Here is a 72,089-nt window from a genome sequence, read left to right as displayed (position 1 = left end):
TACTCGCGAACACTCCGACCCCTCTACTGCAGACGTAAGAATCGATCAGCCCGTGCCCGCCGTAACTCTGGTGGCAAAAAGTGGCGGGTGAAAGCTGTCACAAACTGATCCCAAGTGGCTGGAGGGGCACCCTCTCCTCTAGACAGCTCCCAAGTCTCGTACCAGTGGGTAGCCACATCTCGAAGCCGGTGCGAAGCCAGCTCAACTGACTCGGTCTCTGAAGCCCTGACCAAGTCCAGTGAGCGTCGCATCCCCCGAATGAAGTCGTGGGGGTCCTCGTCGGGCTTAGACCCGAAGAACTCTGGAGGGCCACATAGCAAAAACTCCCGAACTCTCAGGCTGTCCCGCCTGTCATCATCATCGTCGTCCCTCCGCCCGCGCCTGCGAGCCTGTCCTGCTACCAGTGTAGTCAACAGCTGTACAGCCTCCCTCAGGGTCCTATCCTCCGCCCCTGGCTGAGGAGCTGGAGTCTCAGGTGCGGGTACACGGACCTCTGGAGCTGCTGAAGGTCCTGCTCCAGGCTGTACTAGTGGGGGTGTAGCAGACCCCTCAGAATGAGGCACATCCTCAGGCAAATCATAGACACGAGCCCGGGTAGCTCGCTGTGCCTGGCTAGTCTCTCCAATCCTCGCCTTGCCCTTCTGGGCCGCCGTTGCCTTCTTCGGAGGCATCACTGCAAACGCAAAGGCGAGTCAGGTCAAAATCACCCTAATAGCACAGCTCTATCGCACGATCTAAGATTCCAAAGAAAGTGACATCCTAAATGCCCTGTAGCTTCCCGTTTATAGATGTGGTGCACAACACATCGATAAACAAGACTCTACGAGACACGGCCTGTAGACATTCCGAGGACAAACCGCTCTGATACCACTTTTGTCACGACCCAGCCCCGTGGGCCGCGACTGGCACCCTACCTGGGTACCCAGACCAAATCGCATATTCATTTCCGAATCCAAACTTATTTCAGAATTTTCAAGAAGTTATATCAAACAGAATTTATATCGAAAATATATCTTAAGCGGTCATATCAAATCAAACTCAAACAAAGCGGCGGAATAGACATCGCCGGTCAAAATACAAATATATACAAAAGGGCCATTTGGGGCCATCATATCAAACAGACCGCTTTAAGGCCCGAAAGCAAAATCAGACAATAAACACATAGGACCCTCGCCCCACAAAGATGACTACAGGCCTCTACGAATTCAAAACATAACATAAGGCGAGACAGGGCCCCGCCGTACCCAAACTGTCAAATATACAAAGTATATACAAAGCAAAAAGAGTCTGTACCAAAAGTGGACTCCGGATCAAATAGGAGAACTCCGGAATAGCAAGAAGTGAAGCCTACTGCGGAGGATCACCGATATCTGCACCTGCGGGCATAAAACGCAGCCCCCGAAGAAAGGGGGTCAGTACGAAATATGTACTGAGTATGTAAAGCACGGAGTACAGAATTATGGATCAAAACCGAAAGCAAATCAAATGTCAAAGTGGGGTACAAACTGGTATGTCAAAATCTGTATCGGAATCATATACATATATTTTATGCAAATAAAATCATGCAAACGCTTAAGAACGTGGTCGCCACTCCGACGCTGGCACCACACACAGCATAACACCAGAAGGTTTCAAGTCTCCGTACATCCCCGAACATAATCATAATCATCGGTGAGCGTATCGCATCCCGAGCCATATCACAGCATAACTCCAAACGGAACCCGGCCCTATGGCGAAGCCTTGGGAACCGTAACACAGCATACGGCCGAATTATCATAAAACGCACGAATCAAAACCGGCCCGGGAACCGGTGAACGAAGTCATAATAAGGCACGAGCGAAGTCGTGAGCAACCAAATGCAAATCGTATTTCAAAATAGTGTTTCAAAACAAAGTAAACTCATAAATCATATCCTATTACAAAATAGTCGAATACTTAGTCGACATAAGGTTTCATTTTGCAAAACGATTCCAAAATGGTCCCTATAGTTCAAAACCTGGATTAGTGCATAGAATAGTCCAAACATACCCCGTGGAAGGATGTTCCAAAGATCAGAAGTGGTACGTTCAACTCTATTCTCAAAGATGGCCCGAAGGGCAAATCGGGCATTTTGGGGTAGCGGACCCACCTCGAGTCGAAGTGAGGTGGCGAACATATTTTTACGAGCAGTAATATGCCAAGGGTCATACATAATCATTTCTAGGTTACCCGACCACATTTCGATAGGTTTCGGACGAATAATGGCATTCTAGCCAAAAGGGATCTTTTAGGCTTCAATCGAATTGAATGAATAGTAACTTTCCTGTGGATCGGGTTTCGAGGAGCAGAAATGCTCCGGAATGTCTCATATTCAACTAACACACTAAGATATGCCAAATAAAGAATTGGGAAGCTTTACATACCTCTCAGATGTCGTAAGCTCCTCCAAAAGTCCGTCCCGATTCGTCAAAAATCTGCAAATGGTCAAAGTTACCAATTGAGATTCTTAGGCTCAAAAATGCCTTTAACTCCATATTTGCCTACCGAAATTTCGGCAGCATTTCCCCTATAAATCTAACATCCCCGAGGCGGAGCTCGGCTCAAATTAACCAACCACAACAGCCCACACGACAACAAACAACACAAACAACAATCAAACCATTCTAGCTTCAAAGTTCTACTTTGCTATCTAAGTTGGCAACTTTCATTCCAACTTTCAAAACTCCAATTCTAAATCTACATAATTGTATTAATTTACCTATACAACATTAGTCAAACACATTCCAATTACAACCCAAGACATACACGAAATTGCACCAAAATCAATTAGTTTCCATAGTTCTTCAAAATATCAAAATTTCACGACGAACATTCTAACTAACGTCGTTTCATTCCGAATTCATCAATATCATTATACGTTCATATCTAAAGTCTCTAGCACCCTAAATATACAATGATATACATAATGATACCAAGGGTATACACTTTCCGATAATATCCAAAATCACTTTTCAACGCCAATTCCATTTATCAATTAATCTTTTACGACATAAGGGTCACAACAACACATTATGCCAACTTAAACAAGATCAATTCAACCCATTTCTTTCTTCCATAACTCACGGCTAATACACACTACACACACACACCCACGACTTCCTATTTGCATCAAAACTATGGGATTCCCATCTACTCCCAATCCTTAACATATTCATATCAATTGTATATCAATCAAGGGGCAAAATTCTTACCTTTCTTTGAAAACCCGACTTGTCGAAAACGTCGTCCTCGTGCCAAACTAATTATACCCCGTTGAAGAGGGCCTTGAGTACTTCACAATTATGTAGAAACCAAGATTTTTGAATCACCACACAAGTTTGGAATTTTTCTCTTCCTTTCCCTTTGCACTTCGGCCGAAACCCCCTTTTTTTGTGAGTTCTTTGATTTTTGTTCTTGAATTGCTAGGACTTCCTAGTATATATCCATTTGGGGTCATGTGCATAGGACATGACCCTTTTAAAAATGGGCTTGGCCGGCCCCTTCTCTTTCTTGGGCTTCAATTGTAATTTTTTTATTTCTTGGGCCCACTTCTTGAAAAGTCCCGATTTGTAATTCCCGAAACTAATTTCCGAAATTCCAATTTTTATCCTCGGCCTTCCCCGAGGTCTTAGCATTAAAGATTTCACAACCAACATAGCCATATTCACAAAAATTAAATTTATGTCCTTATAACACATAAGTCGTAATTGTTTTCTGGGTTTCCAATTATACGAAAACACGGGACATAACAGACATTTTGGAAATCTCACCTTCTTTCTTTCCATCATTCTACTTTATTCAAATTGGTACCAGGAAAGACCAAATTGGTATCTGATGGTGAGGATTCGAGCTTCTATGGCCCAAGGTCAGGTGCCGGAGCCTGCAACTACGGCTGGCACCCGAGGGCACGCTACAGTCAGAGGGTGCGACAGAGTGAGGGGCCACGGGGCAACCCCAGCCAGGGGTAGAGCTCCGACGGTGGGGCAGCGACAAGAGAGGTCTCCATCTCCCGAACCCGAGTACATCTGGGTAAAGACCAGACCGTAGAGAATGGCGTGACCTCAGCATGGACACAGCTTAAGGTTACTTCTGACCAGGCCATGCATGACACTATGGCCAGGATCCTACTTCATCTTGATGCCCAATAGGCGGCTGCCGGTGTTACTACTCCCGGCGGGGGTTCACGGAGTAGGGTTGGGGCACATACCTCTGAGCAGGGACCCACACGGGTAGCATATCCCGCCACAGCTATGGGACCCCGCATTGATACTATACCCGCCCCTGGTGAGGATATTAGGCCCATAGATTGCTCCGTTATGACTACTGCTTATCAAGACCTGGTGGGGAGGTTCAGGAAGTTAGAGCCACCGAGGTTCTCTGGTACTTCGGCTGAGGATGCCTATGAGTTTATTCTTGATATGCATGAGTTGCTGCACCGTATGGGGATAGTGGAGACCCACGGCGTTGATTGTCTATCCTACCAGTTTCGCGGCGACACAAAGATGTGGTAGAGGTATTTCGTGGCGTGCAGACCTAAGGGTTCTCCTCATTTGACTTGGACTCAGTTCTATCGAGCCTTCCTTGAGAAGTTTGTCCCCCGGTCTTTGAGAGAGGTTCTTAGGGAGCAGTTTCTACACCTTGATTAGAGGGCATGTCCTTGGAGTCTTATGTGACCCGTTTCTCTATCTGGCCCGAAACTCTACTCCATTGATTCCTACCGAGGCTGATAGGATCAGGCGCTTTGTTGTAGGACTAGTGGGCTCTCTACATATTCCTTGTCTTTAGATGGAGTTTATGGGGGCTTCCTTCCAGTCCATTATTGAGCATGCTTAGATGGTTGAGAGTGTGAAGGCCCGTGCTTTTAGTGGTAGTGACAAGAGGTGTTACACCTTGAAAATTTCCCTGCAAACGTACAGTGGATAGGCTAACAAAGGGCATAGCGTGTACGATGTTTTAATTAGAAGGGAACGACGTTTGACGACCCTAAGTACGATTCCAAAGGCAATTGCAATAACATATAGGTTATGCTCCATAATGACTAGCTATAGGTTCTGAAAATGTGGAAAGTTGCAGATTTGCACTTTGGCCAGTTGATCGTAAAATGAAATACGGACCGTAAAGTAGTTTACTGGTCGTAAACTGCCATGTCGTATTTCAACTTCCAAAACATCAACTTTCTTTCAAATGCTTGAATGGTTAAAGACGACTTGAAATACGGACCGTAAACTGAAATACGGCCCGTAAACTGTGTTCATAAATCACCATGTCTCAGCCTGACTTTCTGGTTCTGTTATGATTAAATACGTCCTCGAAATATGGCCCGTAAACTGGAATACGGACCATAAACTGAGTTTACGACCACTGTTGCACTTTCAACGACTGTTCATTTCAGATCTGATTTCGGGTTATTAAAAGGGGGACCAAGTTTATTATTTCATTTCCGCATTTCACCCCTTCTCTCTAAAACATCTCTCTACATTTATTCCACAAGAATTCAAGGATTATTAGTGATCAACAACATAAACCAAGTGAATCAAGTGTAAGAAAACCCATTAAAGATCATACAAGTCAAGAAATCTCATTGGAGATGAACTAGGGTTTTGGCTCAAGTGGAGTATTATCAACCAAGGCTTGCTCCTACGACATCTAAGGTAAGATTTATGATATTTATATGTTTTTTAAGGTATTTGAGGGTTGGAATACTTGGATTGTAGAAGGGTATAGAAAAATGGGTCATGAATGTGGAATAGTGCCATTTTTAGAAATAGCTTAACTTGAGTTACGATTCATGATGTGTTGTGATGTAAATATGTTATAAATGATGTTAAGAACATGAGATGAGCAATGTATGAGAATGGACGTCGTCGTGCGTTATGGCCATGGATATGGATGATTGAAAGTAAGTCTAGAATATGGATAATGTGGATGAAAAATGACTATCGTTATAGTATTGTGAATGTATTATTGACGTTTGAGAGTTGATATACGCTATAGAGGAATGTCGTATAAATAGAGGAGACATTGCCTGATTTTCTCTAGTTTAGGCATGTATGCTAGCTATTGATTTCTAATGATAGTATGACTTCAATGAAGGTAGAAGCGCTAGCGTTGAAGGAGGACGCGCAGGTGTAGAATAGTTCAACGGAAAGGTATGTAAGGCTAACCCTTCTTTCGTAAGGCATGGTTCTTTGTCCAAACATCTAAATCTTCTATAAGACTATGATATCTTTCAAATGATTTGATCTTCCGAGCTTGTAAGCTCACGATTCTTGATACGCTATGATTGTACTAATTTACTCATATGACGAGTAAGCCTATAAAGATAGATGTGATGAATGACGATAATAGTGACAATGATATGGAGGACGACTATAGTGGTAATAGCGATGACGATAACGATGACGACGATGATAGTAATTATAATAGTAAAGATGCTTATGAGCTATTATGTATATGTATCTATGTATGACTATTATGGAACCCCGAGCTTATGAGGCCGGGTAGGATATGTAAATAAATATGTATATGATTATGTAATGCGCGCACACCTCTGTAGATGGTATGGATAACCCTGACGCCTTGGTAGGGCCAGGTAGATGTAACCCTGACGCCTTGGTAGGGCCAGGTATGTGTAACCTTGAGCCTTGGTTGGCCAAGTATGTATGAAACACCGATCCTGCAAGGTCAGGTATGCTATGTAAATGCTATGTATATGATATGATTGTGTATATGACATAGACACAAGTATGTATACGAATATGAGTACAAATATGGAATGGATACAATTATGGATACGGATATGGATATAAGTACAAAAATACGCATTAGAAATGGAAAGTTTCTACGAAAGGCAAGTAAGTGGTTATGACGATGATATTACTATCTCCCATTCCGTGTTATCTTTCACGTTGCTTATTATGCTTCTACGTTGATATTGATCATGCTTTACATACTCATTACATTCTTCGTACTGACGTCCTTTTGTTTATGGACGCTGCGTCATGCTCGCAGGTGCACAGGGAGACAGGCTTGATCCATAGCTACATTCTCAGGGACTACATAGCGGAGCTCAATTTCATTTCGAAGCTATAGCTTTTGGGTACTTATTCTTTTGTGTACATAATTATGGGCATAGCGGGGTCCTGTCCCGCTTATGTGATATGACATACTCTCCTTAGAGGCTCGTAGACATGTGTACGTAGTTAGATGTGTTTGGCCTTGTCGGCCTATATTTCGTATATCATTTTGTTAGCCTTGTCGGCTCATGTATATTGACGTGGTATAGATGCCAACGATGATGTAAAGGCATTGTTGTCCAATGGGACTAGTATGACTGATGAATAGAAATGTATGTTTAATTATGTGGCTCACCTAGATGTAAGTGTAAGTGCAAGCCAAGGGGTGCCCGGGTGGGCTAGCACCGGGCGCTCGTCGCGGCCCCCTAGACGGGTCGTGACAAGAGGCCACGTCAGACTGGCAGCTTTTGGGGTTCTGGTACGATGGGCACGGGTTAGTTTTTGAAGCCACCTCAGTCTTATTCTGGTCGTCTTGTGCATTCAGTACTATCAGCTTCCTCTAGTGAGCCACCTAGACAGAGAGCTCTTGAGAGCTCGTTCTCTAGACCAGTGGACATGACTGCTACATCTGGGTCTTTAGTTTTCGTGTTTCAGCACTCGACTCCTCTTACCTGTTTCTCTTGTGGGGTGGTTGGGCGTATTGCCAAGAGATGTCCCCGACCTAGGCGAGATTATCAGCCGCTGAGGACTCATGTATCATCCGGTGGTCGAGGAGGGACTTCTCAGAGAGGTGGTGCTTAGTCAGGCCTCGGCACTTGCCATGGTTCTAGAGGTAGGTCCCAGCCAGCTAGAGGTGGTACTCAGACTCTGGCTAACAGTTTCGTCCGTCTCGAAATCTAGGCCTCGGGCAGGATATTGGCTTGTATAGAGGCGCAGTTATTGTTGTTGGATCGGATCAAAGCTCATCAGTTTAGGATACTCAGTTGAGCAAAATTCAAGATAGGGTGTCGAAAGGGGAGGCCAAGGAGACTGTGATCGATTCTGAGGGCATTCTGAGGATTAGGGGACGCGTATGCATTCCTCGTGTTGGTGATTATATTCAGTTGATCTTATCTGAGGCCCATAACTCTCGCTATTCCGTTCATCAGGGAGTGACTAAGATGTACCGTGATTTGAGATAGCACTATTGGTGGCACCGTATAAAGAGGGATATAGTTGATTTTGTGGCTAAGTGTGAAAATTGTCAACAGGTAAAGTATGAGCACCAGCGACCCGGTGGGGTATTTCAGAAGATACCCATTCCCGAGTGGAAGTGGGAGAGGATTACCATGGATTTTTTCATGGGTCTTTCGAAGACCCTTGGCAAGTTTGATTCTATTTGGGTGATAGTGGATCGATTGGCTAAGTCCGCTCACTTTGTTCCGGTTCAGGTTTCTTATACCGCGGAGAAGTTAGCCAAGATGTATATTCAGGATATTGTGAGATTACATGGGATCCCTATTTCTGTTGTATCTGATCGGGGTACTATCTTCACTTTCCGATTCTGGAGAGCATTTCATGATGAGTTGGGCACCCGATTGGACTTTAGTATAGCTTTCCATCCTCGGACCGATGGCTAGTCTGAGCGGACCATTCAGATGCTCAAGGACATATTGAGAGCGTGTGTTATTTATTTTGGTAGTCATTGGGATCAGCACTTTCCCTTGGTGGAGTTCGCATACAACAATAGTTATCATTCGAGTATTGGTATGGTGCCTTTTGAGGCCTTATATGGTCAGAGGTGTAGATCTCTGATTAGTTGGTTCGATGGGTTCGAGAATCGACCTGGGAGCACGGATTTGTTGAGAGAGTCCCTCGATAGAATGAGAGTTATTCAGGCTAGATTCATGGCGGCTTAGAGCCGACAGAAGATGTATGCGGACCAGAAGGTTCGGGATTTGAAGTTTACTATTGGTGATTAGGTTCTATTGAAGGTTTCACCCACGAAGGGTGTTATGAGGTTTGGTAAGAGGAGCAAGTTGAGCCCTAGATACATTGGCCTGTTTGAGATCGTGGATTGTATAGGCGATGTAGCTTATGAGTTAGCCTTGCCGCTAGGCTTGGCGGGAGTTCACCCGGTTTTCCATGTTTCGATGCGGAAGATATGCCATGCCGACGGTACCTAGATTATCTGTTAGGATTCTATATTTCTTGATGAGAATTTGACTATAAGGAGGAGCCTACTGCGATCTTTGATAGGCAAGTTCGAAAGTTGAGGTCCAAGGAGATTGCTTCTGTGAAAGTACAATGGAAGCATCGTCTTGTGGAAGAGGCTACCGGGGAGCCTATGTCTGATATGCGTAGCCGATATCCCCAGTTGTTCACTGATTCAGGTATTTTCCTACTTTCTTTCTTTTCTTTGCTCGAGGACGAGCAACGGTTCAATTGGTATCTGATGTAACGACCCATTTGGTCGTTATAGCCCTTTTGGCACTTTCGCCCATTCCCGAGCATTGGTTGGCTCATCTTTGACCTGAGGGGACCGTTCACACGCTTATTGAGGTGTTTAGATCGGAGTCGGGTAACTTTGGCGAAAATATAGGCTTAAAAGTGACAATCGTTGACCCAAAGTTGACTTTTGGGCAAACGAACCTTTTTCGAAATTCCATCAATTTTTAGAGGTCCGAATAGTCGTTTAGAATTTATGTGAGCGTTTGGTTCGATTATCAATGCATTCGGATGCATTTCGGGACGTTGGATGGGAAATGAAAATTAAGGCATCGGTGGTTGACTCGGTCAACGAGACCTCCGTTGTGAATTATGAGCCCACAGACGCGTTCGTAGCACGTTTTTATATGGGACTAGGTATCTGGTATGTGAGCAGATGGCCTCGGGAGTGATTCAAAAAAACGAATCGAAGGAAAATATTGGGCTAAGTTTCTAGTGTCTGGTGCCCATTTTGGCGACACCAGCACCGCTGGGGTGGTGGACCTGCCGCTAAAGCGGTACGAGCCATTTAGGCTTGACCGCTAAAGCAGTCAGGTGGCCGCTGGGGCGGCCCAGGTACCGCTACAGCGGTGACGGGCAGTGACTATTCGTTAAATAAGTCTTAGACCCTCATTATTTCATATCTCGATATTGGGGGTTGGGAAAGCTGTTCTTGGAGACAAATTGAAGGAATTCTTAGAGGTAAAACCTTGTCTAATCCTTTACTTCTCTTTAATCACAATCATCTTAGAATTTCCCCTTCCCTTTTCAATCCCTTAGAAATGGAATTTGAAGGTGGGTTTTGGGACACTTTTCTCTAAGATTATACTTGATAAATTGATGATGTTAATGTTAAAATGTGATGAATCTAAGCTTAGTAAGCCTATATCTTCCACTTTTAACATTGAATTTTGGATTTGGAAAATTAGGGTTCATACCCAATTTGGGGTTTTTTTTACTAGAAATCAAAATTGGGGATAATTCTTGAGCTAAATCATCAATTAATTATTGGGGCTTTGATTACCTAGAATTCAATTTTTTATTTCACCCGTGAATATCCCGTTTCGTCCTTGTGGGCTCGTTTCACCAATTCTAGGGTTAATATGAACCTAATTGATATCATAGTAATATTAGTATCATTCTCCATGATTTCTAACTTAGAATTTGATTATTCTTAGAATACTTTGGTTCTGAGCTTCAGAGAAAGGGCAAGGCGATAGAGTGACTTGTTAGTGTTGCGGTTCGGCAGTCCAGGTAGGTTATGGTTTACCTTTGCTGAGACTTCGTATAGCGAATCACATATTTGTATTATAATGTCAGAGAAAGGATGTGAACCTTCGGGTGTGGAGTTGGGATGGATATTGCCTAATGTTGGGCCCTGATGTGTGTTGCGACTAGCCACCCCGTTATACATGTCGATTATTCAATTGGGTTGGCTTGATGCCATGTATAGTTGGTAGATATAGAATTCTGCTCGTTGTCCTGATTTGGAATAGGATTAACATACCCGTTTTGGTACTTGTATGTGATATATTGTTGGCGTACCCATTGTGGGTACTTGAGTTATTGATATATGTTGGCATACCCACTGTTGGTATTGTAATGTGATACGTTGTTGGCATAACCTTTGTGGTATTGGTGATATTGAACTCCACTGTTGGTGATTGACCGTTGCATTGCACGCATTCTCTCATATTTATCATGTATGGCCGATATCTAGTGATGATCCGGTATCGTTCATTGAGCGAAACTGATATTTGATAAACTCTTTTACTTGAGTGATTGTGAAAATGGCCGATGTCCGAAGATCCATTCCGGAATTGTTGTTTATATGAAATTGACACTTGATAAACTCTTTTACTTGAGTGATTGTGTGGAGGCCGATGTCCGAGGTTCAAATCCGGAATCGTTGATTTAAGAAACTGATATTTGACAACTCTTTTGAGTTATTGTGAGGAGCTCGATGTCCGATGGTTATATTGAGGGCATCGTTATTCCGGAATCGTTGTTAGTGCATGGGCTCTGCTGGTCCCCCAGGGTGGTGCCGGTGAGGCTCCCCCTGTGAACAATTAGCCAGGGTCCCGTCTGTCTATTTGGCAATGATCCGGGATGGGTAGCTCTTGGACTTCACGAGTCACGTTGGGTTGTGCTACCGAGACGTCGATATTTCCGTCCGGAGTGCATGCGTACACCTCATTTGCACAGCATGGCATGGCATCAAATTCATACCATTATTGCACTGCATTACATTATGACTTAAGTGAGATGTCATGATGACTATATTGTGACGGTTGTGTTGTTGATGATTGGACTTTGATGATTCTATTGTGCTTATTATTTCAGGATTACATATACTCAGACTTATTATATTGGGGTTAGACAATTACATAGGTGTTGATTGATACTCAATCACGATTATATTGTTTCATGCGTTATTGGTTTACATGTTTATCTGCGTTATTTTTTAAATTTTGTTAACTATGCTTAGCCAGCCTATGATGCCTACCAGTACTGTTGTTTGTACTGACCTGCACTTGCTGCATTCTTTTATGAATGCAGAGTATCAGGCTGGATCTACTGCTCTGACTCGTGGCTAATCGACTCTTCAGCTTCCACTTGAGTTTTTTAGGGTGAGCATGGCGTCCGCTGACCTCGAAGACTCTTCTGTTACTTATGTCTTGCTTTTCATTCAGAGACATGATTTGAAACAACTTATGTATTATTATTCAGATCTTTAGTATTCAGATTTAGATGCTCTTGTATGACCAGACCAGATACTGGGGTGGATTTATTTACTTCCCCCTTGTTAACATTATATTATGTGTGAGATTTGCGTTATTTTACTCTCTTCCGCTATTTTCATTTATTGTGAATATTGAGTTAAGGGTTCGCCTACCGAGGTGGGAAAGGTAGGTGCCCACATAACCTAGGCTGAAATGGGTCGTGACACATTATTCCGAGCTTGATGTCCGCCATTGTTGAAATACGAATGTGATTCCTACATCAAGATTTGTGGTCGCCATCGTCGTCTATTTCACGTTAACGTAATCATGGTTCAAGGATAGTGGTAGTCATGAGAAAAGGTTCCGCACTCGAATATGCAGTAGTTAACTTGAAAATTCTTACTAAATGTTATAATTCTTGACACAGGGGTTAGCAGTCATCGTGAGAGGAATATGATATTGCACTTTGATGTGCAGTCTACATTTGGATATTTTTGACTATAGGTGATGTTAGGCCAACTGGTATACCACGGTCACCGTATGCGGATAACGGAACATGCGACACCAGATTTGGACAGTCATCGCAATATACAAACATGATGTGATGCCAAATTTTCGAGGGTAGTGGACGTCGTAAGAAACAAAAACGGCCCCGCACGAGAAAACATGGGTTTCATGTTTGACATATCGACTTACGAAAATAACAATCAGACTAGGGTGTGTAGGTTCATAGAAATGCGTTATAGCCCGACCTAGATCCCAAATAAAGTTATCATTGAATGATAGAAACATCTGAAAACGACGAAAAAGATCGGGTTGAAGTATCGTGACTATTATCCAGAGTAAATTATTTTTCAAAAAATACACAAAAACCACATACTTGCAGGAGGAAAGGAAGAAGACGGACAAGCATTCGCGAAAAGACGGATGTAATAATGGAGGATGACTCCAATGTCGAAAAAGTGATCAAATACCATTCAGGTATGACCGTATTAAAACTAAAATTTTGAAAAACTAACACGCAGGACTTAGCATTTGGAAATGGCTAAAGTTGCCAAGGCCGGAAGCAAGAGCCAGACTCAAGAAATGCGGAGCGAACGTGGAACTCTTCTTGGGCAACCGGTCAAAAATCATTTACGAAAGTCAAGCTTTCTACACCGAGATTGAAACATCACTTCAAGCAACTGCACTCATAAATCTTTTGAAAAAACCATTAAAGGGATTCCCACATAAAGGGATATTCCTTTTAAGGCTATCGAGTCGAACTACAATTGGCATGATTCCCAACGCCAGGGATATGTAGGCTACTCAAAATTCGTGTTACACCTTGGAAAATTCCCCGTTAACGTACAGTGAATAGGATAGCGAAGAGCACGACGTATACGATGTTTTGATAAGTAAGAAATACCATTTGATGATTTTAAATAAGATTTCAGAGACATTTGAGATAGGAGATGAAAGTTGTTAAGGAAAGCAAGATATATGTTGCGTACCTGACAGAATTTATGAATATCGAATTAATGATGGCTTAGTAATGTTTTAGGGAAGAGTCATAATATCCTTTAGATTGTTAACGAGGTGTTAAACAAGTATCAAGAAGGCTTCATAAGGAAATGAGGTCAAACGAAGTGACGAGAACCAAAATCAGAGAAGAGGTAGATTATACGACCGATTATACGGTCTATATAATATTATACGGTCCATATAACCTATCGTATAATGGTCATAGAATGATGTTGTTGTAGGGGGTGATTTCACGGTCACTTATACGAGCCGTATAAATTTATACGGACCGTATAATTGTTACACCTCGGAAAATTTTCCGTTGGTATGCAAGTGGATGAACTAGTGATGAATATGAGTGCATGATGTCTATGAGCAAGAAACGACGTTTGATGACCTTAGGCGAGATTTCGAAAGTATCCGATGTGAGACGAGGAAGTTGGATAAGTTAAGATGAGATACAAGGTGAGCAATGCATGTGTATGGACGGGGGTGATTAAAATGAGAAGTCTAAGAAATATGGGAAGTTGCAGAATTGCAACTGGCCAGTGGTCGTAAATCGCAAAATACGGACCGTAAATTGCAATACGGTCCGTAAACTGGCAGTCGTAAACTGCCATGCAAGGTTTCAACTTTCTGCCAGCCAAGGAAATGGTTAAATATGACTTGGTGGACGGACCGTAAAGTGATTTACGGCCCGTAAACCATGGTCGTAAATCACCATGCATGCAGCCTTAAGTTTCTGGTTCTGCTTAAGCTTAAAGACGACCACGAGGGACGGTCCGTAAACTGAAATACGGACCGTAAACCTCCATGGATGACCACTGTTCACCCAGCACAGATTTTTCAATTCATTAAATATGAGGATCTAGACTTGTCTTATTTCATTTCCACATTACACCACTTCTCTCTAAAACTTCTCTCTACATTTATTGTATGAGTTTTCAAGGATTATAAGCCATCAGTAACATTAAGACAAGTGAATCAAGGATAAGGGAATCATCAAGGATCATCCAAGTCAAGAAATCCAAATGGAGAAAAACTAGGGTTTTGCTCAAAGAGGAGTATTATCAACCAAAGCTTGTTCCTACAACTTCTAAGGTAAGATTCTTGATTTTTACAAGATGTTTAAGGTATTGTAGAATTAAAAGGCATGGATTGTAGAAAAAGTGGTCAACTAGGTCATGAATGATGAATAGTGACATTTTGAGGAATAGTTTGAATTGAATTATGAATGTTGTTGTGTTACGATATGAATGTATTATAAATGGTACTAAGATCATGAACTCGACACTTTAGACGAATGGACGAAGTTGGAGGTCATGACCATAAATATGGGAGAATTAGAAGCAAATTGAGAAATCTAGATAATGTGGAGGATGTGAATGACTAATGGCTATTGTAATGATATTAATGAAGGTATAGACGCTAGCATTGGAAGGAAACGTGCAAGTGTAGAATAGTCCGACGAAAAGGTATGTAAGGCTAGCCCTTCTTTCATAAGGCATGGTTCTTGGCCAAATTTCTAATTCCTCTATATGAGTATGTTGTATTCAAATGATTGACACTCCGAGCTCATAAGCTCACGATCCTTAACATGTACTACGATTGTACTACGCCCCTCATATGACGAATAAGTCTATGATGTAGAAGTAACGATAATGATGATGATAGTAATGATAATGATAACAAAAATGATGCTAAGGGTACCTACGGGCTATTATACTTATATGTGCCTATGAAGGGCTATAATGAACCCCGAGCTTATAACGCCGGGTAGAATATATGTATATGAATATGTTTGAAGTATGCATACAATTACGAAACGCGCGCACGTCTGCAGATGGTACGGATAACCCTGAAGCCTGGGTAGGGCCAGGTAGAAATAACATTGAGCCTTGGTTGGTTAAGTACGTATGAAACACCGAACCTTATGGTCGGGCACGCTATGTATGTATATAAGTGTATGGCTATGTATATAATATGAATATGAATGTGAAAAGACTATGTATACGAATGCGAATAGGGACATGTATACGAATATAAGCACAAGTATGGTACGAGTACTATTATGGAATACGGATGATGACGTAGGTGTACAAATACGTATGAAAAAAATGGAAAGTCCTACGAAAGGCAGGTAAGCGCTATGACGATGATATTATTGTCTCCCCTTCTATGCTTTTTCATATGTTGTCCATGATGCTTATTTATTGATGTTGCTCATGCTTTACATACTCAGTACATTCTTCGTACTGACGTTCTTTTGTTTGTGGACGCTGCGTCATGCCCGCAGGTGCACAGGGAGACAGACTTGATCCATAGCTGCCTATTCGGAGATTACATAGAGAGCTCCATTTCCTTCGGAGCCATATCTTTTGGGTACTCATTCTTTTGTGTATATAATTATGGGCATAGCGGGGTCCTGTCTCGCTAATGTGATATGTCATACTCTTAGAGGCTCGTAGTCATGTGTATGTGGGTAGAGATGTTCGGCCATGTCGGCCCATGTTTTGTATATCTTTTGTTAGCCACGTCGGCCTTGTACTTATGATGTGGCATAGGTGCTTATGATATGTTAAATGATGATGGTCATCTAATGGGATCAATATGATTAACGATAAGAAAAGCACGAATTGACTTATGGTTCACCTAGATGTTATGTTATGTACGATAAGGGGGTGCTCGGGTGGGGTAGCACCGGGTGCTCGTCGCGGCCCCCTAGCCGGGTCGTGACAAAAGTGGTATCAGAGCAGTTCAGTCCTTGGATGTGTCTACGAGCTGTGTCTAGTAGGGTCTTGGTTATGGGTGTGTTGCGCGCCACATTTATAAACAGGAAGCAGCGGAAATTTTAGGAATGAATGACCTTCTTTCATCTCTAAGATCGTGCGATAGAGCTAAGCCATAGGAGATGAGATTCCCTATACTAACCCCTGATTGCAGCGGAAGGTTGGTAATGATAGAAGAAAGTGATTGATGACAATGAAAGCTACGGGGGTAAGCCCCTTTGTTGAGGCTACGTTACCGTAATATGTAATACTGTGATGATGAATTTATTGCTGTGAAAGTTAGTCGGTGTTCATATGATAGAGGAATTTATTAAATGTGTCTTTTGATGATAAGTTCAGCTATAAGTTGAGAACTAAGCAAATTGGATTTATCAGAACAGAGATATGAGTCGAATAAAGTAAGAATGTTGAGATATGATTGAAATGTAAAGCTGAAGGATGAAAGAGAAATAGGGAGAGGTAACAGGGAAGATCGCTACAGGATCAGGTACACCTCGAAGTGCAATATGTGAGGTAAGTTTTGACGTCCTTGTGCTTTTACTTGAAAGCGGGAGCCTTGTGTGGCTGAGATATGTCGTATATTTGTATATATATATATATATATATATTGGCCCTGTGAGGCATTGTTGGCATTTACTTCTTGCTGGTTTTGAGATAGTAAGAAATACAGAGGAAACTCTGCCGAAATTTTCCCAGAATCTAAAGGAGATAAGATATATGCTTGCAATATGCCCTAACGGGAAAATATGATGTGCAAAAGAGTAATGGAAGAATGCGACTAAGTTAGGAGTATCGTTAATGACTATAGGAGTCGAGTTAGATAGTATTGAATTGATAGTAATGGCAGTGATGAGAGCGTTATTGATACGGTAAAGAGAAATGCTAGAGTAAAACAAAGGGGGGTTGGAAGCACTAAAATATGACATAGAGGAGAAAGTGTAACTCTAATAAAGTGCGATACTGGAGTAGCGATTGGATGTATAAGCACGAGTAAATTACGATAAGTTTATTAGCAAAATAAAGTAACAGCACCCGGAGACAGAGATACGAATATGAAGGGTTATAGTGAATGTGAATACAGTGGTGAAATTACTTACATGGTAAAGTGTAAGAGGGCCGATTAGAAGGAGTAACTGGTTGAGTATACTTACTTCGTAAGGTTTATATTATTCTGCAAACCGGCTTGCGAATGAGACCAAGAAGTGTCGCTTGTAGAGTTGATTATTATCAGGATATAATGAAGACATAGCGAGAACTGGGATACGGAGTAAGTAAAGTATAGCAAGGAAACGACTAAAGATGTGACATGTTCTATATGAATAAGGAGTGAATGCAAGTATGAAACCAACAAGTGAGCCCTAGAGAAGTAGATGAGAAAGCTTATAAGACCTTGCTAAAGGAAAGCCCAGCATAGAGGTTCTTCACTGACAAGAATTGATAGTAGCAATGAAAAAAAAAAGGGGGTGGGGGGGGGGGGGAGTTAACTTGAAAAGGAAATTAGAGAATTGTGATATGGCAAAGTTGTAGTAGTGGGTGATTGGTATAATCAAGAGTACAAGTGATATCTTTAGCTGGATGTAAAAGACCAAGACTGCCGAAGAATGAATTGTACAAAGGCAGTATACTCTAAAGAACAAAGCGGTGCTAAGTTGAGAATAAGGTCCCTCGTGCGAAGAATCAAGGATTGATTATAAAACGGGAGAAAACAAGATAAATTGAGAACGAAGGTATGAGGAGGAATAAGAATGTCAATAGAGAGAAAAGGAAATATGCGAAATACGTATGCTTAAGAAGAAATTGTGTTATGGCTAAAGGAAGGTGCATCTCCTCCGAATATCTTATACCAAGTTAGAACGAGTAGAGTATATGAAGTAACAGTTGAAAAGAAAAGATGATTATGAGTTATTAATGGTTACCGTACGGCAGTAAAATGATAGAATAAAGCTATCGCCAAGGACAAACGCCATATGATTACGATTGGTTTTGAAAACAACGTGGAGTGCAAAACAAGAGGAAAAGAGTATGAGGCATAAGGAATATTAGTTGCGCATGAGGCTTGGGTCCTGAACAACAAAGGCGACGTTACAGGTAAAACCCAGGGGGAAGCGAGTGAAGAGAATATAAGTGTAGAGATTGAAATGATGGACTCCAATGTGTGACAAATATAGACTCTAAAATAAAGAATGAGAGTTATGTAAAAATGAGTCTAACAACGAGTAAATAAACGAACTTGAATCGAGCAAGCATCTGACACTGTAAGGGAAATCATTTACGAAGACCTTGAACCATGTGACATTGATGAGTAAATAACTAAAGGGGTATGTAAAGGATATGTGTATGATATGATTACGAATAAGAATATGTACATGACATGCATATGAATATGACTATTGATACGACGGGTAAATGAGTACGATTACGAATACGAATACGGATGTCGATACCTGTATATGTATAGAAACGTATGTACACGAATCACACAAGAATGATTATGCCACTTGCAAGTATTGATGCGTCGCCAATGAAACCAGGTGATGTACGACCAGAAAAGAGAGAAATGGCCCGCGAGCTCTAACAGTTAGCTGGCCTAGGGGTCCGAGTAATGGACTCAGGTAGCAGCGAAGTTAGTATTCATGATTTAGCAGTCTCGTCGCTGGTAGCAGAAGTGAAAGGGCGAAAATATGAGGATCCCATGCTAATGCAGTACAGAGATACACTCCCTCAGAAGGAGGAGTCATCATTTGATATTTCGGAAGACGGAGTTCTCCGATGTCGAGGTAGGTTATGTGTTCCCGATGTGGTTGGTCTACGTCACCAAATATTGAGGGAAGCTCATTGTTCCCGTTACTCCGTTCACCCCGGAGCGACGAAAATGTATCATGATGTTAAGTCTATATATTGGTGGAATGGGATGAAGAAAGACGTAGCGGAAATTGTAGCTCAATGTCCTAATTGTCAACAAGTGAAAATCAAGCACCACAAGCCAGGTGGATTGTTGCAAGATATAGAAATACCAACTTGGGAGTGGGAAGTGATTAACATGGACTTCGTTTCAGGTTTGGCTCGTTCTTGACGTAAGTATGATTATATATATGGGTGATTGTGCATAGACTCACAAAGTCAGCTCATTTCTTACAGGTCAGAACGACCTATGTGGCAGAAGATTATGCAAGGCTTTACCTTAAAGAGATAGTAAAACTCCATGGCGTCCCGGTATCTATTATCTCCGACAGAGGGACTCAGTTTACAGCTAAGTTTTGGAGGTCTTTCCAATAGGGTTTAGGGACCCGAGTTAGCCTTAGCACAACATTTCATCCCCAGACCGATGGACAAGCTGAACGTACTATTCAGACTCTTGAAGATATGTTGCGAGCATGTATGATAGATTCTGGAGGAAATTGGGATGACCATTTGCCACTCATTGAGTTTGCTTAAAATAACAGTTATCATTCTAGCATTCAAATGGCACCGTATGAAGCTCTATATGGGCGAAAGTGTAGATCCCCAATTAGGTGGTTTGAAACCAGAGAAGCTAAGTTGATAGGGCCAGACTTGGTCCAGCAAGCAATAGAGAAAGTTAAGCTCATACAAGATCGGTTGCTAGCGGCTCAAAGTCGTCAGAAGTCCTATGCGGATAATCGTCGAAGGGACTTAGAGTTCGAAGTGAAAGATTGGGTATTCTTGAAAGTGTCGCCGATGAAGGGCGTGATGAGATTTGGCAAAAAGGGGAAGATCAGTCCCCGGTATATTGGGCCATACGAAATTGTGCGCAAAATAGGAAAAGTGTCCTATGAGCTAGATCTACCTCCAGATTTGGAGTTAGTCCATCCAGTATTTCATGTTTCGATGCTTCGGAAATGTGTTGGAGATCCTACTAGGATCGTCCCAGTGAATGATGTGCAAGTAACAAAGAAATTGACTTATGAAGAGATACCCATTGCCATACTAGATAGGCAAGTACGGAGACTTAGAAACAAAGAAGTGGCCTCAGTTAAGGTCTTATGGAGGAACAACAACCGAGAGGAAATGACGTGGGAAGCAGAAGAGAGTATGCGATTCAAATACCCACATCTATTTCAGCCTTTGGAATAAGTACAAAATGAGACGTCAAGATCATAAGGTATGCATGTTTTCCTTTTATGCTTTTGGGTCGTGTGTGGCCAATTTTTATGTTATTATGTAGTGGCCCTGTGTGGCATCGATATTATGGGCTGCTGTGGCAGGATGGCAGTGCCATAATGTAGGGGAAACTCTGGCGATTTGTTTTTTTAGAATCCCCAAAGACTTTAACATTCGAGGACGAATGTTATTAAGGGGGGGAGAATGTTACACCTCGGAAAATTATCCATTGGTACGCAAGTGGATGAACTAGTGATGAATATGACTGCATGATGTCTATGAGCAAGAAACGACATTTGATGACCTGGGTGAGATTTCGAAAGTATCCGATGTGAGACGAGGAAGTTGGCTAAGTTAAGATGAGATACAAGGTGAGCAATGCATGTGCATGGACGGGGGTGATTAAAATGAGAAGTCTAAGAAATATGGGAAGTTGCAGAATTGCAACTGCACAGTGGTCGTAAATCGCAAAATACGGACCGTAAATTGCAATACGGTCCGTAAACTGGCAGTCGTAAACTACCATGCAAGGTTTCAACTTTCTGCCAGCCAAGGAAATGGTTAAATACGACCTGGTGGACGGACCGTAAAGTGATTTACGGCCCGTAAACCATGGTTGTAAATCACCATGCATGCAGCCTTAAGTTTCTGGTTCTGCTTAAGCTTAAAGACGACCACGAGGGACGGTCCATAAACTGAAATACGGACTGTAAACCTCCATGGACGACCACTGTTCACCCAGTACAGATTTTTCAATTCATTAAATATGAGGATCAAGACTTGTCTTATTTCATTTCCACATTACACCACTTCTCTCTACATTTATTATATGAGTTTTCAAGGATTATAAGCCATCAATAACATTAAGACAAGCGAATCAAGGATCGTCCAAGTCAAGAAATCCAAATGGAGAAAAACTAGGGTTTTGCTCAAAGAGGAGTATTATCAACCAAAGCTTGTTCCTTCAACTTCTAAGGTAAGATTCATGATTTTTACAAGATGTTTAAGGTATTGGAGAATTAAAATGCATGGATTGTAGAAAATGTGGTCAACTAGGTCATGAATGGTGAATAGTGGCATTTTGAGGAATAATTTGAATTGAATTATGAATGTTGTTGTGTTACGATATGAATGTATTATAAATGGTACTAAGATCATGAACTCGACACTTTAGACGAATGGACGAAGTTGGAGGTCATGACCATAAATATGGGAGAATTACAAGCAAATTGAGAAATCTAGATAATGTGGATGATGTGAATGACTAATGGCCATTGTTATGATATTAATGAAGGTATAGACGCTAGCATTGGAAGGAAACGTGCAAGTGTAGAATAGTCCGACGAAAAGGTATGTAAGGCTAACCCTTCTTTCATAAGGCATGGTTCTTGGCAAAATTTCTAATTCCTCTATATGAGTATGTTGTATTCAAATGATTGACACTCCGAGCTCATAAGCTCACGATCCTTAACATGTACTACGATTGTACTACGCCCCTCATATGACGAATAAGTCTATGATGTAGAAGTAACGATAATGATGAAGATAGTAATGATAATGATAACAAAAATGATGCTAAGGGTGCCTACGGGCTATTATACTTATATGTGCCTATGAAGGGCTATAATGAACCCCGAGCTTATAACACCGGGTAGAATATATGTATATGAATATGTATGAAGTATGTATATGATTACGAAACGCGCGCGCACGTCTGCAGATGGTACGGATAACCCTGAAGCCTTGGTAGGGCCAGGTAGAAATAACATTGAGCCTTGGTTGGCTAAGTACGTATGAAACACCGAATCTTATGGTCGGGCACGCTATGTATGTATATAAGTGTATGGGTATGTATATAATATGAATATGAATGTGAAAAGACTATGTATACGAATGCGAATAAGGACATGTATACGAATATGAGCACAAGTATGGTACGAGTACTATTATGGAATACGGATGATGACGTAGGTGTACAAATACGTATGAAAAAAAATGGAAAGTCCTACGAAAGGCAGGTAAGGGCTATGACGATGATATTATTGTCTCCCCTTCTATGCTTTTTCATATGTTGTCCATGATGCTTATTTATTGATGTTGCTCATGCTTTACATACTCAGTACATTCTTCGTACTGACGTCCTTTTGTTTGTGGACGCTGCGTCATGCCCGCAGGTGCACAGGGAGACAGACTTGATCCATAGCTGCCTATTCGGAGATTACATAGAGAGCTCCATTTCCTTCGGAGCCATATCTTTTGGGTACTCATCATTTTGTGTATATAATTATGGGCATAGCGGGGTCCTGTCCCGCTAATGTGATATGTCATACTCTTAGAGGCTCGTAGTCATGTGTATGTGGGTAGAGATGTTCGGCCATGTTGGCCCATGTTTTGTATATCTTTTGTAAGCCACGTCGGCTTTGTACTTATGATGTGGCATAGGTGCCTATGATATGTTAAATGATGATGGTCGTCTAATAGGATAAATATGATTAACAATAAGAAAAGCACGAATTGACTTATGGTTCACCTAGATGTTATGTTATGTACGATAAGGGGGTGCTCGGGTGGGGTAGCACCGGGTGCTCGTCCCGGCCCCCTAGCCGGGTCGTGACAATAATGTGCCGTCAAATTGACACAGAATGGGATGGTTACCGGACCGTATAAATTTATACGGACTGTATTAGTGTCCGTATAATGATGTCGGGATAGCTTTTTCATTTATAAAAGAATATCCCAAGTTCATTTAATTCATTTTATTTTCTCTCTCCACGACTCACTAGCTTTCTAGAACTTTCCAAACTCCTCATATACATGAATACAAGGGAAATTAATGATCAATTTCATCAAATCAAGGGAAACAAATGCAAGAAACTCATTAGGGTTCACCTAAGGCAAGAAAATTTCATGGGAAGTGAACTAGGGTTTTGGTGAAAGAGAAATATTTCAACTCAAGGCTTATTACTACACTATATAAGGTGCGGTTTATGGTATTTACATGTTATTTAAGGTATTGAAAAGTTGAAACACTTGGATTGTAGAAGGAGGTATAAAATAGGTCATGACAGTGTGAATAGTGTCATTGTTGAGTAGTAGTTTGGGGTAAATAATGAATATTGGTATGTTGTGATTGTAAGTATGTGGTGAACCACATTTAGAACATGGAATAAGTAATATATGTGAGAAAAGTGCAATAATGAACTATGACTATGATTATGGAGAAAATGGAGTGAAATTGTGAAATGTGGATAATATAGATGGATGATGATTATTGCTTGTAATATTGTGAATGTTGTTATCAATGTTTGGGATTTGATATAGAATATGGGGAAAGTTGTATAAACAAAGGAAATGCTGTCAAATTTTCTTTAGCTTTCGTAAGCACGTTTAAGTAATCGATTAGCTAATGTTAATATGAATTCTCTTGAAGGTAGAAATGTGGGCATTGAAGGAGAACAAGCAAGCGATAGATTAGTTAAATGAAAAAGGTAAGTGAGGCTAGTCCTTTATTTCTATGGCATGAATCCTATTGCATGAATTTTCCTTCCTCTCCATGAATCCTCTATATTCCAGAAAATTAAGAGTCTATGTTCATGAATAGCCATATGAGATGAGAGATATATTATGAGCCCAATAATAATGATGATGAGTTTAAGTATAAAGATTCTAGAGTTCCTGATATGATGTTCCTACAAGTTAATGATGTTGTTCATTGTATACACTCACCTTATATACTATTTCCTTCAAGGTGAGGCGGAATGCTTATAAATGTTCCATAATGGAATCGGGGGTTCACGACCTTATGTCACCTCGATAAAGTGTAGCTATCTTGAGTTTCTATGCATGCATTATCATGAGTACATGTTGATGATATTACACCGCGCCTATATGGCCGGGCAGACACCGCTAAGGCGGGCAGCGTATACACCATGTCTAGATGGCATGGGCAGACACCACTAGTGGGCGGCATGAGATGGTACCCCAGATGCGGGAGGCTGCAGGCTAATGATTATCACACCGTACCTATATGGACGGGCAGCTTATACATTTATGCATACTTGATATGATGATGATTATGAAGTAAGCCATCATGCATTGTTTCTTTTATAATTGACAGTCAGTTACAGTTGCTCCTCATTTGATGCTTCCTTTCTCTCATTGACATATTATTATTATTTATGCCTCTCATACTAAGTACTATGCTCGTACTGACGTCCGTTTTCTTTGGACGTTGTGTTCATGCCCACAGGTAGACAGGGAGGTGAGCTTGATCCAGACTCGTAGGAGCTGTTAGCTGACTTGAGAGCACTCCATTGTTCCGGAGGTGCCTTTGATCATTCTATTATGTATATATGTATATTTTGGGCACGACGGGGTCCTGTCCCGTCCCTATGTCTAGCAATCTAGTAGAGACTCGTAGATACGCAGGTGTGGGTAGTACAGTCTCATAATGTTTCTAACGTATATGTTTATATTATTTTGATAGCCGAAGGGATAATGTATATATATATATATATATGTAAGGTGATTACGTTTCCAAATGAGAAAATGACTTTCTTATGATATGAATATGATAAGTAAGGGAATGAGTGGTGCTCGGTGGTTAGCCCCGGGTACCCGTCACGGAACCTAGTCAGCTCGTGAAAAAAGTGGTATCAGAGTAGTTCAGTCCTAGAAAGTGTCTACGAGCTGCGTCTAGTAAAGTTTTGTTTATGGTGTGTTGCGCGCCACACTAATAAACAGGAGGCTATAGGGCATTTAGGAAAAGTGACCATCTTTCATCTTAAGAGATCGTGCGATAAAGCTGTGTTATAAGATTTTCCCCTCTTAATATTGTGTTATGATTTCAGAAATGCCGCCAAAGGGAAAAACTACAGTCGCCCAGAAGGGCAACACTACGATGAAAAGGCGGGTAGAAAGAGAGCCACCAATGAATGTAGAAGCGGGCGAGTCACATAATGAGGCCCCATCTAATACTTCCTCCACCCCGCCCAATGTAGAAGAACAAGGAGGAGCTTCAGCTCCAGTTTCTCCACCAGTCGCTTCGGGACAACAAGTGACCGAGGCCATTGATCTATTGACACAGTTAGTTTCTGCCCAGGTACAGCGGCATAGTGCGGGTCCGAGTGATAGGGCAGCTAGTACCAGAGCCCGTGACTTCATGAGTTTGAATCCTCAAGAGTTTTTCAGGTCAAAGCTGGATAAATATCCGCAAGGCTTTATTGACGAAATATTAGGAACATTGAAGATTATACATGCCTCCGAAATTGAATCTGTGGAGTTGGCATCTTATAGACTCCGAGATGTGGCATTATTATGGTACAATAATTGGACATCGTCAAGAAAAGAGAATGCGCCTCCTCCCGTTTTGCAAGAATTTGTAAATGCCTTCATCCGTCACTATTTGCCACCCTAGGTCCGCCGAGCTAGAGCGAATAGATTTTTAAATTTGAAACAAGGAAACATGAGTGCCCGGGAATATAGCCTTCAATATAATTCATTGGCTAGATATGGCCCGACTATGGTGGTCGATACGGGAGATAGGGTACATAGGTTTGTGAGTGGCTTAGGGCCACATTTATTCAAGGATTGTTTGATGGCTTCGTTGCAAGATGGGATGTATATTTCCCGAATACAAGCCCATGCCCAGAATTTAGAAGGACAACAACCTCCGCAAAGGGGTGATCGTGATGTCGATAGAAGGCAAAGCAAGAGGGCCAGATCTATGGGGCAGGAAGCGATTATAGAGGGGGATCAAGGCAGACACATTCTAGGAACTCAAGTCAGTCGGTGCCTAGTGCACCTCCTCGATTTATGGGTAGGAGATTTGATCGCTCCTTTCATTCAGGACAGGGTCAGAGTTCGAGGGCCACAAATTCTCAGTTTGGGGGAGATTATAGCCAGAGGAGACCCCTAGTACCGCGATGCAGCCAGTGCCGTAGATTGCAATCCGGACAGTGTCGCCAAGGTTCGGATGCTTGCTATGCTTGTGTCCAGGTTGGTCACATGATGTGAGATTTCTCGTCGACGAGTGATAGAGTTTGGGTTCAGCCCACAGGATTAGCGGCTGGTTCCTCTTCAGTGCGCCCGGTAGGGCAGACTCCCCAGATTCTAGCAGGTCGAGGTAGAGGTAGAGGGGGAGCATCTACTTCAGGTGGCACTCAGCTCCGTGTGTATGCTTTTGCCGGACGACACGATCTTGAGTCCTCCTCAGATGTGGTTACAAGTACATTATCCATATTTTCCCATGATGTGTATGCATTGATAGATCTGGGTTCTACCTTGTCTTATATTACTCCGTATGTTGTTGGTTGTATTGGGGTGAAACTTGAGCCAATTAAACCTTTTGAGGTATCTACTCCGGTTGGAGATCCCGTGATAGCTAGACAGGTGTATAAAAATTATGTACTTGTAATCCCGTGTTTATGGTGTGTTGCGCGCCACATCAATAAACAAGAGGCTACAGGGCATTTAGGAAAAATGACCATCTTTCTTCTCATGAGATCGTGCGATAGAGCCACGTATAAGATTTTATCCTCCCTAATAGTGTGTTGTAATTTCAGAATGCTGCCAAAGGGAAAGGCTACAGCAGCCCAGAAGGGCAAGACTACGGCAAAGAGGCGGGTAGAAAGAGAGCCTCCGATGAATATAGAAGAAGGCGAATCATATAATGAGGCCTTGTCTAACACTTCTTCTACCCCGCCTAATGTGGAAGAGCAAGGAAGAGCTCCAGCTCCAATTCCTCCACCGGTTGCTTCGGGTCAACAAATGACCGAGGCCATACATCTATTGACACAATTGGTCGCCGCCCAGGCACAACGACAAAACGCGAGTCCAATTGATCGGGCAGCAAGTACCAAAGCCAGTGATTTTATGAGTCTAAATCCTCCGGAATTCTTCGGGTCAAAGCAGCATGAAGACCCGCAAAGTTTCATAGATGAGATGTTGAGGACATTGAAGATTGTCCATGCCTCCGAAACTGAATCTATGGAGTTGGGATCTTATAGACTCCGGGATGTGGCAGTTTTATGGTACAACAATTGGGTATTATCAAGAGGAGAGAATGTGCCTCCTCCTGTTTGGCAAGAATTCGTGGATGCATTTATTCGTCACTAGTTGCCACCCGAGGTCCGCCGAGCTAGAGCGGATAGATTTCTGCATCTGAGGTAAGCAAATATGAGTGCCCAGGAGTATAGCATGCAATTTAATTCCTTGGCTAGATATGCCCCGGCTATGTTGGCCGACATGGGAGATCGTGTATATAGATTCGTGAGTGGCTTGGGGCCACATTTGTTCAAGGATTACTTGATGGCCTCTTTGAAAAAAGGGATGGATATTTCCCGAATACAAGCCCATGCCCAGAACTTAGAGGGATGACAACATCCACAAAGGGGTGATCGCGACAATGATAGAAGACAAAGCAAAAGGACTAGATCTATGGGCACATGCAGTGATTATAGAGGGGGATCGAGGCAGACCTATTCCCGATAGGGGATTTGATCATTTTTTTCCTTCAGGACAGGGTTAGAGTTCGAGAGCTTCGGGTTCTCAGTTTGGGGGTGATTACAGTCAGAGGAGACCATCAGTTCCACGATATAGCCGGTGCCGGAAGTTACACTCAGGGCAATGTCGTCAGGACACGGATGCTTGTTATGTTTGTGGACAAACTGGGCATTTGATGCGAGATTGTCGATCGCGGTATGGTGGAGGTAGGGTTCAGCCCACAGGCTCAGCAGCTGGTTCTTCATCAGTACGCCCGGTAGGGCAGACTCCCCAGATGTCAGCAGGTCAAGGTAGAGGCAGAGGGGCAGCATCTACTTCAGGTGCTACTCAGCTCCGTGTTTATGCTTTAGCTGGACGACAGGATCTCGAGTCCACTCCAAATGTGGTTACAGGTATATTGTCTATATTCTCCCGTCATGTGTATGCATTGATAGATCCAGGTTCTACATTCTCTTATATTACTCCATATGTTGCTGGTTGTATTGGGGTGAAACCTGAGCCAATCAAACCTTTTGAGGTGTCTACTCCGGTTGGTGATCCCGTTATAGCAAAGCAAGTGTATAAAATTTTTTGGAGTGGTGATATGTGATCGGCAGACCACGACTTATTTGATTGAGCTGGAAATGATAGATTTTGACGTGATTATGGGTATAGATTGGTTGGCGTCGTGTTATGCTAATGTTGATTACCGATTGAAAATGGTTCGATTCCAATTTCCGGGAGGGCCCGTGCTTGAATGGCAGGGTGATACAGCATCTCCGAAAGGTAGGTTTATTTCTACCTTAAGGTAAGAAAGATGATAGGCAAGGGCTATATTTACCATCTAGTCCGGGTTCATGACACCGAAGCAAAGTCACCAACTTTCGAATCCATTCCGGTAGTGAATGAATTTCCGGATGTGTTTCTCGACGAACTTCCTGGTCTTCCTCCAGAAAGAGAGATTGACTTCAGCATTGATGTGTTGCCGGACACCAAGCCTATTTCTATTCCTCCGTATCGAATGGCTCCGGCAGAATTGAAGGAGTTAAAGGCGCAGTTGAAAGACTTGCTTGAAAAGGGATTTGTTAGACCCAGTTCATCACCATGGGGAGCACCAGTCTTGTTCGTGAGAAATAAAGACGGTTCCCTACGAATGTACATCGATTATAGGCAGCTGAACAAGGTGACGATAAAGAATAAATATCCTCTCCCAAGGATTGACGATTTGTTTGATCAACTGCAGGGCGCCAAGTGGTTTTCTAAAATAGACTTGAGGTCGGGTTATCATCAAGTAAGAGTTAGAGAAGCGGATATCCCTAAAACAGCTTTCAGAACAAGATATAGCCACTACAAATTTAGAGTGATGTCGTTTGGGTTGACTAATGCTCCAGCCGTGTTTATGAATTTGATGAACAATATATTCACGCCTCTCTTGGACTTATTTGTGATAGTATTCATTGATGATATTCTGGTGTATTCTCGCACGGAATCAGAACATGCAGATCATTTGCGAATTGTTCTTGGCATTCTTCCTGCCTGAGAATTGTATGCAAAATTTTCAAAGTGCGAGTTTTGGCTAAATTCAGTGACATTTCTGGGCCATGTTATTTCAGATGATGGCATTCAAGTTGACACTCAGAAAATTGAAGCTGTGAAGACTTGGCCAAGCCTTACGACGCCTACAAAAGTTCGTAGTTTTCTGGCTTTGGCAGGTTATTATAGAAGGTTTGTAGAGGGCTTATCATCTATTTCAGCTCCATTGACGAAGCTAACCCAGAAGTCAACCAAAATTCAGTGGAATGATGCTTGTGAGCGCAGTTTCCAAGAGTTGAAAGGCAGGTTGACCTCAACTCCGATCTTAACACTTCCAGAAGGGTCAGATGGCTATGTGGTGTATTGTGACGCTTCCAGTGTCGGATTAGGATGCGTATTGATGTAGCATGGAAAGTTATTGCATATGCTTTGAGACAATTACGGAAACATGAAAAGAATTATCCAACTCATGATTTCGAATTGGCTGCGGTTATTCATGCCTTAAAAATATGGAGGCATTATTTGTATGGTGTGCATGTTGATATCTATACAGATCACAAAAGCCTTCAATACATTTTCAAGCAAAAGGAGTTGAACCTGCGGCAGATGCGGTGGTTAGAATTGTTAAAAGATTATGATGTAAGCATTTTGTACCACCCTGGAAAAGCGAATGTAGTAGCCGATGCGGTTAGCCGCCGGTCAATGGGCAGTTCATGTGAAGTCCCTCCGGAAAGGAAACCTGAGCTCTGCCAACTAGCTAATTTTGGAGTGCGTGTGATTGATTCAGGTAATGCAGGGATTGGCATTAATGATCCTACAGCCTCGTCCTTGAACATGAAAGTGAAAGAGCACCAGTATGAAGATCATAAATTGTGCTATTGCAGAGACATATCCTATGGAAAATAGAAGTCCTCATTTGAATTTTCTATGGATGGGATTCTTAGATACTAAGGCAGGTTATGTGTGCCGAATATAGCAGAATTGCACCGATAAATTCTAGAAGAAGCGCATTATTCCCTGTATTCTATTGACCCGGGTGCAACCAAAATGTAACGTGATCTCAAGATGATGTATTGGTGGGATGGCATGAAGCGAGACATAGTGGAATTTGTAGCACAGTGCCCAAATTGCCAACAAGTAAAAGTTGAACATCAGAAGCCGGGAGGCTTATTGCAAGCAGTGGAAATCCCTACTTGGAAATGGGAAGTGATCAACGTGGATTTTATTGTGGGGTTACCTCATTTCCATGGCAAGTATGATTCCATATGGGTGCTCGTGGATAGATTAACAAAGGCAACTCATTTTCTTCCGGTTAGAACTACCTACTCAGCAGGAGATTATGCGAGGTTGTATCTCAAAGAAACCGTGCGACTCCATGGTATACCATTATCTATTATCACAGATAGAGGAGCACAGTTTACAACCAAGTTCTGGAAGTCATTTCAAGAAGGTCTAGGTACTCAGGTGAGACTTAGTACGGCATTTCATTCGCAGACCGATGGAGAAGCCAAACGTACTATTCAGACCTTGGATGATATGTTACGAGCATGTGTGCTGGATTTCGGTGGTAGTTGGGATGACCATTTGCCGCTAATCGAATTTGCATACAATAATAGTTACCATTCCAGCATTCAAATGGCTGCTTATGAAGCTTTATATGGAAGGAAGTGTAGATCCCCAATCGGATGGTTTGAAACTGGAGAAGCCCAATTAATAGGCCCCGAATTGATTCAACAAGCAGTGGAAAAGGTTAAGGTGATCCGAGATCGATTGCTAACAGCCCAAAGTCGCCAAATGTCCTATGCAGAAAATCGCCGACGAGACTTGGAATTTCAAGCTGGCAATTAGGTATTTTTGAAAGTATCGCCAATGAAAGGGGTGATGAGATTTGGTGTTACACCTCGGAAAATTTCCCGTTGGTACGCAAGTAAATGAACTAATGATGTGTGCGAGGAGTGCGAGTGTATAATGTTTCATGGGAAATGTATGTAAAGGGATGTGGATGATTAGAATGAAAAGTCGAGAAATGAGAAAAATTGAAAGTTGGCAAAACTGCGCAGTGGTCGTATATTGCAAAATACGGACCGTAAAGTGCAATACGGTCCGTAAACTGGCAGTCGTAAACTGCCATGCAAAATCTTCAGCTTTCTGCCAGTGGTCGTAAAGTGCAAATACGGACCGTAAACTGGCATGCCAAACTTCAACTTTCTGCCAGCCGAGGAAATGGTTAAATACGACCTGGTCGACGGACCGTAAAGTGATTTACGGCCCGTAAACCATGGTCGTAAACCACCATGAAGGCAGCCCAGCTTCTGGTTCTGGAAATGGCTAAATACGCCCATGGAGGACGAGCCGTATAGTGGAATACGGTCCGTAAATCTCCATGGACGACCACTGTTCACCCAGCACAGATTTTCCAATTCATTAAATATGAGGATCAAGACTTATTTTATTTCATTACACCACTTCTCTCTAAAACTTCTCTCAACATTTATTATATGAGTTTTCAAGGATTATAAGCCATCAATAACATTAAGACAAGTGAATCAAGGATAAGGGAATCATCAAGGATCATCCAAGTCAAGAAATCCAAATGGAGAAAAACTAGGGTTTTGCTCAAAGAAGAGTATTATCAACCAAAGCTTGTTCCCACAACTTCTAAGGTAAGATTCATGATTTTTACAAGATGTTTAAGGTATTGTAGAATTAAAAGGCATGGATTGTAGAAAATGTGGTCAACTAGGTCATGAATGATGAATAGTGACATTTTGAGAAATAGTTTGAATTGAGTTATGAATGTTGTTGTGTTGTGATATGAATGTGTCATAAATGGTATTAAGGTCATGAACTAAACACTTTAGACGAATGGACGAAGATGGGTGTTATGACCATGAATGTGGGTGAATTAGAGGCAAATTGAGGAATATAGATAATGTGGATAATGTGAATGACTAATGGCCATTGTTATGATATTAATGAAAGTATAAACGCTAGCATTGGAAGGGAACGTGCAAGTGTAGAGTAGTTCGACGGAAAGGTATGTAAGGCTAACCCTTCTTTCATAAGGCATGATTCTTGGCCAAATTCCTAATTCCTCTATATGAGTATGTTGTCTTCACATGGTTGACATTCCGAGCTCAAAAGCTCACGACCCTTGATATGTACTATGATTATACTATGTTCCTCGTATGACGAGTAAGTCCATAATGTAGATGTAACGATAACGATGAGGATAGTAATGATAATGATATAAAAAATGATGCAAAAGGTGCCTACGGGCTATTATACTTATATGTGCCTATGAAGGGCTATAATGAACCCCGAGCTTATAACGCCGGGAAGAATATATGTATATGAATATGTATGAAGTATGTATACGATTACGAAACGCGCGCGCACGTCTGCAGATGGTACGGATAACCCTGAAGCCTTGGTAGTGCCAGGTAGAAATAACATTGAGCCTTGGTTGGCTAAGTACGTATGAAACACCGACCCTTATGGTCGGGCACGCTATGTATGTATATAAGTGTATGGCTATGTATATAATATGAATATGAATGTGAAAAGACTATGCATAAGAATACGAATAAGGACATGTATACGAATATGAGCACAAGTATGGTACGAGTACTATTATGGGATACGGATGATGACGTAGGTGTATACGTATGAAAAATGGAAAGTCCTACGAAAGGCAAGTAAGTACTATGATGATGATATTACTGTCTCCCCTCCTATGCTATTTCATGTGATATCTATTATGCTTGTATATTGATGTTGATCATGCTTTACATACTCAGTACATTCTTTGTACTGACGTCCTTTTGCTTGGGGACGTTGCGTCATGCCCGCAGGTGCACAGGGAGACAGACTTGATCCATAGCTGCTTGTTCAGAGATTGCATAGCAGAGCTCCATTCCTTTCGGACCCGTAGCTTTTGGGTACTTATTCTTTTGTGTATATAATTATGGGCATAGCGGGGTCCTGTCCCGCTCATACGATATGTCATACTCTTAGAGGCTCGTAGTCATGTGTATGTGGGTAGAGATGTTCGGCCATGTCGGCCCATATTTTGTATATCTTTTGTTAGCCACGTCGGCCTTGTACTTATGATGTGGCACAGATGCCTATGATATGTTAAATGATGATGGTTGTCTAATGGGATCAATATGATTAACGATAAGAAAAGCACGAACTGACTTATGGCTCACCTAGATGTTATGTTATGTACGATAAGGGGGTGCTCGGGTGGGGTAGCACCGGGTGCTTGTCGCGGCCCTAGCTGGGTCGTCACAAAAGTGGTATCAGAGCTGTTCAGTCCTAGGATGTGTCTACGAGCCGTGTCTAGTAAAGTCTTGGTTATGGGTGTGTTGCACGCCACACTTATAAATGAGAAGCTGCAGACATTTTAGGAATATATGACCTTCTTTCTTCATAAGAATCGTGCGATAGAGCTATGATGTAAGAAATTCTTGTTCCTAAATCGTGTGTTGTGTATTTTAGAGATGCCTAAAAATAAAAAGGCTACAGCAGCCCAAAAGGGCAAGACGGTGGCAGAAAAGCGGGCTGAAAGAGCACCACCACCGGTAGTAGAGGAAGATGAGTCCCAGAGTGCGGCTCGATCTCAGTCCTCCCAGACAGTGCCTATTACCGAGGACCACGTGGGAGCCTCAGCCCCAGCTGCAGCTCCTCCACCGAATGCTTCGGGCCAAGACGTGAGAGAGGCTATTAATTTGTTGACTTAGTTTGTTGCGGCCCAGACTCAGAGGCCAAGCGCAGGGCAAGGTGACAGGGCTGTTAGTGCAAGGGCCCGTGACTTCATTGCTTTGAAACCCCCGGAATTCTTTGGGTCGAAACTGGAGGAGGATCCCCAAGACTTTATTGATGGTATGCTAAGGACGCTCCGGTTGATACATGCTTCAGACACCGAATCGGTGGAGCTAGCGTCATATAGATTGAGGGATGTCTCAATCCAGTGGTATACGGTTTGGATGGCTTCGCGGGGAGGAAATGCACCTCCACCGGTATGGCAAGAGTTTGTTGATGCTTTTCTCCGTCATTATATGCCTCCGGAAGTTCGGCGAGCTAGGGCCGATAAATTTTTGAATTTGATGCAAGGTAGCATGAGTGCTACAGAGTATAGTCTCCGCTTCAATTCCTTGGCTAGGTATGCTTCGGCCATGGTAGCGGATATGGGCGATCGGGTGCACCGGTTTGTGAAAGGCCTAGGGACACACTTGATGGATAAATGCTTGACTGCGTCCCTTCAGGATTGCATGGATATTGCACGCATTTAGGCACCTGCTCAGGAATTAGAGGAATACCTACAGCAGCGGAGAAATGAACGTGAGCAGGATAGGGGCCATAACAAGAGGGCCAGACCTTCGGGTTCGAGGAGCGAGTCCAGGGCCGAGACAGTCAGCAGTTTCCCAGCCATTCAGGCTATTCTATGACCAGTACACCTCCACAGTTCACGGGGCAGAGATTTGACATATCTACTCGTTCCGAGCCGAGTCAGGGTTATTCGGGGTCTCAGTTTAGAGGTGATTCAGGCCAGCCAAGGCCACCCGTACCACGATGTTCTCAGTGTGGAAAGTTACATTGGGGTCAGTGCCGATCAGGTTCAGACGCTTGCTATTCATGTGGTCGGCCAGGCCATATTATGCGTGATTGCCCCTCAGTACATGGTAGAGGTAGGACCCGGCAATCAGGGTCGGTAGCCGGATCTTCGGCATATGTACGCCCTATGAGGCCAGGTTCACATGCGCCAGTCGGCCATGGTAGAGGTAGAGGCAGAGCTCCCAGTACTAGCGGTCCTCAGCACCGTATTTATGCTTTGGCTGGACGCCAAGATCTTGAGTCTTCTCCTGATGTGGTCACAGGTATATTATCGGTATTCTCTCATGATGTATATGCTTTGATTGATCCGGGCTCCACATGATCATATGTTACTCCATATATTGCGGGTCAATTTATAATTGAGCCGGAGTCTATCAAACCTTTTGAGGTGTCTACACCCGTGGGTGACTCGGTAATAGCTAGACGAGTATATAGGAATTGTGTGATTGTGATTTGTGATCGTCGTACCGTGATTGATTTGCATGAGCTAGAGATGGTAGATTTTGATGTCATTATGGGCATGGATTGGTTGGCTTCTTGTTATGCCAATGTTGATTGTAGAACGGAGATGGTTCGTTTCCAGTTTCCGGGAGAACCAGTCTTAGAATGGAAAGGAAATTCGGCATCACCAAAAGGTAGGTTTATTTCCTATCTAAAGGCAATGAAGATGATCACGAAAGGGTGCATTTATCACCTAGTACGAGTTCGAGATGTAGAAGCTGAGTCGCCAACTCTTCAGTCAGTTCCGGTAGTGAACGAATTTCCGGATGTGTTCCCGGAAGAGCTTCCAGGCCTTCCTCCCGAGCGAGAAATCGATTTTGCGATTGATGTGTTGCCAGACACTAATCCCATATCTATTCCTCCCTATAGGATGGCACCCGCAGAGTTGAAAGAGTTGAAGGAGCAATTAAAAGACTTGCTTGAAAAAGGCTTCATTAGGCCTAGTTCATCCCCGTGGGGAGCACCCGTATTGTTCTTCCGAAAGAAGGATGGCTCCTTGAGAATGTGTATTGATTATCGGCAATTAAATAATGTGACGATTAAGAACAAGTATCCCCTCCCGAGGATTGATGATTTATTTGATCAATTGCAAGGTGCCAAATGGTTTTCAAAGATTGATTTGAGGTCCGGGTATCACCAAGTAAGACTTAGGGAGAAAGATATCCCTAACACAACTTTCAGAACAAGATACGGTCATTTTGAGTTCCGAGTGATGTCGTTTGGGCTAACTAATGCACCAACAGTGTTTATGGACTTAATGAACAATGTATTCAGGCCTTTTCTGGATCTATTCGTGATTGCATTCATCGATGATATACTAGTGTATTCTAGATCCGAGGCAGAACATGTGGATCATTTGCGAATTGTCCTTGGAGTTCTTCGAGCTCGAGAGTTATTCGCGAAGTTTTCCAAATACGAGTTTTGGTTGAACGCAGTGGCATTTCTGGGCCACATTGTTGCAGCTGACTGTATTCGAGTGGATAGCCAAAAGATTGAGACAGTGAAGACTTGGCCAAGGCCCATGAACCCTTCGGAGGTTCGTAGCTTTTTGGGCTTAGCAGGTTATTACAGAAGATTTGTTGAGGATTTCTCTTCTATTTCTGCACCGCTCACCAAGTTGACTCAGAAGTCAGCTAAGTTTCAATGGGCAGATGCTTGCGAGCGTAGTTTCCAAGAGTTGAAAGACCGACTGACTTCAGCCCCAGTCTTGACACTTCCAGAGGGATTGGAAGGATATGTTATTTATTGTGATGCTTCAGGCGTCGGGCTAGGCTGTGTATCGATGCAAAATGGTAAGGTGATTGCGTATGCTTCTAGACAATTACGGAAACATGAGCAGAATTATCCTACCCATGACTTAGAATTGGCCGCGGTGGTCCATGCTTTAAAGATATGGAGACATTACTTATATGGTGTCCACGTGAATATTTATACAGATCATAAGAGTCTCCAGTACATCATCAAGCAGAAAGAGTTGAATTTGCGGCAACGACGATGGCTAGAGTTGCTAAAAGACTATGATGTCGAAATCCTGTACCACCCCGGAAGGGCAAATGTTGTGGCTGATGCTCTTAGCCGTAGGTCGATGGGATGTCTAAGTGATATACGACCAGAAAAGAAAGAGATGGCCCGTGATCTTCAGCAGCTAGCTAGCCTAGGAGTCCGAGTGGTGGACTCAGGTAGCAGCGGAGCTACTATTCAGAATTTAGCAGTTTCATCGTTAGTAGCGGAAGTAAAAGAGCGACAATATGAGGATCCCATGCTAATGCAGTACAGAGATACACTCCCTCAGAAGGAGGAGTCATCATTTGACATTTCGGAAGACGGAGTTCTCCGATGTCGAGGCAGGTTATGTGTTCCCGATGTGGCAAGTCTACGCCATCAGATTTTGAGAAAAGCTTATTGTTCCCGTTACTCCGATCACCCCGGAGCGACGAAAATGTATCACGATCTTAAGTCTATATATTGGTGGAATGGGATGAAGAAAGATATAGCAGAATTCGTAGCTCAGTGTCCAAATTGCCAACAAGTGAAGATCGAGCACCAAAAGCCGGGTGGCTTATTGCAAGCTATAGAAATCCCAACTTGGAAGTGGGAAGTGATTAATATGGATTTCATTACAGGGTTACCCCGTTCTCGACGTAAATATGATTCTATATGGGTGATCGTGGATAGACTCACAAAGTCAGCGCATTTCTTACCGGTCAGAATGACCTATATGGCAGAAGATTATGCCAAGCTTTATGTTAAAGAGATAGTGAGACTCCATGGCGTTCCGGTGTCTATTATCTCTGATAGAGGAACTCAGTTTACAGCCAAGTTTTGGGGGTCTTTCCAAGAAGGTTTAGGGACCCAAGTGCGCCTAAGCACGACATTTCACCCCCAGACCGATGGGCAAGCTGAACGTACTATTCAGACTCTTGAAGATATGTTATGGGCATGTATGATAGATTTTGGAGGAAATTGGGATGACCATTTGCCACTCATTGAGTTTTCTTACAATAACAGTTATCATTCTAGCATTCAAATGGCACCGTATGAGGCTCTATATGGGCGAAAGTGTAGATCCCCAATTGGGTGGTTTGAAACCGGAGAAGCTAAGTTGATAGGGCCAGACTTGGTCCAGAAAGCAATAGAGAAAGTTAAGCTCATATAAGATCGGTTGCTAGCGGCTCAAAGTCGTCAGAAGTCCTATGCGGATAATCGTCGAAGGGACTTAGAGTTCGAAGTGAAAGATTGGGTATTCTTGAAAGTGTCGCCGATGAAGGGCGTGATGAGATTTGGCAAAAAGGGGAAGATCAGTCCCCGGTATATTGGGCCATACGAAATTGTGCGCAAAATAGGCAAAGTGGCCTATGAGCTAGATCTACCTCCAGATTTGGAGGCAGTCCATCCAGTATTTCATGTCTCGATGCTTTGGAAGTGTGTTGGAGATCCTACGAGGATCGTCCCAGTGAATGATATTCAAGTGACAGAAAAGTTAACTTATGATGAAATACCCATTGCCATATTAGATAGGCAAGTACGGAAGCTTAGAAATAAAGAAGTGGCCTCAATTAAAGTTCTGTGGAGAAATAACAATCGAGAGGAAATGACATGGGAAGCGGAAGAGAATATATGATCCAAATACCCACATTTATTTCATCCCTCGGAAGAAGTCCAAGATGAGACGTCAAAATCATAAGGTATGCATGTTTTCCCTTTTACACATTCAGGTCGTGTGTGGCCAAATTTTTAGTGCTGTTGTATTATTGCCCTATGAGGCATTGTTGTTGTGGGTTGTTGTGGCAGGGTGGTAATGCCACATTACAGAGGAAACTCTGGCGAAATTTTTATAGAATTCCCCAAGCCTTTAACATTCGAGGACGAATGTTCCTAAGGGGGGGTAGAATGCTACACCTCGGAAAATTTCCCGTTGGTACGCAAGTAAATGAACTAATGATGTGTGCGAGGAGTGCGAGTGTATAATGTTTCATGGGAAATGTATGTAAATGGATATGGATGATTAGATTGAAAAGTCGAGAAATGAGAAAAATTGAAAGTTGGCAAAACTGCGCAGTGGCCGTATATTGCAAAATACGGACCGTAAAGTGCAATACGGTCCGTAAACTGGCAGTCGTAAATTGCCATGCAAAAGCTTCAGCTTTCTGCCAGTGGTCGTAAAGTTCAAATACGGACCGTAAACTGGTATACCATCCGTAAACTGCCAGGTCGTAAACTGGCATGCCAAACTTCAACTTTCTACCAGCCGAGGAAATGGTTAAATATGACCTGGTGGACGGACCGTAAAGTGATTTACGGCCCGTAAACCACCATGAAGGCAGCCCAGCTTCTGGTTCTGGAAATGGCTAAATACGCCCATGGAGGACGAGCCGTATAGTGGAATACGGTCCGTAAATCTCCATGGACGACCACTATTCACCCAGCACAGATTTTCCAATTCATTAAATATGAGGATCAAGACTTATTTTATTTCATTACACCACTTCTCTCTAAAACTTCTCTCAACATTTATTATATGCGTTTTTAAGGATTATAAGCCATCAATAACATTAAGCCATGTGAATCAAGGATAAGGGAATCATCAAGGATCATCCAAGTCAAGAAATCCAAATGGAGAAAAACTAGGGTTTTGCTCAAAGAAGAGTATTATCAACCAAAGCTTGTTCCTACAACTTCTAAGGTAAGATTCATGATTTTTACAAGATGTTTAAGGTATTGGAGAATTAAAATACATGGATTGTAGAAAATGTGGTCAACTAGGTCATGAATGATGAATAGTGACATTTTGAGAAATAGTTTGAATTGAGTTATGAATGTTGTTGTGTTGTGATATGAATGTGTCATAAATGGTATTAAGGTCATGACCTAAACACTTTAGACGAATGGACGAAGATGGGTGTTATGACCATGAATGTGGGTGAATTAGAGGAAAATTGAGGAATCTAGATAATGTGGATAATGTGAATGACTAATGGCCATTGTTATGATATTAATGAAGGTATAAACGCTAGCATTGGAAGGGAACGTGCAAGTGTAGAGTAGTTCGACGGAAAGCTATGTAAGGCTAACCCTTCTTTCATAAGGCATGGTTCTTGGCCAAATTCCTAATTCCTCTATATGAGTATGTTGTCTTCACATGGTTGACATTCCGAGATCATAAGCTCACGACCCTTGATATGTACTATGATTATACTATGTTCCTCGTATAACAAGTAAGTCCATAATGTAGATGTAATGATAACGATGAGGATAGTAATGATAATGATATCAAAAATGATGCAAAAGGTGCCTACGGGCTATTATACTTATATGTGCCTATGAAGGGCTATATTGAACCCCGAGCTTATAACGCCGGGTAGAATATATGTATATGAATATGTATGAAGTATGTATACGATTACGAAACGCGCGCGCACGTCTGCAGGTGGTACGGATAACCCTGAAGCCTTGGTAGGGCCAGGTAGAAATAACATTGAGCCTTGGTTGGCTAAGTATGTATGAAACACCGACCCTTATGGTCGGGCACGCTATGTATGTATATAAGTGTATGGATATGTATATAATATGAATATGAATGTGGAAATACTATGCATAAGAATACGAATAAGGACATGTATACGAATATGATCACAAGTATGGTACGAGTACTATTATGGGATACGGATGATGACGTAGGTGTACTAATACGTATGAAAAATGGAAAGTCCTATGAAAGGCAGGTAAGTACTATGATGATGATATTACTGTCTCCCCTTCTATGCTATTTCATATGATATCTATTATGCTTCTATATTGATGTTGATCATGCTTTACATACTCAGTACATTCTTCGTACTGACGTCCTTTTGCTTGGGGACGCTGCGTCATGCCCGCAGGTGCACAGGGAGACAGACTTGATCCATAGCTGCTTGTTCAGAGATTGCATAGCAGAGATCCATTCTTTTCGGAGCCGTAGCTTTTGGGTACTTATTCTTTTGTGTATATAATTATGGGCATAGCGGGGTCCTGTCCCGCTCATACGATATGTCATACTCTTAGAGGCTCGTAGTCATGTGTATGTGGGTAGAGATGTTCGGCCATGCCGGCCCATGTTTTGTATATCTTTTGTTAGCCACGTCGGCCTTGTATTTATGATGTGGCACAGATGCCTATGATATGTTAAATGATGATGGTCGTCTAATGGGATCAATATGATTAACGATAAGAAAAGCACGAACTGACTTATGGCTCACCTAGATGTTATGTTATGTACGATGAGGGGGTGCTCGGGTGGGGTAGCACCGGGTGCTCGTCGCGGCCCTAGCTGGGTCGTGACATTTGGAAAGAGAGGGAAGCTAAGTCCTAGATACATTGGACCCTATAGAATTATCCGCAAGGTGGGTCATGTACCCTATGAACTGGACTTACCCTCGAAGCTTGAATCAGTCCATCCAGTCTTCCATGTTTCGATGCTCCGCAAGTGTGTTGGAGATCCTATGAGAATCGTTCCGATTGATGATGTGCAAGTGATAGAAAAGCTAACCTATGAAGAAGTACCTATTACTATTCTAGACAGGCAAGTACGAAGACTTAGAAATAAAGAGGTAGCTTAAGTCAAAGTCTTGTGGCGAAACAATAATCGGGAAGAAATGACTTGGGAAGCGGAAGAGAATATGAAAGCCAAATATCCGCAATTATTTCAGTCTCCAAAAGAGGTTAATGATGAAACGCCGAGATTTTAAGGTATGTATGCTTAATTTTATGCTTTTGGCCCTGTGAGGCAATGATATTATGGGTTGTTGTGGCAGGTGATAGGGCCATATTAGACGAGTGTTTTAACATTCGAGGACGAATGTTCCAAAAGGGGGAAGAATGTTACACCTTGAAAAATCCCCTATATATGTACAGTGAATAGGCTAACAAAGGACATAGCGTATGCGTTTATTTGATGAGTAAGAAATAGTAATTGATGACCCTCAACGAGATTTCAAAGGCATATAATGCAAGGAAAGAAAGTTGCCAAGGAAAGCGAATCATATGTTGTGTATCGGATAAGAATTTCTAGCAACGAGTCTATGATGGCATAATGATGTCTTAGAGAAGAGTAATAATGTCCCTAAGATTGATATTGAGATGTTAAACAAGTGCCAAGAAGGTTCCGTAAGGATCGGAGATCAAACGAGTCGACGAGAACGAAAACGGAACCACTGGGCATTATACGGCCCAACCTACGGACCGTATAAATTGTACTAGCCGTATGTTGGACCGTATAATTGGACAAGGAGGGAAGCAGATACTGGAGCAAACATACGGCCACACATACAGTTCGTATAAATAGTACGGACCGTATGTTGGTCCGTATAAAGTTGTTCGGTCAGCTTTTTAAGTTAAGTATAAGGGACCGTTTTTCATTCCATTTCATTTCATTTTCACTCCACACTTCAAGAAACATCTAGCATACTCTCTAATACTCCGCCACAAGAGAATCAAAGGAAAACCAAGATCAACAACACCAAATCGATGAAACAAAGTGTATGAAACCCAAGTGAAGGTCATCCAAATCAAGAAAACCCAAGGGAGGTGAAGTAGGGTTTTGGTGCTAGAGGAGAAACTCCACTCAAGACTCGTTCAACCATCACCTAAGGTAAGTTTCATGACTAAACCATGTTGTTTAAGGTATTGGAAGGTTAAGATACTTGAATTGTAGAAAGACATAGGAAATGGGTCATTAATGAGTGAATAGTGTCATGTTTGGATGGTAGTTGGATTGAATCATAAATGTTGGGGTGTTGTTATTATGAATACGTCATAAATGACATGTAGACCATGAAATAAGTATTGTATACGAGGAAACGCGATAGTAAGCTATAACCATAAATGTGGAGAAATTGAAGAGAAATGGTGGATATTAGTCAATGTATATAAATGATGATTGTTGATTGCAATATCGTGAATGTGGTTGTAAGCGTTTAGGAGTTGATATAGACTATGGGAAAGTAGTATAAACAAAGGAACTGCTGCCCAATTTTCCCTAGCTTTAGAAAGCCCGTTCTTATAATTGCTTAGCTAATGACGATATAAATTCTCTTGAAGGTAGAATGTGTGCATTAAAGAAGAACAAGCAAGCGATAGATTAGGTAAACTTCAAAGGTATGTAAGGCTTATCCCTTCCTTCAAAGGCATGAATCTTTCAAGCTTTCCATGATCCTCCTATATGATGGAACTTATCAGTCCTTAAGTATACTAAATTACATACGAGCATGATAATGATTATAATGAGTTAAAGTATAGAGGTTCGATAGTTCATGATATGATGATCACACAACGCTGATGATGTCATTATTGTCAACACTCACCTTATTCACTATTTCCTTCAAGGTGAGGCAAAGTACTCATAAATTTTCATAATATAATCGGGGGTTTACGACCTTACGTCACCCGACATAGCTATGGTTGTCTTCAAAGTCTAATGTATGCTCCTAATGCTAAATGTGAAATGATGTAAAGTCATGGTATGTTTATAAGATGTTTATAAGGCTAGCTTTTAATATACCTATGTTATGTATGAAAAAGCCAAGTTATGCTAAGATTATGATACGTTCATGAAATGTGTAATAGTGATGGGTAATGATTGATTATGTGATGATGAAATTCCACCGTGCCAGAATGGCCGGGCATGTCACCGCTAAGGCGGGCTGCATATGATTCTACCGTGCCTAGATGATCGGGCATGTCACCGCTAAGGCAGGCTGCGATGTTACACCGAGACTAAAGGGCCGGGCATGATCACCGCTAGTGGGCGGCATATGATGGTTACCCGGACAAGGGATAATGATGAGGATTGTGATGTGACGAGATATGTGATGTGATGGGATATGTGGTGTGATGAGATATGTAATGTGACGAGATACGTGATGTGATGACATATGTACCATAATTATGTAAAATGTGATATATGTACGAAATGTATTTGCTTATGACAATCTTGCAGGTTATATCTTTCTCTTATGGCTCACGATCCTCCTATTATATTTATTTCATTCTTGTCTTACATACTCAGTACAATATTCGTACTGTCGTCCTTTTTCTTTGGACGCTGTGTTCATGCCCACAGGTAGATAGGGAGGCGAGCTTGAGCTAGACTCGCAGGAGCTGTTAGCTGATTGAAAGCACTCCTTTGTTCCGGAGGTGCTTGATTATTCTTTTGTGTATATTTGTATATGTTGGGCTCGATGGGGTCCTGTCCCGTCTATGTGTTCTGTACTTCAGTAGAGGCTCGTAGATACACAGTGTGGGTTATGTGGTCCGACAAGGTCACTATAGTATAATTGTATATATTATTTTGATAGCCAAAAGGGCTTATGTATATGAAACTATTTATGTTTACAAATGAAACATGACTTCCTTATGATTTGAGTATAAAATCGATAAAAGAGTAGTTAATGAGCATGATGAGTAGTCGAACGAGCGGTGCACGGTGGTTAGCCCGGGGTACCCGTCGCGGCCCCTAGCTGGTAACATATGCCACCATTAGACCATTTGCCTCACTTACTAACCAATTTAAGTACGACAATGGCTTAATGAATTGTGGACATTATCTCCCTTGTAAACTTAAACAATCCTTCAACTTCCAATTCAATCCAACATCAACAACAATACCAACAACAACAATATCAATGCTTACATACCAAAAGATAATCAAATATATCCTAAATCAACCCTCAAAACATCCCTTAACCCTAACTTTACCCTTATGCAATTTACCACTTCACAACTATATTTCCTTTACTTAAATCCACTAAAACTCTTGATAATTAACTCAAACACAAAGGTAGGAATCATATACATACCTTGAGGGGTCAAAGCTCCAATTCCAAAGCTCAACAACTTCAATGGAACCGTAGGAACAACATTGCCTTCACAAGCTCGGGCTTACAGGGCTCGGATCTTACTAAATCTTCACTAATATGATGGAAAATGTTGAGAGGAGATATTTAAGGGTTTTCTATGGTTTGGGGAATGAAAATAATGAGAATAAAATATGAGGCTACATATATATAGGTGGAACTAGAAAGTTCCAGCGACGCGGATTGAAGAACGGGTCGGCGGCTCATCGACGTGCTCCGTTGACCTGCCACCTAAAGGTTCAGAGGCGGAAGCTCGTCGATGGTGCCCACCGACCGTTCGTTAAAAACGACTGGTTTCTGCTGACTTTCGTGAGTCGCTCTGACTTGTGTCGATTCTATTCGTTTAACTTCTAATCCTATCGTATTGCAAAGAGCATATGCTTGTACTTCGGTATACGCGAGGTAAAGCACTTAATATCTCAAAACCTTGGGTGCGGGTCTCCATACTAAGGGTATAAACTATCCATAAGCTAGGGATTTTCTTGCGATTGAAATGAGAGGTGTAACATCCCCCCCCCCCCCCCCCCCCCAGAAACATTCATTCTCGAATGTTCATACAAGTCATGGGCTATAAAAATTTCGATAGAATCTCCCCTATAAATATACCAATCCAACCTGTACACAGCATCCCAAAATAATGCCACACAGGGCCACATGCTAAAACATAAAACACCATGTCCTCATACGACCAATCACAATAACTATAAATGAAACCAATATCTGGGGGAGATGATGCCTCAGACTGAGCCTCCTGAGATGATGAAAACAAATACGAGTATTTAGCCTTCATTTCCATTTCAGTTTCCCAAATCATTTCTTCAACATTATTATTTCTCCACAGAACTTTAACGGACGCCACATCCTTAGTTCACAATCGACAAACTTGTCTATCCAATATAGCCACAGGGATCTCCTCGTATGATAATTGCTCAGTCACCTGGATATCGTCTACCCATACAATTCTCGAGGGATCTCCTATACACTTATGGAGCATGGACATATGGAATGCGGAATGCACAAAATCTAGATCAAAAGGTAGTTCTAACTCATGTGCTACCTTACCTACTGTACGAATGATTCTATATGGCCCAATGTATCGAGGGCTCAACTTACCCTTCTTGCCAAATCTTATCACCCCCTTTATAGGTGAGATCTTTAGGAAGACCTAATCTCCTACTTCAAACTCTAGCTTGCGCCGCCGGTTATCCACATAGGATTTCTGTTGACTCTGCACTGCTAGTAACCTTTCTTGAATCACTTTCAATTTGTCAACTGCTTGCTGTATTAAGTCTAGGCCTACTGGCTGAATTTCTCCAACATCAAACCATCCTATAGGTGATCTACATGTCCGCTGTATAAAGCTTCATAAGGAGCCATCTGAATGCTTGAATGGTAACTGTTATGATATGCAAACTCAATAACAGGCAACTGATCATCCCAGCTACCTCATAAGTCCATCACACAAGATTTTAGCATGTCCTCAAGTGTCTGTATAGTACGCTTCATTTGTCCATCTGTCTGCGGATAAAATGTAGTACTAAGACTAACCTGAGTCCCCAATCCAATTTGAAAAGATCTCCAGACGTTAGCTTTAAATTGCGCTCCTCTATCTGAAATAATGGTTGTAGGAATACCATGAAGTCGTACAATATCTCTACGATAGAGCTTCACATAATCTTCAGCTGCATAAGTAGTTTTGACAGGTAGAAAGCGGGCTAACTTTGAAATTCTATCAACTATAACCCATATTGAATCATACTTCCGCTGAGTACAAGGCAAACCTGTATGAAATCCATATTAATTACCTCTTATTTCCATGTCGGAATCTCCATAGCCTGTAATAAACCTCCGAGCTTTTCGTGTTCTATTTTGACTTACTGATAATTCAAACACTGAGCGACAAACTCTGCTATATCTCTTTTCATACCATCCCACCAATAAACTTCCTTGAGATCATGATACATCTTTGTTGTGTCCGGGTGAATAGAATAGCGAGAATAGTGAGCTTCCCCCCATAATCTGCTGACGAAGCCCTCCAACAGTAGGAACGCACAATCTACCTCTATACCTGAGTACTCCATCTCCTGTAATCACAAAGGGTGTCTTTTCTTTCTGAGGAGCTGTATCTCGGTAATGAACTAAAACATGATTTTTATACTGACGCTTCTTTATCTCAGCTACCAAAGATGACATTGATGTATCCTGAACTGTAACTCCTGTATTACCTGAATCTGACGACCAAACTCCAAGGCTAGCCAACTGATGAAATTTGCGAACTATCGCTTTTCTCTGGCTGCACATATGATAGGCTACCCATGGATTTAAGACTAAGAGCATCGGCTACTATATTAGCCTTTCCAAGAGAATATCAACATCATAGTCTTTGAACAACTCTAGCCATCGCCTCTAAAGTAAATTCAAGTCCTTCTGCTTAAAGATATGTTAGAGGCTTTTATGGTCGGTATAGATATCAACATGGACACCATATAAGTAATGTCTCCACATCTTCAAGACATGGATCACTGTGGCTAACTCAAGATCATGAGTTGGATAATTCTTCTCGTGCTTCTTTAGCTGTCTGGAGGCATAAGCAACAACCTTTCCGTGCTGCACTAATACACAGCCCAAACCTATACCTGAACCATCATAATATATCACATAGCCATCTGTTCCCTCTGAAAGAGTCAAGATGGGTGCTGAGGTCAACTTGTCCTTCAAAATCTGAAAACTCTGTTCGCATGCATCCGTCTGTTGGAACTTAGCTGATTTCTGAGTCAGCTTGGTCAATGTCACAACCCAGCTGGAGGGCCATGATGGGTACCCGGAGCTGGCTACCGAGCAACACTTATCATGCTAACTATCACACCCATCCTAAACAGATACATCTTCTCCAAGTCATACTTACTATGAAATGCTCACGACCATCTCCCAAGAACATGCGTTTATACATAGGCCCATAAGACTACAAAATGATATACAAAGTATATGCTGAAGAGGTCATACAACATCTATTACCCACACATAAGTACCTACGACCCTCTAGCTGGAACACGAAAATTATAAAGACGGGAAAGGACCCCGCTATACCCCAATATGTACACAAAAGAAAATACCAAGAAGTGGCAACTCCGGAGTAGTGGAGTGCTCTTGTATGTCTGTTGAATAAGCTCATAAGAATCCGGACAGTCTCGCTGTCTGCCTGTGGGCATGAACACGACGTCCACAAAGAAAGGACGCCAGTACGAACAATGTACTGAGTATGTAAGGCATGTACAATAGCAACATAATAATAAGGAAATAAGAGAAAATAAGATGAAGAGGTAACCTGCAACTGATTGCCTCTTAAGGGAGAGTCATGCATGCTAACTTTTATAGTAAAAATAATATTATAGCATACATATATAAGTTTCCCGACCATATAGGTACGGTGTTATCATTATTAGGCCGCGTCCAGGCCTCCAGCGTCCGGAGCGTAAGCTGCCCACTACAGTGGTGTGTCTGCCCGGCCGCCTATAGGACGGTGCGATGTTATACTGCCCGGCCATGTAGGCACGGTGTGATCATACATGAAAATAACATAAAGCATGCATGCGAGCCCGAATGAGAGCTATAACTCTATCGGAGTGACGTAAGGTCGGTAACCTCCAATTACACTATGGGATATTCATCGACGCTATGTCTCACCTTGAAGGAACTAATATCATGAGGTGAGACAGCAATAAGAAATAACATCAATGAAATCATAAAGATAGGATTATCAAGCTTATAATAGCATCATCCCGTAGGCTTCAAAATCTGTGAAATAGCATCATTATTATCATCATTATCATGGAACATATCTCATCTCTATATCATAAGAAGCTCCTAGGAATAATGAACTTTCAAAGGTCATGGAATATATGAAAAGTTGTAATATAAGAGTCATCCCTTAACGAAAGAAAGGGACTAGCCTTACATACCTTTACGTCTCCTTAACGACTAAGCGTTCTCCCTCCAAGCTCACGACTCTACATTCAAGAGAATTCGTACTACATTAGATCATTAGAAACATGCTTAAGACTAAGCTAAGGCGACTAAGAGCAAACGAAAATTGGGCAGCACTTCCTTTGTTTCGACAACTTTCTCCATATAACAAACAACTCCTAAACATCAATAGCAGCACCAATAATATCATAATCAATAGACTTCTTCAAGTTAAACATTATTCAATCCTCGCAATTCTCTTTCAAATCATCCACAAACATGACTACAATACAACAACATATTCATTTTTCCTATAGTACTTCCTTAACGTCTCTAGCATCATCCATGACAAGATTGTACTCATCTCATTCTAAGAATCATGACTCAAATTAACTTACTACTCAAAATACCATTATCCCACATTTGAACTCATATTCTACATTCTTCTCTAATCCAAGTCTTTTAACCACTCAATACTTTTAATAACTCGAAATAGATGTAAAACTCACCTTTGATTGTATAGAAATGATCTTTGGATGAAGATACTTACTAGAGAAAACCCCAACTTCAACACAAAAGGAATTCTTGGCTTCCACAAACCCTAGTGAGCAACCACACGCTTGATTCTCATGATTCTTGGTGTTTAATCTTTGATTTCTCTTGCGTTCATGTTGACATGGTATAGAGAATGTTCTAGAGCTCTCTTAAAGTGTGGAGAATGAGGGAAATGAAAAATAAGAACTTGGGGTCCTATTTTTATAAAAATTTAAAATCTGCCCGACATGGTTATACGGACACCTATACAACCCGAAACTCCGATGTGTAACAGTCAATGGGGCTGAAAGAGTAAAAAAAATCCTTGCACGAACCTTCTATAATATCCTGCTAAGCCCAAGAAACTACGTATCTCCGTTCGTGTCATGGGCCTTGGCCAATTCTTCACAGCTTCAATCTTTTGAGTGTCCACCCTAACACCTTCATCTAAAATGATGTGACCAAGGAAAGCCACAGAGTTCAACCAGAGCTCGCACTTGGAAAACTTCGTGTATAACTCTCTATCTCAAAGAACTCTAAGCACTACACATAGAGGATCTGCATGTTCATCCTCTGACGAAGAATAAACCAGAATATCATTTATGAACACGATCACGAGCAAATCTATGAAAGGTCTGAATACATAGTTCATCAAGTCTATGAATACAACTAGAGCATTGGTTAACCCGAATGACATGACACGGAACTCATAGTGCCCATATCTAGTCCTGAATGCCGTCTTCAGAATGTCTTCCTCCTTCCCCCTAACCTGATGATATCCCGATCTCAAATCTATCTTCGAGAAATATCTGGCACCCTGCAGCCGGTCAAATAATTCATCAATCCTCGGGAGCAGATACTTATTCTTTATAGTCACTTTATTCAATTGCCTGTAATCAATACACATTCGTAAAAAGACATTCTTCTTTCTTACAAACAGTACCGACGCTCCCCACAGCGAGGTACTAGGCCTAATAAAGCCTTTTTCGAGTAAATCCCTCAATTGCTCCTTCAATTCTTTAAACTCCGCAGGTGCCATTCTATAAGGAGGAATAGATATTGACTGAGTATCTAGCAATAGATCAATAGTAAAATCAATCTCCCTCTCAGCCGGAATGCCTGGAAGCTCATCTGAAAACACCTTTGGAAACTCACTGACCACAGGGACAGACTGAAGGGTCGGCGACTCTGCTTGCACATTCTGGACCAGAACTAGTTGATAGATATACCTTTTTCTGATCATCTTTCTTGCCTTAAGGTAGGAAATAAACTAAACCCTCGGTGAAGCAGCATGTCACGACCCAAACCGATGGGCCATGACTAGTGCCCGAGCTGGGCACCCATATACGACCCGCTAGATATAATCAGACTGAAACTGAAAAATAGTATGGCACTTTGTAAAAACATGTTATGAACTCATCATATCATACATCAGAAAGAACTTGTCTCCTGAGAAGCCATAGTTAACCAAAACATAACAAATATGCAAGCCGACAAGGCTGCCACTATACACGGGAACGTCCAAGACGAACTACATCGATATAGTTGACCAAACCGTATATACACAAAGAATATATGTCAAAAGGATCTGTACCCAAAATATCTCAAGCTCCGGAATAATGGAGCTCTCCAAGCAGCTGGGCAGAAGTCCTAAGTCGGAGCATCATCAAACTGAGTGCCTGTACCTATGGGCATGAAACGCAGCCCCCGAAGAAAGTGGTTCAGTACGGAAAATGTACTAAGTATGTAAAGCATGAAGTACAATAGTGAAGATCACGTCTAAGTAGAAGATGACAGGAGACAAGTATGATAATCAAGGATACTAATGCATCTGTGCCTTATGAGATGAGAGTCATGCATATATATAATATACCGTACCCGGCCCATGTTGGGAGTCGGTGAAATCATCATTTACAAACCGTACCCGGCCCTCTAGTGAGAGACTCAGTGAAATCATCATATACATACCGTACCAGGCCTTCTAGTTATGGACTCGGTGAAATCATCATATACATACCGTACCCGGGCCTCTAGTGAGGGACTCGGTGAAATCATCATATATATATACCGTACCCAACCCTCTAGAGAGGGACTCGGTGAAATCATCATATATATACCGTACCCGGCCCTCTACTGCGGGACTCGGTGAAATAATCACATATATACCGTACCCGGCCCTCCAGTGAGGGACTCGGTGAAACCATCATAAATACACCGTACCCGGCCCTCTAGTGAGGGACTCGATGAACAATGAAATGAAACTGTGCACGAATACGTACCCCCCCCCCCCCCCCCCCCGGGACTCGGTGAATGATATATTAACGTTATGCAAGAGTAGAATATCCTGAGCAACCATATGCAAACTAAATCATCATCTGAGACTCAACAGAGTAATCAGAATAAACTAACACTTGTGAATCAAAGACAACTGTCATGTCAAGTACCGCTGAGAATTAGAGTTCATTGGAGTCATGTATGTTCGTCGTTCGCTCACTTTATGTAGTTCATGCCAAAAAGATAGAAGGGATAGCTTTACATACACTTTGGAGCCTTTAGAAGTAGCGTCATCATCAACGAGTAAAATTGAGAAAATCTAGAAGTAGCTCCACATTCTCGTATTCGCTTTGAAATCATAATCTTGAGTTCTTAAAACACAAAATCATCATTATCGTTGTCACCATCACAAAATCATTCTTATCCTCCACATCATGAGAAGCTTTAAGAACCATGGACTTTTAGTTTTTGAAAACAAGAAGGTTACGGAAACATTTATGAAATCATACCATAAGAACCATGCCTTTGAAAGAAACGGGCGAGCCTTAACATACCTGTTCAGCCTCCAATTATCTACACTTATTCGTCCGAGCTTGCAAGTCTACATTTAAGAGGATTCACACAATCGTTAGACTCATCGTAGTATATTTGTGCTGAGCTCTCAAGTCAAACTATTTTATAGCCTGCTGAACATCGGGCAGCATTTCCGCTGTTTATATGCCTAGCCCGGAATCTCAATTCAGCAACCAACAACAACAACAACAACAATACCAACATCAATAAAATCATTTCCAACACCAATATGTACCATAAAATAGCCCACACGCTGTTTTCCAACTTCCATAACTAACCAACTTACTACAATTATTTAACGACTTTCCGTAAATAAGTCTTAAATAATACCAAAAGAGAAAGATTCATACCTTCTTTCTTGTTAAGACCGCAATATCCTCAATATCCACGCTAAAATACACCGCAAAACAACACTAGCATCACAACCATGCGTTACACGGACCTAAACCACTACTTCGATACTTGAAAATTGCTCACTTTTTGTTTTGCTCACTCTCTCTTCAATTTCTGGAATTTTCCAGCAAAATATGGTGAAAAAAGGGGGTTATTATCCTTTATATAGGGGTCAAATTCTGGTCGGGTTAACTGTAGCAGTACTGTAGCACGCGTTTCTGCTCTGTCAACTGAACTTTTAACGTCCATAATTCTCTACTCCGAAGTCCAATCGACGAGCGGTTTGTTGCGTTGGAAACTAGACTCGACGAACTTCATTTTAGGCTTTGTTTCACCATAAAACACTTCATATACTAAGAGATATTCGTCCCCCAATTTGGACCAAAGGTTTCACACAAAACATTACCCATCCTTTCTCCAAAGTCGTACTACTTCATTTCTTCCACTCATTTTCTTATAAAACCTTCCGGTATACCTTATATACATCCTTCACTCATTAAATATACTTAATAATGCTTGCTCCTTATATTCCAAAGTGGTTTTACTTTACTATAACTCAACGTACTTATGTTTCAAATTGGATACGTGCTTCTTTAAAGATACGGGGTGTAACATCCTTCCCCTCTTAAAAACATTCGTCCTCGAATGTTATAGTGCGCCGATCCTCAATATCCTCATTGAATTTTTGTTCGATTACCATATACTTATACTATAATTTGGTCAGTTTTGTCTTGTTCTTTCTTAGCTCTTTATCAAATTTATTTGTGAGTCGTACAATCTTCATTCCTTATGTATACAAGTTAGCTAGTATTCTATTCTCATTCTGTCTTCCTTCTTGTGGTTTAACTAGCCATGCCACGGGTACTCGCCGTCATGTGAGCGTCCTTCCTCTTCGTTCCTCATTTCTTTATTAACGGATAACTCCCTTGCTGGAATACAACATTTTCTTCTTTCTTTTGTTGACTCCTCCGATGGTATCTTGGGTATCCATACTTGTACTTGTTGAGCTTACATACGTGTTAGATTATCCCCTCGTAATTCATCAGCCAAGCTTTCCGATTCTTCATAGATTTTCTTATACTAATGTCCCGTTGCTTGTTCAACGTTACTCTGCTACTGACAAATCTTACTCTTAACGGTTATGTTTCTTCAACCATCCATCTTAATTCCTTTCCATGATAGGTTATAACCATATCCTCAATACGATTTCTTAAATACGTATATTCCTAATGTTCCATCACCATCTTTATTATTCCTCGTAGCATGATTATATATTCCGATGAACAAATAATCATAGTTCGAACTGGTCTATAGCCCACAATATCTTCGAGTTCTTGTCAAAACTCTCCCTTTAATACCTTTTCCTCAAATCTTGCAATATAACTTATAATTATGAAGTTAGGGCAATCTCACTTTACCACAGCTTCTTTTCCAACATCGTTATGGTATACTTACCCTTGACTTCCTTATTCCAGTGATCACTTAGTTGGTTGTCATTCCTCGTTGGCTTTCCGGTGTGTCCATTCCCATTTGCGGGGCATAACCTTGCACTGATGGTTCGTATATTTCTATAATACATACCCTTATGCTCAATATGGTTAGTGACCCGTGATACATTCCTAATTTCTGGGGATACTGCTGCCTTTCTATCTGCACCCACATCATTCTTCCTCTCTTTCGAGATCACCACACCGCTTATCGTTACTTCCTTTGTTAAGATTCACATATTTTTCCTTTAATATCAAGATTTTCTTTCGTTGTAACCTAAAGTGTCCTTTGTACTCATCATCCATTTCATCATTCTCTTTGTAGTTAGCTTGCAGAGCTTTCTTACTCTCTTTATTACTCTTTAGGATACGTCGCTGCCTATTTAGGTGAGGCACAAATATCCCTGGTCTAGAAATATCATATCTCACGTCCGCATTAAGTATTCTCTTAATCCATCTTAATTCCTTTTCATACCTGCTTTGTGGTACGCTTATATTTAATTCGTTCCGGCCCCCTCTTAATGCAATCTTAGTATGCCACTCTATCCCGAATTTTTGCCTCCTTAAGCTAACCTCTTTCTTTCCTTGGACTTTTGACAATGCCATACCTCGTTTCAGGACTAGATCTGCCCTTGCCCCCTTTTTAAGGGTGTTCTTATACAATTGTTATATCCCGTATTTTTTAACGTCGGATTATTTGCTGGGGTGGGGCCCACACATCGATATTTTTTTGGAACATGTGACAAGTTATATGAATCACATATGTAAAGTTAAACACAACACATGAAGGACCCTTGGGCCAAATCAAAGTGGAAGCCCTCCAAACGAATATTTTTAAGAAAACGTTTTTGGGTGACCTGACTTTGAGGGGCAACAACGGTATTATAAGTTTGGAATTTGGATAATTACCAAGAAATAGAGGTTGTAGATAATTGAATTAGCTTTCGAACCATAGGTCGTGGGTTCCCAGGTGACGTCGGTACAAGGAGATATGGACGTTTTAAGGTCGAAAGGTCAGTGGGTTAGGCCCAACTCGGGCCCAACCGGGTTAGGCCCATTACCCACACCCTTTTAAATGAAATTCCAGGTCTTTCTCCTCATTATTCATACAAAGAAGACCAGAAAGTTCTGGAGAGAGAGAGAAAAGAGCATTGGAAAGAAGAAAAATCAATTTTGATCAAACTCCGAGCCCCGAATCCCGAAGCCCATGAAGACAAAAGTGTTGTATGTCGCGTTGTCTTCAATTTGAGGTAAAAATCAACCAAGGAGGAGGGTGATAACGTGGTGGCTGAATTCTTAAGGTATGGATAAGGCTCCTTTTCATTGCTAACAAGATTATTTAAAGTTTTAACGGATTAGAACGGGAAAAATAGCGATATAAATTCGTCCGTTGGTATTGTGAATTATGGAATGAGATTTGAAGAGAATTTTGGATGAAAATAAATGTAGTTAACTTGTAGAATGTGGAGGATGTTGCTATTGATGTTGTTAGTATTAATTTCGACTTCATTACGGAAATAAAAATTATGAAATAGCTATATGTGAATTGTTATGTTGGTTGGTGAATTTAGAAGGATGCTAGTCCATATTAGCATGAAAGATTGGTTGTTAAGTTGTTATGGGAAGTTTTGTGATTTTATGGTAAATTTATGTAATTATGAAAAATGAAATTGTTAAGGCACGAATTATGATTATTGTTAATGAAATTAGAGGATGAAAATGTGTTATGGATATTTATGTCGAAAATTAGAGGTTCCGGATGAATTATGATTTTGGTGGAAAGTTTGTGTATTTTGTATATGTTGTGAATATATTGTAGAAATGATATGAAATGTTTCCGAATTATATTGTAGTGATCTTGATTAGTAATGAATATGAGCATGTTGGTATTGATTTGAAAATGCGAAGTCGGAATGAAAGCTATTGCATTATGTTGGAAAGAAGTCTAATTGTGACATATTGTGATTTGTAGTGATTGTTGTTGTTGGGTAGTTGTTGAATTATTTTGGCCGAGTTGAATTCTCGGAGTGTCGTATTTATAGGGGAGGTGCTGCCGAAATTTCGGTAGACAAGTACTAATTCAAGATTGGATGCCAAAAGCCTTATAGTAACATTTGGTAGATGTGACCATTTGTAGGTTTCGGACGAAACGGGATTTGAGGTTTGGCGAGCGTAAAAGGCAAGAAAGGTATGTAAAGCTCCACCTTTCCTTCTCTTGGCATGTCCTAGATGTATTAGGTTTGAATTTGGACCTCGGGGACTACTCTACTCTTCGGAACCTGCGTCTAAACTTGTCCTTGTTCCATTCAGTGGAATTGAACTAATCTTGTTGCAAATGGTTAGAAAAGTTGTCTAAATACCTAGAACTTGTGTAAATAAAATCCGATTACCTTAAAACCCTCATAAGCGACTCCATAAAGTTTATTACACATAATTTGTGCCCGCCACCTCGGTTGACCCGAGGCGGGCCCACTATTTCCGAATCCACTTCTATTGTGCTATTGAATTGTTTCCGAATGATATCTAAAGCAAACGCTTGGCTGCTCTTCTAATTCCTAAACGACAACTGTTTGAAATATTCCATTAAGTCCTATGAAATGTTTTGATATGTACCACGAATCCGGAAGTTCTGTTCTGACATAATCCACCGTGACATCAGAAAGGTATGCACTACGATTATCGTCTGACGTCTTTCTAATGATCTGTTGTTTGGGTTCTTCGATTGAGTCTGTGTAAATGTTTTTATACTTTACCCTGCATTTGGTTTCTCACTACTCTGCTCGTGGATGCCTCAATGCTTCTTTCACTGAGCCCGGGCCAGGATTTGTTATCAAGCGTATTCCACTGCATTGTTCGCCGTGCCTCGATGTGAGGGGGCAGGTATGACATGTACATGGGTCCGGAGTATGATGTGCCATGTACATCTATGTTCTGATGTTGGTGATATGATATGATATGATATGACATGATATGATATGGCCATCTGATATGTTATGATATGTTACGGAGCTATTCCCTACTCTGAAGTATGATGTGTTGTGGCGCCAGTGATGGGGTGGCGCCACGTTCTGTTCACCGAGTCCCGTATTGGGGCCGGATTTGATATATGTTTCTGCATACACTATTTATGTTTTGTAAGTATGAATTTTGATATTGTGGACTTTGTACTCATTTTCTGTACTTTCTGTTCCGGTTATGATTTTGTTTACTGTACTTCATGTTTTACATACTCAGTACATATTCCGTACTGACCCCCTTTCTTCGGGGGCTGCGTTTTCATGCCGCGCAGGTACAGATACCCACTTCCGAGATCCGCCCGCTTAGGATATCTGCTCTGCTGTTTTGGAGTGCTCCTTTGTCCGGAGCCATATTTTGGTATAGACTTTTCTATCACATATGTATATGTTTATTCAGGGGTATGACGGGGCCCTGTCCCGTCTTATGTTTCTGTTAGTATTGTTTGTAGAGGTCTGTAGACACATACGTGGGTTGTGTATATATGTTCTGAGAATATGTATTGTGAGGGACTCGGTGAATAAAATCATCATATGCCCTCCTGGCCGCCATAACATGTCATCATATCATCATATCATCAAATATATATATATATACCGTACCGGGCCCTCTAGTGAGGGACTCGGTGAACAATGCAGTGAAACTATGCATGATAACATACCCGGCCCGGGACTCGGTGAAAGATATATTGAGGCATGCATGAGCAGAGTAGTGAGAAACCATATGCAATTTAAATCATTATCAAGACTCAAACAGGATAAGAAGAAAAGGTTAATACTTGAGTATTAATAGCGACAATCCTATCAAGTATCCCTCGAATGTCAGTATAGAATGTATCAAGAGACTTAGAAGTCATAACCATGTATCAAGATCATATATAAAACAATTTATAGAAGTTTAGACAGTAGTTATTACAGAGTTCCTGAGAATAGGAGCTTGTGTATCGACAGTTATCCAACGTACAGAAACTGAAGGGAAGGCTCAATCACTTGAGAATTGTAATATCAAGGAGTGAATAAGAATCATAAATATCACTCAAAGCTTATGAATGGAATTACCCCAAAATCCATATCAGTCATCACTTAAGTCTAAGACATGCCAAAAGAAAGAAGGGACAGCTTTACATTCCTGTCAGCGACTAATCGTGAATCGTTTTCGCTAAGTCGCTCTTTTAGCCTATTTATATAAAAGTAACGTTATCGTTAGTAACTACATTTTCCAGTGCGCAAATCTATAGCCCATTCTTCTATAGGACCTACATTTCAGTTTATATATATATATATATATATTCTCGTTTAAGGTTTTCTATTATCTAAAAATTTAGCGAAAATCCTGTAGCACTTCCCCTATATGCTCACCTATCCCTCCAATTGCTCTCCTGTTGATACAGAAATACCAACATCAACATATGGATACAATTATATTTCCAGCAACACAGAAATAGAATTTTTTTTAATTTAAAAAGAAATCGGGTGGGGCCCATTAGTTTAATAAATTTTAATTAATTTAATTAATTACTAATTTCCACTTAATAATCGAAGCACAATTAATTAATTCCTAATCTCCAATAATAATATTTTTACACTAAATAAAATTTATCACAATTAATTCTAATTTAGAAATTAAAAATTAAGGGTTCCTATTCCTTGTCCGCGGGGTTCCGCCTTTAACTCACGTCGATTCCTTTGCGAATAATTCGAGGTATAAAAATACGGGGTATAACATTGACTACTAATGTTTGGGAGTTACTATTGTTGTCACGACCCAACCCCGTAGGCCGCGACTCGTGTCCGAGCAGGACACCTTACGTACCCAATAACCCCAAACCAACATATAAATTAGATACGCATATATAAAATCCAAACGGAGTCGCAAGCTATCGTACATAAGCAGATGTAGCGCACGAATGGTATTCTGAACATTGTACTTGTTTCCTGTACTCCTCATTTCAGTTATGATCCTTTTACTGTGTTTCATGCTTTACATGCTCGGTACATATTCTGTACTGACCCCCTTTCTTTGGGGGGCTGCGTTTCATGCCCGCAGGTGCAGACACTCGCTTTGGTGATCCGCCAGCTTAGGATTCCCTTTCTGCTGTCTTGGAGAGCTCTATCGTTCCGGAGCCTAGATTTTGGTACAAACTTCCTGCTATGTATATATACATGTATATGTTTTTGTCCAGGGGTACGACGGGGCCCTATCCCGTCATATGTTACTATTAATACTCTTAGAGGTCTGTAGACATGTATGTGGGTTGTATTCCGATATGGTCAGCTGTGTACATGATCATTATGTGTGTTCCATCGCTATAGCAGCCTTGCTGGCTTGCATATATTGTCATATTGTTGTAGCAGCCTTGCCGGCTTGCATATATTATTGTTCTGTTGTAGCAGCCTTGCCGGCTTGCATATATTATTGTTTCATTGTGGCAGCCTTGCGGGCTGGCATATATCATCGTTTCGTAGTGGCAGCCTTGTCGACCTGCGTAATATTCTGATATGTAGTGGCGGCCTTGTCGGCTTGCGTAGATTAATAATATATATGGTGGCAGCCTCATCGGCTTGCGTATGTCATTATGCTGTGATTGATTGAGGACCTATAGTATTAGTCCAATTATGTTGACAGGTACATATAGGTGTCCAGCACGGGCACTAGTCACGGCCTACGGGGTTTGGTGGTGACAAAAGTGGTATCAGAGCGGTTCATCCTCAGAGTGTCTACAGACCGTGTCTAGTAGAGTCTTGTTTATCGGTGTGTTGTGCACCACATCTATAAACAGGAAGCTACAGGACATTTAGGGTGTCATCTATCCTTCTGTCTTAGATCGTGCGATAGAGCCTGGACCTAGGAAAGATTGTTTCTGACCTCTATCCTTGTAGGTAGGTGCAGATTTGCGAGAGATGAAGAGGCCAGCTTCAGATAGCGGGGGTGCTAAGAAGGCCCCTAGGGTAATTTCGGGACCCCAGGCTCCCAGACCGAGCAGGAGGAGCCTCAGTTATTCTATCGAGACTGACCCCTCGGAGGACCCAGCGACAATTCCTCCAGAGTTTTTGATATCCATGGAGGCAGTCCCTGAAGCCATGCCAGTTGCCCCTATGGCAGGGCACCACGTCAGACCGGCTACCCCGATAAGTATTACAGATTATTCCAGCCCCCTGTCCTGGTCATCGGTAAACCAGGAGTTGCCCGGTTATCTACATTCCCCGGGTTCAGATGAAGAAGATGATGAAGGTCAGATGAGTAGATGGCGGACAGGTGATGACGAGGAGCACACTTCACCGTCTAGATCGCCGGACCAGACTAGAGACTGACCAACTACAAGTATATGAGACCTTATTGAAATTTCCTATGTATGGGCATTTGTTATAGATTGTTACCTAATAGCGGCAAGCGGAAAGCAAAGGAGTCAACAACCAAGTGTTTACGAGTAACAGTGACCAAGGCGTTCCTACCCGTGGGAATGTTTAAATCTAGGATGGAAAATAGTTGCACATACAGGTGAAAGTTGGATAGCAAGGGAACATAATGAGAAATTGTATATAGGGAATGGCAAATTGGCCATCATTATGGTGTGTTATGATAAGTATAGTAAGGAAACGGGTTGAATGTATATATCGCAGATAAGTCCAGTTAGAAAGTGTGCACAAAAGAAGCTAAAGGAACCAGTAACTGCAAACAGAATATATGTTTGACATAGTACGAATGCTGCAGGTATGTTTGAAACCTGCAATTAAAGATGTAAGGGGAAAATAAACAAGAAAGAGTGACAGGTACAGTTTGTGAGGCGTTTGGATTGATATAGGAAGCCCTGTGCAGCTACGATACGATATGATATATGTGTGTATTGGCCCTGTGAGGCGTTGTTGGTATTTCCTGCGTGCAGGTTTGGAGATAGTAAGAAATACAGAGGAAACTCTGCCAAAATTCTCTAAGAACTAACAAGAAAATGACATAAAAGTTCGTAATATTTTTGGAAAGTCGCGCCAACAGTAACGATAAGCTTTGGCTAAGTCGCGAGTACGTCTGACTTCGAGAGATAAAGATTAACCGATGAATTGATGGTAATAGAAATTATGAGGTCGATATCAATATGGTAAGAAGAAATGCTAGGATAACTTGGAAGGGTTTGAGATACTAAGAGATGATTTAGAAAGGGCCGGTAAAATCTTAATAGAAGGTTATATTGAGGTGTCGATGGAATTGATAAGCAGGGGTAAATTACGACGAGTTTATAGTTAAAAGAAGAAATGGTATGATTGAGACAAGAGTGCGGGGGAGAAAGAATTATGACAAACACGAATGTATTGATAAGACAGCTTGGGTGATATTAAGGGTAAGATTGACCAAAGGTTAAATATGCCTACACCACAGAATGTAATTACACCATAATAAGAATCGTGAATAAGGCCAGGAAGTGTTACACTATAGGATTGATTACGAACAAGATATTACGTGAATATAACAAGGCTTGTCATAAGAATGAGTAAAGCCTAGTGAGGAGGTGATTAAAGGATATGACGTGATTTATGTGACTAAGGTATAAAGGAAAATATGATATGGAAAAGCAGAGTATAGGATGAATGAGAAAGATTTATAAAGTTCTAAAGGGAAAGCTCAGAATAAAGGGTATGCGGTGACGGAAATGAAAGCGAGCACATGAAGACAAGTATGGGTCGCTGCGAATGTGCATTGATTATAGACAGCTGAACAAGGTGAAAATAAAGAATAAATATCCCCTCCCCAGAATTGATGATCTATTTGACCAGTGGTAGGGTGCTAAGTGTTTTTCAAAGATAGACTTACGGTCAGGCTACCACCAGGTGCGAGTAAGGGAGGTAGATATCCCGAAGACTGCATTCAGGACTCGACACGGGCATTATGAGTTTAGAGTGATGTCCTTTGGACTGACCAATGCTCCAGTCGTATTTATGGATTTGATGAATCGAGTGTTCAAGTCATTCCTTGACCTGTTGGTGATTGTATTTATTGATGATATTCTGGTCTACTCACGATCAGAAGATGAGCATGCAGATCATTTGAGGACGGTACTTAGAGTACTCCAACAGTAGAAATTGTATGCTAAGTTCTCCAAATGTGAATTCTGGTTAACTGCAGTAGCATTCTTGGGGCATATTGTCGGGGCTGATGGCATTCGGGTAGACTCACAGAAGATTGAGGCAGTGAAGACTTGGCCGAGACCTACGATGCCTACCGAGATACGCAGTTTTCTGGTTCTGGCAGGGTATTACAGGAGGTTTGTGGACAAGTTTGCCTCAATTTCATCGCCTTTAACAAGGCTAACACAGAAGGCAACCAAGTTTCAGTGGACCGACGCTTGTGAGCGAAACTTTCAGTTATTGAAGGACAAATTGGCTACAGCTCCGGTTCTAACACTTCCTGAGGGGCCAAATGGTTATGTTATTTATTGTGATGCCTCAGGTGTTGGGTTCGGTTGTGTGTTGATGCAGCATGGCATAGTTATAGCCTATGCCTCCCGACAGCTCAGAAAGCACAAAAGAAATTATCCCACCCTGATCTGGAGTTAGCAGCGGTGATTCATGCCTTGAAGATATGGAGACATTATCTATACGGGGTGCATGTCGATATTTATACAGATCACAAGAGTCTCAAATACATCTTCAAGCAGAAGGAGCTAAATTTGCGGTAGAGGAGATGGCTAGAGTTGCTGAAAGACTATGATTTTGACATTTTATATCACCTAGGAAAGGCCAATGTAGTAGGAGATGCACTTAGCCGTAAATCTATGGGTAGTTTGGCAGATGTACAACCAGAGCAGAAAGAGATGGTCCGTGAGATTCGTCAGTTAACTAATCTAGGAGTCCGTTGGGCTGATTCTGGTAATGGCAGGGTTTCTATGCGAGGTGTTGCTGAGTCCTCTATTATAGAAGAGGTAAAGAGACATCAGTACGAGGACCCTATTCTTGTACATTACAGAGATACAACTCTTCAGAAGGAAGAGACCCCATTCGAGGTTGCACCTGACGGAGTGCTACGATACAAAGGTAGATTATGTGTACCTGAGGTTGCAGGGTTACGACAACAGGTTATGGGGGAAGCACATTATGCCCGTTATTTTGTTCATCCAGGGTCAACAAAGATGTATCATGACCTCAGATATTTGTATTGGTGGGATGGCATGAAGAAGGATATAGCAGAGTTCATTGCTCAGTGTCCGAATGGTCAACAGGTTAAGATCGAGCACCAGAAGCCTGGTGGGTTCTTACAGGAGATAGAGATTCCGACCTGGAAATGGGAGGTAATCAATATGGAATTCGTCACAGGTTTACCTGGCACTCCGCGAAAATATGACTCTATCTGGGTCATCGTTGATAGGTTGACGAAATCAGCCCACTTTCTTCCAGTCAGGACTACATATTCAGCTGAGGACTATGCCAGGTTGTACCTTAAGGAGATAATGAGACTTCACGGGGTCCCCACAGCTATTATCTCCGATAGAGGAGCCCATTTTACATCTAACTTCTGGAGATCTTTCCAGTAGGGATTGGGGACACAAGTGAGTCTCAGCACGGCATTTCACCCTCAGACTGATGGACAGGCCGAGCGTACTATTCAGACACTACAAGATATGTTACGGGTTTGTGCTATCGACGTCAGAGGTAGCTGGGACGATCATCTTCAACTTATTGAGTTTGCTTATAACAGTAGCTACCATTCTAGCATCTAGATGGCACCGTATGAGGCTCTATATGGCAGAAAGTGAAGATCACCTATAGGCTGGTTTAATGTTGGTGAGACTAAGTTAATAGGCCCAGATATGGTTCAGCAGGTTGTCGATAAAGTGAAACTTATTCAGGAGAGATTACTAGCAGCCCAGAGTCGGCAGAAATCATATGCAGATAATCAACGTCAACACTTAGAATTTCAGGTTGGTGACTGGGTGTTCTTGAAGGTGTCACCCATGAAGGGTGTTATGAGATTCGGCAGGAAAGGGAAGTTAAGCCCGAGATACATTGGGCCTTATCAGGTTATCCGTAAGGTAGGCCGAGTTGCCTACAAGTTAGACCTACCAGCTGATTTGGAAGCAGTGCATCCAGTCTTCCACGTGTCGATGCTTCGCAAATATATAGGCTATCCTTCCTGAGTGTTTCCCGTAGATGATATCCAGGTGACCGAGGTGTTAGCCTACGAGGATCAGCCTATAGCCATACTTGATCGGCAGATTAGGAGGTTGCGAACTAAGGACGTGGCTTCCGTCAAAGTGTTATGGCTAAACAACAACAGGGAAGAGATGACCTGGGAAGCCGAGGAGGAGATGAAGAACAAGTACCTTTACTTGTTCCCTACGCCTACAGGTAACTTAAACTCCCCACTTGGTTATATTGATTGCCTGATAAAACTATATGTTATGACGATAAGGGAAACCCTTCCAAAATTCTTATAGGACCTTACAGGACCAATTCAACATTCGAGGACGAATGTTCTAAAGGGGGGAAGCATTTTATACCCCGTATTTTTATACGTCGAATTATTCGCAAAGGATTCGACGTGGGTTAAAGGCAGAACCCCCGGACAAGGAATAGGAACCCTTAATTTTTAATTTCTAAATTAGAATTAATTGTGATAAATTTTATTTAGTGTAAAAATATTATTACTGGAGATTAGGAATTAATTAATTGTGCTTCGATTATTAAGTGGAAATTAGTAATTAATTAAATTAATTAAAATTTATTAAACTAGTGGGCCCCACCCGATTTCTTTATAAATTAAAAAAAAAAAAGAATTAGTCATCAAATAAGATGACACCTTATGGTGCACGATGAAGACTTTGAAAGACCATATATATATTATCAACAAGTCATGAAATAACATTTCATGAACTTGAACAAGAACAAATCAAAAAAAAAAAAAAAGTCAAGATCTCGGCCAAGAGAGGATTTGGCTGAATTTGGGGTGTGAAATTGTTGAATTTATCCAAGTGATTAGCAAGGTTAAAGAGTCAAGTTGATAGAGGTAAGATTTAATCTTTTTATACCCAATTTGGAGGCAATTTAAACTTGTATAAATTTGTAGATATGCGATGAATATAAGAAGTTGTAGATGTTGGTGTTGAAAGAGAAATGGAGCCGTGTAGGGGCTGTTTTAATTAGGCATGGAAAATTTATTTTAAGATGCGTTATAGTTGTTCTTATCATGGATTATATGGCGAAAGGATTAGCAAGGTAAAGTTGAAGTTGTGTTGATATGAACATGTTGTTGTTCTTGTTGAATTGAAGGAATAGGAAATATAATTGTATCCATATGTTGCTGTTGGTATTTCAGTGTCAACAGGAGAGCAATTTGAAATTTGGGATAGGTGAGCATATAGGGGAAGTGCTGCCGGATTTTCGCTAAATTTTTAGATAATAGAAAACCCTAAACGAGAATATATATATATATATATATATATATATATATATATATAAACTGAAATATAGGTCCTATAGAAGAATGGGCTATAGATTTGCGCACTGGAAAATGTAGTTACTAACGATAACGTTACTTTTATATAAATAGGCTAAAAGAGCGACGAAGCGAAAAGGATTCACGATTAGTCGCTGACAGGTATGTAAAGTTGTCGCTTCTTTCTTTTGGCATGTCTTAGACTTAAGTGATGACTGATATGGATTTTGGGGTAATTCCATTCATAAGCTTTGAGTGATATTTATGATTCTTATTCACTCCTTGATATTACAATTCTCAAGTGATTGAGCCTTCCCTTCAGTTTCTGTACGTTGGATAACTGTCGATACACAAGCTCCTATTCTTAGGAACTCTGTAATAACTACTGTCTAGACTTCTATAAATTGTTTTATATATGATCTTGATACATGGTTATGACTTCTAAGTCTCTTGATACATTCTATACTGACATTCGAGGGATACTTGATAGGATTGTCGCTATTAATACTCAAGTATTAACCTTTTCTTCTTATCCTGTTTGAGTCTTGATAATGATTTAAATTGCATATGGTTTCTCACTACTCTGCTCATGCATGCCTCAATATATCTTTCACCGAGTCCCGGGCCGGGTATGTTATCATGCATAGTTTCACTGCATTGTTCACCGAGTCCCTCACTAGAGGGCCCGGTACGATATATATATATATATATATATATATATATATATATATATATATATATATATATGATGATATGATGATATGATGACATGTTAAGGCGGCCAGGAGGGCATATGATGACTTTATTCACCGAGTCCCTCACTAGAGGGCCGGGTAAGGTATATATGTATATGATATATGATATTGACATGCATGGTTTATATTTCAAAGGCAAGCGTTTTAGTATTCTGAACATTGTACTTGTTTCTTGTACTCCTCATTTCAGTTATGATCCTTTTATTGTATTTCATGCTTTACATGCTCGGTACATATTCCGTACTAACCCCCTTTCTTCGGGGGGCTGCGTTTCATACCCGCAGGTGCAGACACTCGCTTTGGTGATCCGCCAGCTTAGGATTCCCTTTCTGCTGTCTTGGAGAGCTCCGTCGTTCCGGAGCCTTGATTTTGGTACAGACTTCCTGCTATGTATATATACATGTATATGTTTTTGTCAAGGGGTACGACGGGGCCCTGCCCGTCATATGTTACTGTTAATACTCTTAGAGGTCTGTCGACATATATGTGGGTTGTATTCCGATGTGGTCAGCTGTGTACATGATCAGTATGTGTGTTCCATCGCTATAGCAGCCTTGCCGGCTTGCATATATTGTCATATTGTTGTAGAAGCCTTGCCGGCTTGCATATATTATTGTTCTGTTGTAGCAGCCTTGCCGGCTTGCATATATTATTGTTTCGTTGTGGCAGCCTTGCCGGCTGGCATATATCATCGTTTCGTAGTGGCAGCCTTGTCGGCTTGCGTAATATTCTGATATGTAGTGGCAGCCTTGTCGGCTTGCGTAGAATAATAATATATTTGGTGGCAGCCTCGTCGTCTTGCGTATGTCATTATGTTGTGATTGATTAGGGACCTATAGTATCAGTCTAATTATGTTGACAGGTACATATAGGTGTCCAGCTCGGGCACTAGTCACGGCCTACGGGGTTGGGTCGTGACAGTCATCTGCCAACCTTTACGATCCTCAAACTCCTTTGGTCCCTTGTAATACCGGAATTCTCTCATCGTATAACTTGACTTATTTTCCGTTCTGCTAATCGAGGGCTTTGCCTATGAACGAAGCGCTTATGCATTACAGATCCATTCTCGCTGCCTTCTTTAAGGATTTTCTACTTCTACCTTTTATGACTGAACATTTCCCAAATCAACGGGTTAATGGGAACATTGGAATCCATCAACACATTTTACGGAACATTTGGTCACACTTTGCTCTTTTATCCCTCGTCTTCCTCCACAACTATTATCACTAAAATTCTACTTACTCTGAGTTTTCGGTCTCACTTTACATCTATAATATATCATTGAGAGTTAATATGCTACACTCATCCACTTCTACTATCAATCCTTTTATTCACTTAGCTTACTGATCCGAAATTTTCCTTAACTACTTATTTGCGTCCCACCTATGCGTTGTAGTTCTTCCATTGTCCTACCACTTCTTGTTCGTGTCATGAATTCCTTGCAAATATACCCTCTTGTTCCTTCTCCTTCCTGCCGCCAAGGCTAGTCCATACTCATGAATATCTCCCATACCTCTTTCTATTTCCTTTATAATTAAATCTCGCTATTCCTTATCCTCATCCCATGTCATTGATGTACTACCTCCAGGTTAGCTTTGTTAGTTCATTATCCTCTCGCTTGCCCTGGGTGATTGCTCAATTTTTCTTTTCTTCCCTTTTTCTTCTCTCCTCTCCTTTTGACCAGCCCATTAGTGTACCTTTCCTGCTTTCATCCTCAAACCTTCCTTCAGTTCCTTCCTCCCCCAGCGCCCTTCTCCACTTGTTATTTTATAGTATTGACCCCGAAGTTCGTGAAATATTCCTTTGAATGTGCAAATCCATTCTATTTTTAAATCATCTTCCAGGGAAGATTCTCCGTTTCTGAAGCAACCGTGTCAGTATGACCACACATTTATCCCTTTATATACCTCTCGAGAGCTGGAAATCTCTTAGTATCGTTGCAAGGCCTGATCATTCTTTCTCTTACTTCACATTCCTAGTTGTGGTTACTATCCTTTAGTCCCACTTATTGAAGTCTATTCCCTAACCCCACACATTCATCTTTTGTTTCACACTATAATATTTTATCCCCTTCACATGCCTACCTTCGAATTTTATCCAAATAGTTCCTTGCCTTACCCGTCGTCCCTCCTTGAAGCTTTACTCACCCTCGTTTCTTACACTTTTTTTTCAAGACATTCTAATCTTTTTACTTTCTATATATTCACTTTCTTCCTTTCCCTGATATTATCACATTAAGGCTTTCCAAATCTAGCCTGTAGTGAAAATAACATCAACTTGCCTTGTAACATTCGTCACTTGAACTTCACTACTCTGTTCGATTGACGCCTTCAGTATATAGCAACTTCGGTTGCTGGGAAACGCATACCAGTTGGCGTAGCCACATATGGGATGTCACACATATACATACATACATATATATATATATATATATATATATATATATATATATATATATATATATATATATATATATATGTTTACTAACGCCTCGCTTGCAAGGTACTTCCAAATACTATTCGAACTCATCCTAATTCTAGAGCTGTGATGCACCTTCTTTCTCTTGGCCAGTCTAGTCCACCTCATCCTTCGTGATCTTTCGAGGTTTCCAACCACTCCGCATACTCCAATTTCCTTTAGGCTACTCTAGTTTCTCATTTGTCTCTTATGTTTGAATTTGTAGGACTCTTAATATACTTCCCAGGGGGTCACCCATCCTAGTATTACTCTCACCCTAGCACGCTTAACCTAGGAGTGCTAATGCGATCCGGTGCGTTAGTGCTGGTACGATCACATCCACCCTACTGCGTGACCTTTGTCGCATGACCTAGAACAAGTTGAAGTTCCAACGGGTCCTAATAAATTCTCGTAATGCATCTCCCTCCGGATTAAAAGGATCTCTTATTCTTCCGACTAAGGAAATGCTATTTTGTCCTTTGAAATCCTCAATAATCACCTTCAATCTGCATGTATGACTACTTTCCATCCTAACTTTCAAGATTCCCAATGGTGGCGAAATCATCATAATCGCAGTTACCTCCAAATACTTAAGTCACTGATTCCCTTTAGGATTTCCGCTCATCACCATTCAGTATTACCATGAAGTAATTACATACGCACATAGGAGATTCCAATAAGAACTCGTATACCTGTAGTCGATCGGTCCTTAGCCTGATCTGGTGGGATATAGAGTGAAGTATGCTCTTCGTCCTTGTCTTCCCACCATCTACTAGTCTGGCCTAACATAATGCTGCAACGTAGGAAAATTCTAGATGTGCCAAACTCTGTACTTCCTCAATTACGTCTTCCTCTATAGGAGTCTCGTGAACCCTTAAACGGGTCATTGTTATATGATTTCTCAGTCGGGTCTCCTCCAACTGGAGCCACGTTTTAATGGAATAGCTGATGCTCTTTCTTATGCCTCTAGACATCCTCGATAACTCCCTTGCTCGAATACAACACTTTCTTCTTACTTTTGTCACGACCCAAATCGATGGGCCATGACTAGTGCCCGAGCTGGGCACCCATATATGTCCCGTTAGATATAATCAGAATGAAACTGAAAACAATATGGCACTCTGTAAAAGCATGCTGTGAACTCATCATATCATACATCAGAAACAACCTGTCTCCTGAGAAGTCAGAGTTCACCAAAACATAACAAATATGCAAGCCGACAAGGCTGCCACTATACACGGGGACGTCTAAGACGAACTACATCGATATAGCTGACCATACTGTATATACACAACCCACATATGTCTATAGACCTCTAAGAATATAGCAGAATCTATGTCAAAAGGATATGTACCCAAAATATCTCAAGCTCCGGAATAATGGAGCTCTCCAAGCAGCTGGGCAGAAGTCCTAAGCCGGAGCATCACCAAACTGAGTGCCAGTACCTGCGGACATGAAACGCAGCCTCCGAAAAAAGGGGGTCAGTACGAAAAATGTACTGAGTATGTAAAACATGAAGTACAATAATGAAGATCATGTCTGAGTAGAAGATGACAGGAGAAAAGTATGATAATCAAGGATACCAATGCATCTGTGCCTTATGAGATGAGAGTCATGCATATATATAATATACCGTACCCGGCCAATGTTGGGACTCGGTGAAATCATCATATACATACCGTACCCGGCCCTCTAGTGAGAGACTCGGTGAAATAATCATATACATACCGTACCCGTCCCTCTAGTGAGGGACTCGGTGAAATCATCATATATATATACCGTACCCAGCCCTCTAGAGAGGGACTCGGTGAAATCATCATATATATACCGTACCCGGCCCTCTAGTGAGGGACTTGGTGAAATAATCATATATATATCGTACCCGACCCTTTAGTTAGGGACTCGGTGAAACCATCATATATGCACCGTACCCGGCCCTCTAGTGAGGGACTCGGTGTAATAATCATATATATACTGTACCCGACCCTCCAGTGAGGGACTCGATTAACAATGCAATGAAACTGTGCACGAATACATACCCGCCCGGGACTCAGTGAATGATATATTAACTTTATGCACGAGTAGAATATCATGAGCAACCATATGCAAACTGAATCATCATCTGAGACTCAACAGAATAATCAGAATGAACTAACACTTGAGAATAAAAGACAACTATCATGTCAAGTACCTCTGAGAATTAGAGTTCAATGGAGTCATGTATGTTCGTCGTTTGCTCACTTTATGTAGTTCATGCCAAAAAGAAAGAAGGGATAGCTTTACATACACTTTGAGCCTTTAGAAGTAGCATCATCATCAATGAGTAAAATTGAGAAAATCTAGAAGTAGCTCCACATTCTCATATTTGCTTCGAAATCATAAACTTGAGTTCTTAAAACACAAAATCATCATTATCGTTGTCACCATCACAAAATCATTCTTATCCTTCACATCATGAGAAGCTTTAAGACCCATGGACTTTTTGTTTTTGGAAACAAGAAGGTTACTGAAACATTTATGAAATCATACCATAAGAATCATGCCTTTGAAAGAAAGGGGCGAGCCTTAACATACCTGTTCAGCCTCCAATTATCTACACTTATTCGTCCAAGCTCGCAAGTCTACATTTAAGAGGATTCACACAATCGTTAGACTCATCGTAGTATATTTGTGCTAAGCTCTCAAGTCAAACTATTTTATATCCTGCTGAAAATCGGGCAGTATTTCCCCTGTTTATATGCCTAGCCCGGAATATCAATTCAGCAACCAACAACAACAACAACAATACCAACATCAATAACATCATTTCCAACACAATTATGTACCATAAAACAGCCCACACGCTGTTTTCCTACTTCCATAACTAACCAACTTACTACACAAATATTTAACGACTTTATCTCCGTAAATAAGTCTTAAATAATACCAAAAGTAAAAGATTCATGCCTTCTTTCTTGTTAAGACCGCAATATCCTCAATATCCATGCTAAAATCCACCGCAAAACAACATTAGCATCACAACCATGCGTTACCCGGACCTAAACTAGTACTCCGCTACT

This window comes from Lycium barbarum, chromosome 3 (genome assembly GCF_019175385.1).
Source record: "Lycium barbarum isolate Lr01 chromosome 3, ASM1917538v2, whole genome shotgun sequence".
NCBI lineage: Eukaryota > Viridiplantae > Streptophyta > Magnoliopsida > Solanales > Solanaceae > Lycium > Lycium barbarum.
The sequence above is the reverse complement of the archived record's forward strand: the minus strand, read 5'-3'. Positions refer to the sequence as shown.